The 72089-nt window shown below is 46.8% G+C and overlaps 1 protein-coding gene across 1 annotated transcript; it reads right to left on the bottom strand.

The window, feature by feature from the left end:
• Positions 1–29551: 29551 nt before the first annotated feature.
• Positions 29552–32910, bottom strand: LOC123410898 (protein trichome birefringence-like 1). The gene is made up of 5 exons (XM_045103825.1): positions 31135–32910; positions 30846–31038; positions 30556–30749; positions 30280–30438; positions 29552–30208 (listed from the first exon to the last, which is right to left on the bottom strand). Exons 1-5 carry the CDS (start codon positions 32724–32726, stop codon positions 29866–29868), a joined length of 2481 nt encoding a protein of 826 aa, XP_044959760.1. The 5' UTR covers positions 32727–32910; the 3' UTR covers positions 29552–29865.
• Positions 32911–72089: the final 39179 nt, after the last annotated feature.

Genomic DNA, 72089 nt, shown 5'->3' with positions numbered 1-72089 from the left:
GGAGAACAAAAACATCTTAACAAGCATGATAAGATCGATTGCAGCATCAATTCATAGTCCTCATCTGACTGCGGCGGAGCTCATTGATGCGTCTTTTGCTTGCTAGCGTGAAGAGGTGGTCGCAAGGTCTTTGTTCCTCTTTATGCTGATGTGATACTCAAGTTCCCTTTATGCACGCGACGTGTGGACGGTTTTTTAGGTTTGGAGAGAGGACCGACGAGGGATGTTCATCGTACGGTCTACATTCAAAATTATGATACAAATAAAACTAAGTAGGAAAAACTGGTTAGAGCATAATGGGGATCAGTCGGAGACTTTAGCAGAATGTGATGGTGGTGGACTCTTTGGAGGATAAGCGTGCCTTCAAAGCTGAAAGTTTTCTGTAGAGACTATGCTGCACTCACTGCCAACAACTGATATTCTACACCACCGCAACATATCTACAAGTTTAGTGTGTCCTTTGTGTGGGGTTAAAGATTCATGGTGTCATTGATTATTAAGGTGCACAATGGCCAGAAGTGTTTGGTCACACTCAGCTCGGGAGATGGTGGAACACGTGTGTAAATAAAGACATGGACGCAAACAAATTATCTTCATCACTATGCATGAATACTTGTCACATGAGGAATTTATTCGGATGATGGTAATTGTCGTGGGTATAAGTCTGACAGTAGATGTGTAGGGTACGAAAGGATGGGCAGAGCCTTAGCTACGGCGAGGTTGTATGAGTTCAGGCCCCTCTGCGGTGGAGGTAATAGCCCTACGTCTCAGTGCTCAGGGAGCTTGTTGTCGAGTGGAATATAGAATACAGTGAATTGCTAACCCCTGCACCAGTGGGGGAGGGTGGCTTATATAGAGTGCGCTGCCCTCCACAACGGTTCGGTGCACAGGGGTGGAGTAGTGGCGAATAAATGCCTACGTTACAGGTAACGTACGTCTTAAATGTTAATGAAGGCACATGGAAACGTATGACCGTTTCCCTCCAGGGGGGTTACGATGCACAGAGTGGAATCCAGTCGGTTAGTTTGATATACTCCGAATGCTAGTCTCCGACTGGATGGTCAAGGACCTGTTACCGACTGGACGATGGGAACTCCTTAGTTCAGTCGGAACTGACTAAGGGCCTTGTCCCTTATGAGGGGTAGTCCTTGGGTAGGACCTACAGGGCAGGCCTATGACCCTACCCTAGGACTATAACCCCATCATTAGTCCCCAAATGGATTGGGGTTGGAACGACGAAGCGATGCTTGAAGTTTGGATCCGACTGATACGGATGTAACTTTGGCGTTGCTTGCCTCGATCCATATTATCTTTTTTGACCAATGATCCGAGTGGAAGTAGTAGCTGTTAGAGCATATATCTCCATATGTGGTTTTGGTAATTGATGACAATTCCTATGGACTAATGGTTGCCTTAAGTTACATTTATAGGATTTGTCCATAGGCACTTCTTGAAGTCCATCTATTGGGTTTGTGTACTAACCCATGGTCTTCGTGAGAGTTCTATGTGGGGGTTAGGTGTGTTTCCATGGGCTTGCGTCAAAGGGAAGATCTCATACAACCCATGAAGTATGACGTCGATGACCAAGATGGTATTCAATGTATTATCCAAAGAATGGTCATAGAGACACATGGTTGATCAAGATCTCAGACAAAGAGTAAATCAAGATGATCAACACACAAAGCGTACAAGATGTACCGAGAGGGATCAAGTGATCCCATGGTATGGTAAGCATTGTCCATTACGTATTTGTGTACTAACCCATGGTCTTCGTGAGAGTTCTATGTGGGGGTTAGGTGTGTTTCCATGGGCTTGCGTCAAAGGGAAGATCTCATACAACCCATGAAGTATGATGTCAAGTTGTGATAGTCATCAAGATTGCGATGTGCAAGTTCAAGTGGATCAGCACGAAGATATCATGCTTGAAGCTTGCCGTCCATTGTGGTGGCAATGGACTTGTGAAGATATGCTGAAGAGTGGCTCACCCATAGTGAGTATGGGGGAGCAATCAACTAGTCTTCATCAAGCCAACACAATCAAGAAAGGTGGTCCATCTTGAGGAAGCCAAGATCATCATCATCTAGCTCAAGAGGACGAGGTGCAAGGTATAGGTTTGCCCTTGATAGGTTTTCTGGTTAGGATAGATTGTTGTACTATCAAGGGGGGGCTCTCAAGTGAGTAGCTTGATCGTATCGTTCGTTGAGAGCTCAAACCATTTGCATCCTTGCTTCATACTTCTTGGTTCTTGTTTGGTGTTTCTCTTTGTGAGTTTTAGAGCTTATGGTCATCTTCGTGACAAGCTCGAGTTCATGGAAAACGGAGTCCATATGCATCTACTATGATGTTTTCGATATTGGAGTTTTTGTCGGTTATTCATAAGAGATCTCACATCTCTATATCATTGGCATTTTCATATCTGCATGGTCGCTGTTTGGATAGCCCTTGTCGTCCTGAATCCAACAAGCTTGGGTTTGCTCGATTCGGAGCCCGTATGCGAAAGTTATGGTTGTTTCAGTGGCGAGTGGTAGTACCGCTGGACCTAGCGGTAGTACCGCTAGAGTTGGCGGTAGTACCGCTGGCCCTAGCGGTAGTACCGCTGGCTGGCGGTAGTACCGCTCCTGGTCAGCGGTAGTACCGCTCCAGGAGCTTAGTACCGCCTGCCTAGCGGTTGTTCGTGGACGGACCTTTTTGCGAAGACTTTCTTGGCGGTGGTAGTGCCGTTGCACTACCAGGGGCCCAGCGGTAGTACCGCTGGGGCCAGCGGTAGTACCGCTAGGGCCAGCGGTAGTACCGCTGGGGCCAGCGGTAGTACCGCGAGCTGGCGGTAGTACCGCTGGAGTGCGAGCGGTAGTACCGTTGCAGCCAGCGGTAGTACCACTGGAGCTCGGGCAGAAAGTGGGGGTAACGGTCTGATTCTTTCCCCCACTATATAAAGGGGGTCTTCTTCCCCCTTGGCTTTATCCATCCGTTGAGCTCTTGTTCTATCTCCATTGTTGACATTCTTAGAGCTTGATTACTCTATATCCCTCCAATGATTCTTGCTTGTTCTTGAGGGAAAAGAGAGAGGAGATCTAGATCCACATCTCCACCAATCACTTTCTCCTCTATGTGAGGGGAACCCCTTGGATCTTGATCTTGGAGTTCTTTGTGAGCTCCTTGTTCTTCCTCTCATATTTCTTCATAGCTTTTGTTGTTGTGGAGGGATTTGAGTGTGAGGGACTTGACCACCTCGTGTGTTCTTGCCATTGCATTAGTTGCATCGGTTTGAGTTCTCCACGGTGATACGTGGAAGTGAGAAGTTGAGAAGCTTACTACCTTTGGTACTTAGTACCCTTGATATTCTTCTTCGTGGATGCTTTGGCGTCCTAGAAGCTTGGTGGTGTCTCGGAGCTCAATCATTGTGGTGTGAAGCTCCAGGAAGCGTCGGGGTCTCCAATTAGGTTGTGGAGATTGCCCCGAGCAATTTGTACGGGTACCGGTAACCGCCCCCAAGGGTTGCCACGTGTACGGGTTCGGTGACCACCCCCAAGGGTTTCCATTTGTATGGGTTCGGTGACCGCCCTCAAGGGTCCCTTAGTGGAATCACGGCATCTTGCATTGTGCGAGGGCGTGAGGAGATTACGGTGGCCTTAGTGGCATCTTGGGGAGCATTGTGCCTCCACACCGCTCTAACGGAGATTAGCATCCGCAAGGGTGTGAACTTCGGGATACATCATCGTCTCCCCGTGCCTCGGTTATCTCTTACCCGAACCCTTTACTTATGCACTTTACTTTGTGATAGACATATTGTTTATTGTAATATATCTTGCTATCACTTAGTTGTTTATCTTGCTTAGCATAAGTTGTTGGTGCACATAGGTGAGCCTAGTTGTTTGTAGGTTTTGTGCTTGACATATTAAACGTTAGTTTTATTCCGCATTTGTTCAAGCCTAAACCTTGACTATTTTAAAGCGCCTATTCACCCCCCCCCCTCTAGGCGACATCCACGTCCTTTTCAGTAGCGAAACAAACTGTCGGAAACCGAGTGCTTCCGTGGCATCTTCTGACGTGACCAATCAACTGACAGCGGCGGATTTCGCGGGATCCTCAAATTTCGGTTATCGCACGCTGAGCGGGGATGACGCCATCGCGCTCGAGTAGCGCCTGATGCCTCGATTCTTGCGCCTTCATCTTCTCCACTGATATCGCCGCGGTCGGTTGGTGGATAAGATTTCGGGGCCACTTGCCAGTGACCCAGTCGGAACCTTACTTAAATCCCAGCAGCGAGGGTTTTTTCGTTACGCTCGCCGGACACCTCGCTTTTGCTCCGCTTCCTTCGCCATCTTCTGCGCCTTCCAAGCTTCTTCCTTCTCATTCTCCCTCGTGCATCCGCAGCTTCCGCCATGACCAAGGGGCAGACTAGCAAGCTAGAGGCGCGGAAGAAGAGGGGGAAGGCGGCGGCTCCTGCGCGGAGGCAGCGAGCGCTACCGGCGGGGTGGATCCAGGGGGACTTCCTCCCCTCCACGGTGACGGAGGAGAGCTTGCTGGAGCTGGTGGAGCACGGGATGATCACGCACAAGTCATGGAGGTTGTCGGAGGAGGATGAGACCGAGCCGGCGCCCCGGGAGGGGGAGCGCGTCCTGCTGCTCAGCCATGTGCATCGAGGTTTCTCCCTGCCCCCGCACCCTTTCTTCAAAGGCATAATGAACCACTTTGGGGCGCAGCTCCACCACTTTCCCCCGAATGCCATCGCCCATCTCTCTGCTTTTGTAGTCTTGTGCGAGTGCTTCATCAGTTGTCCTCCCCATTGGGGGCTTTTCAAACATATCTTCTCTGCTAGGTCCCAAACTATCAAACGACTTAATCAGTCGGATGATAAGACTCACCTTCTCCAGCTCTGTGGGGGTTTAGGCTTCCAAAAGAAGAGCAAAAGTAGTTACCCCGCTCTTCAGCTGAGTGAATCGGTTAGGAACTGGCAGTCGACATGGTTCTACTGCCAGGACGTCGCTTGCCCGAATGCCACGACAGGGATACCTCCTTTTAGCTTAGATCGACCAGCTCCGCCTAAGCAGCTCGCGCTCACGAAGGCGGAGAAGATCCGTATCCAGCCCCTGGTCGACGCACTCGTAAATGTCGTCAGAAAGGGAGTCACCGGCATAGATTTGCTGGAGGTTTTCCTCGGCCGGCGCATCCAACCACTACAGGCCCGAGACCACGCCATGTGGCATTACACGGGACCCGAAGACTCCACTCGGACCAACGTCGAGTGCGTGACTGGGGAGGCAGTGGCGTTGTGGGTGCTCCAGATCACAGGCGCCTGCGAGAACCCCAGAGGGTCCCGGCGAGTGAAGGCTTTCCGCGCGGACAACCCTCCTCCGAACGAGGTGAGTACAACTTGTCGAGAGCACATAACTGTCTTAGATTTATCGCTGTCTTGAATCGCCGTCTGACATCTGATGTCACCGACTGTATTTTATGCAGCAGTGGACCAACAGGTTCTCCCCTGTCTCGAACGGGAACCCGGCCGAGGAGGAGGAAGAGGGCAGCCAGGAGGGCAGCGTGGAGAGCGTCGAGTACGTCTCCAACAGTGGGGAGACGGAGGAGGAGTCTGGTGAAGAAGAGGAGGAAGATGAAGAGCAGGACTCGCCACCCCCGCCGCCAGAGCACCGAACCAAGCGCCGACATGAACCTGCAGCTCCCTCGGCCCTTCCAGCATCCTCGAGTGCTCCGCAAACTGCTCCCGTGGTCCCGAGTGCTCGGAGCGCCAAGAGGACCAGGGACGCTGCTGCTGAACCTGCGGGTCAGCCTTCCAAGGTGGCCAAACCGAGCGGATCTAAACCTCGGAAGGCTTTGCCGCGGATGAGGGTCACCGTTCCCGTCACCTCAACGTAAGTGCATTGTTCTTCTAACTTCTTCTGATATTCGATTAAACTCCTGTTTGATGGTCGAATGAATTTCACTCGACAGGGTTGCCACCTCTGCCACCTCTCCGACGCGCCAGGGGGATGATCCCATGGACACGGACAATGTTGTCTCGTCCCAGCCAGGTGCGTCATAGTGATTCCGAGAGTTTACATTATTGCATCGCGAATTCTGTCTTCGGTCTTGCCCTTTTTCTGTGATCTCACGCCGTTCGGTCGGGTTTCTCTCAGGGGCGATTTATGCGGATGAGGGTGACCAGGGAAGGTCTGAGTAAGCTGCGGTGCCTGTCCTTGAGGCTGCTCCGCCAGTTACTGCTCTCGTCGCGGACGTGTCGCCGACTGAGGCGATGCCGTCGACTGAAACGGCGCTGGTTGCTGCTGAATTGACTGGAGCGGGCCTTGGGATGCCAAAGGAGCCTTCAACGATGCCAGGCCCGTCGAACGTCGAGTACAACGTGCAGCACCTCTCGAAAGACCAGGTGGGAGCAGCCAACGGGGCCATGGTGCAGGCGGAGCTAATGGCGGGAGAAGCCAAGAAGGCGTACGACTCCATCGCGTCCCTGTACCAGCGAAGCTTGGAACTGCGGGACGATATCCCAGTAAGTGGGCTAGTAAGTATTTACTTTTCTCTTGTAACCCACTGGGTGTGTTCGGATATCGTATGATTTTTGCAATGGGTTCACTCTTAGTGAACCCAGTGGGTGTAGTCCCCGAGACTTCTGTCGAGTGCTTGCACCGGCAGTTGTCTTTATACACATTGTCTTTGGCTTGATTAGATCACAAATTAATCTGTTCGAATGCTGACAGTTGGGGCACTCGGAGTGTACCTACTGAATGAGTCCCCGAGAGTAATTTTACTCACGTCGGGTAGTAGTAGCCTCACAGGCTTAGGTGTTGTCATGTAGCTCAATAGGGCGGACCTGTTTGAGTTTCATGCCAGCGGGGTCACTCTCAGTGAACCCACTGGGTGTAGTCCCCGAGACCGCTGTCGACTGCTTGCGTCGGCAGGGGTTTGAAGAACTTAGACTTTTTATTGTTGGATTTGGCTGATCGTCTCTTGGCGCTGGCTGGCAGAAAACTTGCGAGATGGGGACGGCGTACGAGACTCTCAGGGCTGAAAAGGTTCAGTTTGCCGGTGAGCTGGATGCGGCACTGGTTGCAATGGATGGCATGAAGGATGTTCTGGTGGAACGAGAGAAGTCGTTGGAGCAGGCCCGTGAAGCAAACAAGGCACTGACTGCTGAAGTTGAGAAGCTGAAGGCGCATAGGTCTGAGCTGATGGGACAAATGAATGTGCTGAACAAGCGATGTATAGCGCAGGAAAAATACGTCAGTGATTGGGCCCGGCAGATGATAACGCGTCTGGGTGGTAAGTCCTGTTTTTCCGAGTGCTTGTGGTATGTGCGTTACACTCGGCGCTTATTGTTTGCTTGTCCTGTGTTTGCAGATTTTTGCATGGACGCTGAGGCTGAAACAGCTGACGTGAAGCGGTCGATTCGCGAGAACATTCCACTCGGCGAGGACGCCAATCGAGATCTGCTCCGAGCGCACATTCGCCTGGGCAAAGTTGGGCCTTTCATCGGTCGACTGAGAGAAGTCGTCGGCCGGATCGACAAGGAACTTTGGCCTGAAGACGAGTCTCGGTATGAGATGGAAGGCTTGATGACTCGGCTGGAGGAGGTCCCAAACCGAGTGCATTCATGGAAGAAATCTACGGCTCGCTGTGGTGTAGACGTTGCGCTGTCCCTGGTCCGAGTGCATTGCAAGGAGGTGCGTGAAGAGAAGCTGAAAGCGTTGAAGGTCGCCAACACGAAGAAACTTCGATTCGAAGACTTCATGGAAACCTTCCTTGAGAGTGCCACCCGCATCGCCGACGGGATCGACCTGGACACATTCGTGGAGCCTTCCAGCCCTGGCGCCAATCCGGACGACGCTTAAGAAAACTTTTAGCTCGGTATGCCGAGTGTTGGTTGTAAGAAACCTTGGCCACTTCTGTTGGCCGTCATATTCTTGGTTCGGTGCGGGTAAGCTTGATCTGCACCGAGTCAACTATCTTTAGGTGAACTTCGAATTTAAATCGAATCTTTTGCTCTTCTGTTGCCAAAGAGTTGTTGACACCATTTTGGCTCGAGTTTTTGTTTGGCTTTTCTTGGTGAAGCCAATGGCAAACATGCGGAGCATGTAATTGTCAGTTGCCTTGACATCTGCATGAGCCTCACTGAGGGTCTTGTAAGTCGCCGAGTGGATCTGTAGGATACACTCGAGGGTAATAGAGTACTTAGGCGATTCATGATCGCGGCTAAGTCTTCGAGTGCGACGGATATGCCGCACTCGGAGCGAGTTGTTACTCATGTAATTGTCAGTGGTCTTGACATCCACATGAGCCTCAATGAGGGTCTGCTGAGTTGCCGAGTGGATCTGTAGGATACACTCGGAGGTAATAGCGTACTTAGGCGATTCATGATCGCGGCTAAGTCTTCGAGTGCGACGATCATGCCGCACTCGAAGCGAGTTGTTACTCATGTAATTGTCTGTTGTCTTGACATCCACATGAGCCTCAATGAGGGTCTGCTACTCATGTAATTGTCAGTGGTCTTGACATCCACATGAGCCTCAATGAGGGTCTGCTGAGTCCCCCAGTGTATCTGTAGGATACAGTAGCGGGAAGCTTTCCCATTTCAGCGATTCTTGATCGTAGTTAAGTCTTTGAGTGTGACGAGTAGTGCACGCTCGGAGAAAGTTATTACTTAGGCGATTCTTGATCGCAGCTAAGTCCCCGAGTGCGACGTTTAGTGCACACTCGGAGAAAGTTAGTACTTAGGCGATTCTTGATCGCAGCTAAGTCCCCGAGTGCGACGTTTAGTGCACACTCGGAGAAAGTGAGTACTTAGGCGATTCTTGATCGCAGCTAAGTCCCCGAGTGCGACGTTTAGTGCACACTCGGAGAAAGTTAGTACTTAGGCGATTCTTGATCGCAGCTAAGTCCCCGAGTGCGACGTTTAGTGCACACTCGGAGAAAGTTAGTACTTAGGCGATTCTTGATCGCAGCTAAGTCTCCGAGTGCGACATTTAGTGCACACTCGGAGAAAGTTAGTACTTAGGCGATTCTTGATCGCAGCTAAGTCCCCGAGTGCGACGTTTAGTGCACACTCGGAGAAAGTTAGTACTTAGGCGATTCTTGATCGCAGCTAAGTCTCCGAGTGCGACGTTTAGTGCACACTCGGAGAAAGCTAGTACTTAGGCGATTCTTGATCGCAGCTAAGTCCCCGAGTGCGACGTTTAGTGCACACTCGGAGAAAGTTAGTACTTAGGCGATTCTTGATCGCAGCTAAGTCCCCGAGTGCGATGTTTAGTGCACACTCGGAGAAAGTTAGTACTTAGGCGATTCTGGATCGCAGCTAAGTTTTTTTTTTTGAGACCGGAGTCTGCGACCGCGGAAGAACTTTGGATCTGCAAAAGCTCAATCTGCTTTATATTATTTCACCAATACTTGTTCTTTACATTGCTTTAGTCGACGGTCACGTGTAGAAGCGCTTCAGGAGATCTCCGTTCCATGCTCGCGGCTCGTCTGTCTCCCTGTCGATGTTGTAGAGTCTGTATGCTCCATTGTTCAGCACCTTGGAGATGATGAAGGGTCCTTCCCAGGCAGGAGCCAACTTGTGAGGTCTTTGCTGATCCACTCGGAGCACCAGGTCGCCTGCTTGGAACATGCGACTCCTGACGTGTCGTGCGTGAAAACACTGTAGATCTTGTTGATAAATGGTTGAGCGAGTTAGTGCCATCTCGCGCTCCTCCTCTAGAAGGTCCACTCCGTCTTGCCTTGCTTGTTCTGCTTCAGCTTCGGAGAAGAGTTTGACTCATGGAGCATTGTGAAGCAAGTCACTCGGAAGGACTGCTTCTGCTCCATAAACGAGGAAGAACGGTGATCGCCCTGTAGATCTGTTCGGGGTTGTACGAAGACCCCAAAGCACTGAAGGTAGCTCGGTGACCCATGCGCCAGCGGCATGTCCCACCTCTCGCAGGAGTCGGGGCTTCAAACCTTGCAGAATAAGTCCATTTGCCCGCTCTGCTTGTGCATTAGATTGAGGATGCGCCACGGATGCAAAATCCACTCGGATACCTTGGCTTGCACAGAAACCTTTGAATCTGTCCGAGTCAAAGTTTGTCCCGTTGTCCGTGATTATGCTGTGAGGTACACCGAATCTGGAGATGATGTCCGTGACAAACTTGATGGCTGTTAGGGCGTCGAGCTTCTTGATGGGCTTGGCTTCAATCCATTTTGTGAACTTGTCGACTGCCACCAACAAATGTGTGTATCCTCCTTGGCCTGTCCTGAATGGACCGACTTTATCTAATCCCCATACTGCAAACGGCCACACAAGAGGGATTGTCTTCAACGCAGATGTTGGCTTGTGGGACTTGTTGGAGTAGAACTGACAGCCTTCACATCGTCGACCATATCTTTAGCCATTTCGTTTGCCTGCAACCAGAAGAAACCAGCTCTGAATGCTTTGGCGACGATCGCTCTCGAAGAGGCGTGATGACCGCAGGTTCCCGATTGAATATCTTCCAGGATTAACTGTCCCTCCTCTGGGGAGATGCATCGTTGAAGAACGCCTGAAACGCTTTCCTTGTACAATTGGCCATCAATGACAGTGAACGACTTCGACCTGCGGACTATCTGCCTGGCCTGGACTTCATCTTCTGGTAATTCCTGCCTCAGGATATATGCAATGATCGGCACAGTCCAATCGGGGATGACAGCAAGAATCTCCATTATCAGATCAACCACAGCCGGTACGTCAACTTCACTCGGATCTGTCGAACTCTTTGGTTGTACTGGTTCCTCTGTGAAAGGATCTTCTTTGACTGAGGGAAGGTGGAGGTGCTCGAGGCAGACGTCACTCGGGACTGGTTTCCGAGTGGATCCGAGTTTTGCCAACTCATCAGCTGCTTGGTTCTTCAGTCGTGGAACATGGTGGAGTTCTAGACCTTCAAACTTCTTCTCGAGCTTCCTCACTGCATTGCAGTATGTGGTCATGGTGGGGTTCCTGACGTCCCACTCTTTCATCACTTGATTAACCACCAAATCTGAATCGCCATAGACCATCAGGCGACGGACGCCGAGTGCGATGGCCATACGCAGTCCATAAAGGAGAGCTTCATACTCTGCCTCATTGTTGGAGGAATCAAAGTGTATCTGCAGCACAAATTTGAGTTTGTCGCCCTTTGGTGATACAATCACAACGCCAGCGCCGGAGCCATTCAACATCTTGGACCCATCGAAGAACATTGTCCAATGAGCCGAGTAGATGTGGGTCGGTTGCTGCTGTTCTAGCCATTCTGCTATGAAGTCAGCCAGGGCTTGAGACTTTATAGCTTTCTTGGCCTCGAACTTGATATCGCAGTACAACATCTCCATTGCCCACTTCGCCACTCGGCCTGATGCATCCCGATTGTGGAGGATTTCCGCCAACGGAGCATCAGAAACGACAGACACCGAGTGGTCTTGGAAATAATGGGCTACCTTCTTCGCAGTCATGTAAATCCCGTAGATAAGTTTTTGATAGTGGGGATACCTCTGCTTGGAAGGAGTCAGGACTTCGGAGACGTAATACACTGGCCGCTGAACTTTGTATGCTTTGCCTTCTTCTTCTCGTTCGACTGTAAGAACAGTGCTGACGACCTGATTTGTAGCCGCGATATACAGAAGAAGGGGCACTTTACTGAGCGGGGCAGTAAGAACCGGCTGGGTGGAAAGTAGGACTTTGAGGTCGTCGAATGCGACTTGGGCTTCGTCTGTCCACTCGAAAGTATCTGATTTCTTCATGAGTCGGTACAGAGGAAGTGCTTTCTCGCCGAGTCGACTGATGAACCTGCTCAAAGCCGCTAGGCAACCCGTGGGCCGTTGAACATCGTGTATTCTGACCGACCTCTCCATTCGGACGATGGTCCCGATCTTTTCGGGGTTGACATCGATCCCTCGTTCGGAAACGAAGAAACCGAGTAACTTTCCGCTGGGAACGCCGAATGAACATTTGGCGGGGTTGAGCTTGATATCGTACCTACGAAGGTTGGCGAATGTTTCTGCCAAGTCAGTCAGCAGGTCGGAACCTTTGCGTGACTTGACTACGATATCATCCATATACGCCTCCACATTCCGACCGATCTGGTCGAGGAGGCATTTTTGGATAATGCGCATAAAGGTAGCTCCTGCATTCTTCAAACCGAATGGCATAGTGATGTAGCAGAAGCACCTGAATGGGGTGATGAAGGATGTTTTTAATTCATCGGGGCCATACAGACGGATCTGATGATAGCCCGAGTAGGCATCAAGAAATGACAAACGCTCGCAACCCGCAGTCGAATCGACGATTTGATCGATGCGGGGGAGCGGAAAATGGTCTTTCGCGCAGACCTTATTGAGGTGCTTGAAGTCGATGCACATTCGGAGCGACTTGTCCTTCTTGCGCACCATGACAACATTGGCGAGCCACTCGGAGTGGTGAACCTCGCGAATGAAGTTGGCTGCCAACAGCTTGGCCACCTCTTCTCCGATTGCCTTCCTCTTATGCGCGGCGGACCGACGCAGACGTTCTCGGATAGGCCGAGCGGTGGGATCCACATGCAGTCGGTGCTCAGCCAACTCCCTGGGTACACCTGGCATGTTAGAGGGTTTCCATGCGAAGATGTCCCAGTTCTCACGGAGGAATTGGGTGAGCTCGGCTTCCTATTTAGGATCGAGGGTGGTGGAGATGTTCGTCGGGGCAACAGTGTCGTCCCTCGGGTGGATGCTGACCTTCTTCGTCTCTCCCGCCGACTGGAATGCAGACTCCGAAGCTGGCTTCTTCGAACGCATCAAGTCAGCGGGGTCGACTGTTTTCTTGTACTCGTCAAGCTCGAGGACGGCCATCTGCTGGTCGGCGATTCTTGATCCCTGCTGCAGACACTCTTCGGCCCGCTGTCGATTGCCCGTGATGGTGATCACACCTTTCGGGCCTGGCATCTTCAGCTTCAGGTATACGTAACACGGACGGGCCATGGAACGCGCATACGCTGGGCGGCCCAGAATTGTGTGGTAAGCGCTCTGGAAGTCCACCACTTCGAACGTCGGCTTTTCCTTGCGGAAGTTCTTGTCGGAGCCAAAAACGATGTCCAACGCGATCTGGCCGAGTGACTTGGCCTTTCGTCCAGGGACGACTCCATGGAACTGCATGCTGCTCTCGATGAGTTTGGACATCGGAATGCCCATCCCCTTGAGAGTGTCGGCGTACATGATGTTCAAGCCACTGCCGCCGTCCATGAGGACTTTGCGTAGTCGGACTCCCTCCACCGCTGGGTCGACGACCAGAGCCTGTCTCCCTGGGGTGGGTACGTGTGCTGGATGATCCGACTGGTCAAAGGTGATCGCAGTCTCAGACCATTTGAGGAACTTGGGGTTGGTAGGGGTGGCCATGTTCACCTCCCTGTTCACCAGCTTCAGTCGACTCTTGCTCTCAACATCAGCAAAAACCATCAGTGTTGCATGGACTTGGGGGAACGGATCCTCCTTCTCCTCCTCATCCTGTTCATTGTCCTTTTCACTCGGTTGCCCTTCGCTGAACCCCTGGATCAGGAGGCGACACTGTCGAGTGGTATGCTTAGCATATATGGGGTTGCCCTCTTCATCCATCTTCGTATGAACCGGACATGGCTGGTCCAGGATGGGGTTATTGAACTATTTCTTCTTGGGGGTGAACTGAGCTTTCCCTTTGCCCTTGAACTTGGCATTGGTTACGGCTGCAGCTTCTGCCTGCGGAGTGGACGGAGCTTTCTGCTTCTGCTTCCGAGTGTTACTCCCATCTCCATCGGCGACTGTTTTCTGCTTGCCGCTTCGGATGCGGTCCTCCTCTTCGCCATTGCATAGCGTGCTGCTATCTCCATCATCTTGCTCATGGAGATGTCACCTGTTCGGCCGAACTTCAGGTACAGATCCCTGTACCGCACGCCTGCCTCGAAGGCGCTGACTGCTTGATGCTCTGTGACGTTCTCCACCGTGTGGTAGAGAGTTGTCCAATGCTGAATGAAATCACGCAGGGGCTCATTCTGCTTTTGGACGCAGTGCTGGAGCTCCATGAGGCCAGCAGGGCGCTTGCACGTCCCTTCGAAGGTCTTGATGAACACTCGGGCCAGATCTGCCCAGCTGTAGATGCTTGAGGGGGCCAACTGGTTCAGCCACGCTCGCGCCGAGCCGTCGAGCATCAGAGGGAGGTGCTTCATGGCGACATGGTCGTCTCCTCCTCCGATCTGGACTGCCGCTCGGTAATCATCCAGCCACGTTTCTGGCTTGGACTCTCCTGTAAACTTGCTAATTCCCGTCGCCAATCGGAAGTTGGGAGGGATGTCAGCCGAACGGATGGCTCGACTGAAACACTCGGGACCAGAAACGATGGTCCTGCTTCCACTCGGACGATCAATATCGTAACCATCGCGGTGGGCTCGGCCCCTGTCGACCCTCCGCTGGGCGATATGCCCTCTCGCGTCGGGCCTTGGGTCATAAGTGTCACCGACTGAACGCCGATCATCATGATGTCGGGGCCCGTAGGGCCCACCCCACGGAGGGGTGCGTGAACGGCGACGATCTTCGGGATTTATGGAACGGCTGCCTCCCCTGTGTCGCTGACGAGAACCAGGGCTGTGAACTGACCGATGCGTATTCGCATGAACATAACTATTGTGGATCCTGTTGTCCGACTGGGAGACAGCCGAATTTTGCTGCTGCGCCGTGTGCAACAGGGCGCGGATTTGCTCGATCCCCCTGCCAGCTTCTGAATCAGTTGGCTGAAGGGAATCGGCTCTCCTGGCAGCCGCAGCCAAGTTGAGGAGGGGTGTGCGTAACAACTCCACGTTGCTCCGCCGAGTGTGCCGACTGGCAGAACGGCGAGGCGGACGACGCGCGCCGGACGTTTCGCCGATCTCGTGCTCGTTCCGGCCAGCTTGACGGGGATCTTCATGGGAGTTGGCCATGTGTACTTTTGCTGCAGGCCCGCGACCCGCGTACTCACAAGGAAACTCAGTTGGAACCGAGTCCGAGCGCTGGGACGGTGGAGCAACCACAACCGACTCTAGAACCGCCACTTGTGAAGACGCGTTCTGGCGCGCCTGGGCGTGTTGCACTCAACGCTGGAGCCGCGGACGGCGGGACCGCTTGTTGCGGCGCATGACGGTGGTGTAGGTCGACACCGGAGCCGACTGCTGGAGAAGAAGAATGCCGCGGGCGCTAGCACGGAAGTGCGTAGCCCCGCGGCGGGGAAGCGCCTCGACGTCGATAGGGGCGTCCCGAAGCCATGCCGAATCGTCGACGATGAAGGAGAGAGCGTCGAAGAAGATCTCGTGACCCTTTCTCGAATCTCCACCGGATGACATGACGAAATGATGTAGTCGCAAACTCGCCGGAAGTCGCTTAGACGCCTGCCCCACGGTGGACACCAACTGTCGTGGGTATAAGTCTGACAGTAGATGTGTAGGGTACGAAAGGATGGGCAGAGCCTTAGCTACGGCGAGGTTGTATGAGTTCAAGCCCCTCTGCGGTGGAGGTAATAGCCCTACGTCTCGGTGCTCAGGGAGCTTGTTGTCGAGTGGAATATAGAATACAGTGAATTGCTAACCCCTGCACCAGTGGGGGAGGGTGGCTTATATAGAGTGCGCTTCCCTCCACAATGGTTCGGTGCACAGGGGTGGAGTAGTGGTGAATAAATTCCTACGTTACAGGTAACGTACGTCTTAAATGCTAATGAAGGCACATGGAAACGTATGACCGTTTCCCTCCAGGGGGGTTACGATGCACAGAGTGGAATCCAGTCGGTTAGTTTGATATACTCCGAATGCTAGTCTTCGACTGGATGGTTGAGGACCTGTTACCGACTGGACGATGGGAACTCCTTAGTTCAGTCGGAACTGACTAAGGGCCTTGTCCCTTATGAGGGGTAGTCCTTGGGTAGGACCTACAGGGCAGGCCTATGACCCTACCCTAGGACTATAACCCCATCACTAACTATGTGGGCGATCCAGACTGCTAGGTGCAAAGCTATCTATGAAGACATTTTCCAATTACCTTTTGCAACACATCTTTTTATCACCTCTCTTCTTGGAGACATTCCAATATTGTCAAAGAAGGGGGTCGAAGCCACCAGAGCCACTTTGTCTAGGTCGGCCTCCTGGATTGCACCACCAGAGGATTGTATAAAAATAAACATGGGTGCAACGGTCCCCGAGAATGGAGGATATGGAGCTATGGTACTATATGTCGCGATTTCAATGGTTTTTTTTTGTTGTGTCATCCATTGTAGTACGAGGGATTTGGGATGTTGTAGTCCTCGAAACTCTCTCGGTCGGGAAAGTTCTTGCGACGGTTGCCAGGAATGGGGGATATGGAGATGAGGGCACTATATGTCGTGATTTCAATGGTATTTTTGGTTGGGTCATCTATTGCAGTTCCTTCCCTTTGAACCATACTTGAGAGTTTCGTACCTCATACCATCATACGGCTTAAAACCAGAGTTCCCGGAGATGACGAACAAAAATGTGTTCCTCCTATTTATTTTCTTGGCATCAATATCAGCAATGCAGTTCATCCAACAATAAACCAAATTCCAACTATAGAACTATGACACAATCAAACGTGAATGAACAAAATGTTGAATTGAATCTCAGTTGGAGACTTCTTCTCTTCCCTAAGGGTCAACGTCATAGAATATAATAGAATAGAAAAAATACAGTTAAACGCTTAGCTGCCAAAAGGTCAATTAAACTGAATTTCCAGCCTCAGTACTATAGGTTAGAACTTGACTTTCGATTAAAGCAAGGAGAGTTAGGTTTACTATCTCTAGTTTGATGTTATCCTCTCCATGACTTGGTTCTTATGAATCTCCTCCAGGTCATCGATTATATGATGTAGACATATGGAGGAGCATAAAGTGAGAGATTGTGGTGGCGGACATCCTAAAAAAATGGACTTTTGTCTCAATCCGGTAAAAACATATTCTATTGTGCGTTGACCACCAGAAAACGAATGGGTTTAAGATCGTTGGGAAATCCCTCTTCTTAATACCCCTATTCTACCTTCATCCAGCCTTGGGCTCATCATGTTATACTCATGGGGAAGGAAAAAGGAGCAGTTCACGGTTTAGTAGCAATCGGAAATTTAGAAGTCTAGCGCTTTAAGAAAGAAAAGAATTTTGGATGGAATTATTTCGAATAGAAATTTCTTGGACGCAAAACTGTGCTAAGCTCCCAAGCAATAGGAGGGGAAAGTGATCTCTAACCGCATGCGAGGGATTTCAGTTATTGTAGTTCTTGAAACTCTCGTGGTCAGGGAAGCTCTTGCGGTGGCCAATGATCTATATGTTCAGAAAATCCATGTGGCTCATTTTTTCAAGTTGTGGTGAAGGACATCAAGCAGGGAATAGTTGGGAGAGTATGGAGCAATTATCCGGAAAATAGTTGAAAGCGTTAAAGATTCTACAGTTTATAATTTTAGTCATGAGTTTAGAAGCTCAAATTTTAAACCTTACAACCTCGAAAATAATGCTCTATCTTTAGGGTTGGCCGCTATATTTAGTTAGGCCCAGGGGCGGATCTCCGCCCCAGGGCCCAAGCCCGAGGCGTGGCATTTTTTTCTAGCTGTTACCATGCTATGTTTTTCGTATGGGCCCAGGGCCTACTCCACGACATAGCCAAGGCCCATGATCAGCCATGATCATTGTTCCCACGCACACACGCGATTCAGGAAGAGAGCGACCGCGACAGCCGCCAGCAAATCCAATTTGGCGATGCAGGCGCCGGTTAAAGTGCATTTTTCTTAACCGGCGCCTATAGATTTCGGTCATGGGCCGGCCCAGCGAGAGGGGGGGGGGGGTTCCGGTTTTGTGAACGTTCCAGAATTTTCCTAGTTTGTTTTTTTCATTTTGGTTTTTTCAAGACTGGTTTTTCTTTTTTTATTTTTTATTTTTTTCTTTGATTTTGTATTACTTTTTCATTTTCATTTTCATTTTTATATAATTTTTAATTTTTCGAAAAAACACAGCCATTTTTATATATCTTTGATTAACTTTTTTTTAAACGAACAAATACTTTTCCTAATCAATGAACCCTTCCAAATTTTTATGAATTTATAATTAAAATTATTTGAACTTTTTTGAATATCGATGAACTTTTTCAAACTTTGATGAACTTTTTTGTTATTTGATGAACTTTTTTTGAAAATGATAAACTTTTTAAAATTTGTGAACTTATTTTTCAGTTCAACGAACTTTTTAGAAAAAAAATCAAATTCATGAACTAATTTTCAAATTCCGTGAACTTTTAAAAAAATTGTGAACTTTTTTTAAAATCACAGCGAATTTTTCCAAATTCGTAAACTTTTTTTCCAGTTCAACAAACTTTTTAGAAACTTTTTTGAAATTCTTGAACCAATTTTCAAATTCCATGAAGTTTTTAAAATTTTGTGAACTTTTATTAGATCATAGTGAATTTTTTCAAATTCGTGAATTTTTGTTTCAAAATTTGTGAACCATTTTTCACTTTTATGAAATTTTTATGTTCACATTTTTTTGCTTTTTTTATAAACAATTCGGCCCTGAAACTATGCTGGCCCATTATGCAGGGCGTGTGGGCGCTGGTTCTCCTAGCCGGCGCTTAAGGCGCCGACTAGGAGCTCCCACAGCCGCCTCCCCTCCTGCGTGTCGCGTCACCGCCTCCCCACCTGTGTGTCGCGTCGCCGCCGGGCCGCTCGCGACTTCCCCACGCCCCTTCCAGTCCCAGTGACGGCCTTCGCTACTTCGCTCTTCCTCAATCACCGCTGCTCATGACTGTGGACTGTCGGTCTACCGCTGCTGCTCTAGCCGGGCGGCGCTGCCGCACTACTCCGGCCACTCCCTGAATCCGAACTCCCTGTCTACATGTCGTAGCTCTACTCCGGCCATTGCCCAACACGAGAATACTATTTAATTGATGTGTAGCCCATGTATATGTATGATATGAAGAAAGTTTAACTGAACCTTGTACCCACTATTCAGTCATTGTACTTGTCTAATTCTATTTGAATTGTCGATTTGAAACTGAAGCATCTTTATGTCAATTCGTTTCATACTGCAGAAATCATTATTATTTCACCATGTTTATAACTTCTCTTATGAAATTGCACGTTTGATGTCTTGAAGGTGTTGCTTCTTCGTCTAACGCTGATCATGTTATGTGAGGCACAAATGAAATAAACAACTGATTTGGTACTCTTTTGTATCCCTGTATTATTTCTAGTTTTATTATGTTTTACATCTTATATTGGGTTGTTAAGCACAAAGATTAAATTCTAGGATTATTGAACAATTGAGATTTGTTCTGTTTGTTATTGCATATGATTTTTTTAATAAATGTCATTATGTGTTTTGGGTAGTTATAAATGCCAAAGTTTTCCCTTGTTGTCGAAAAATTTTTTGGACCCGGGATTTGCTTCAATCCTGGCTCCGCCACTGGTTAGGTCAATCTGATGATCTTTGATTCGTCCCTATAAACAATTTTTCACGTGTAAATGCTGCAATTTTGTGTAGAAAAAATAGTTTCCTATTTGCCACCTCCTGCACCGGTTAACATGCATCTCACACAAAAACACACACCCCGCTACAACTTGCCTTCCTAATATGCCAACCCATATAGCAAAAAACAGAGGTGCATGTCTTCCAACTTTCGGAACATTTGAAAAGGTTTGTTTTTTATCCTTTCATTCTTGTGTTTTATATACTTGGATCATCGCTTTTCTTTTTCAGGTTTTCCTTTTTTATATTTTCCCAACTTTTTTATATCCTAAATCCACACAAAAAATTGTAAACTTTTTTAAAAAAAATCATTTCTTTATGATCACATGAATTTTTTTCAGATTACGAGAGTTTTTTCTTAATTTCATGAATTATTATGAAATTTTGTGAACATTTTTAATAATACCGAACTTTTTCTATTTCCATGATTTTTTAAAATTCCATGAGCATTTTTGTTATTTCATTGTTTGTAAGCTTTTTCTAAATGTAAGATTTTTAAATCTATGCCATGTTCAAGAATTAATCCGATTAACCAGTTAATTTGCTGATTAATCCCTACTCGTTGGATTATTAAGTAGCCGATTAACTGATAAATCGTCCAATTAATTGATTAATTGGTCGATTAACTTGCTTATTAGCCTATTAATCCCTTACTTGTCATCGGACCGAGCAGCTACCAGTTAACGATTTTCTCAACAATGAATCTATGTAAAACTGAAAATCAATTTTTTGCCATGAATTAGTAGCATGTTTCCCCCCTCTTTCTTCCATGTGTTTTATAACTTGAATATATTTTCATCCCCCCCCCCCACACGCACCAAATTTTCCAAACTTTACATTCATGAAACTTTTCCAAATTCTAGTAAAAAATCAAATATGTCAATTTTCTAGAAAATTACAGGACGTTTTCTAAAATCATACATTTCCAAAATTCACAAAATATTTCAAAATTATGTGACCTTTTAAATTTCACAAACTTTTTTATAGATAGACTGTAAGTATTGGTTTATTTTTTGGCGAACGAATAACAGAAGCCACCAAGCGAAACTGTTACGAGGGCACCAAGCGAGCTTAAGGGAAAATGTTTCCTAGTCAACCCACTTTTGGGTGTTTGATAGTCTGGATGGGACCTTTTTAGCAAGAACGAACTCAGTTGAAATACCCTCATAGTATGCATGAAAATAGAACATCCCAACAACTGTTCGATGCTCAGAATGCATGAGCGAAGACGTGTTTCAAAAAATGTTCATAAATTTACTATTTATTAAATTTAAAAAAAAACAAAATTTCCAACTTTGTTTAGATTTTCGGAAAAACGAAAAATAGATTAAATTGTTCAAATTTCTAAACACGTACATATTTTCAAAAATTAATTCAATTTTTATAAATATTAGGATTTCAAAATTCATTTAGCTTTTTAGAAAATATTCATATTTTCAAAATATGTTTAAACTTTCAAGAAATATTCAAATTTTCAAAAAATATTCCGAATTCAAAAAATTCAAATTTTCAGATTCTGTTTAAATTTGGAAAAATGGTCAAGGATTCGAAAAGGTTCAAATAATTTTTCATATTTTCAAAAAAAAATGTTCATGTTTTTGAAATTTTATCCACCATTCATAAGGATTATTCAGAAATCAAAATTATTTAGCATGTCTAACAGATGCAGGCTGTCGAATGAAGTCTTAACTTAACATGCATCAGAGAAGAGCACCCATGTTAGATTGAGAATGCTATGAAACGCACGCTAATGGGCTGCGGCTCGCATCTACTGCACGCGAGCGCCGGAGATCTTCATGGCGCCTGAACCGTCAGATAGGAGCTCTCGACTCAAGTCACCAGATCCTCAAAAAAAAAAAAGGAGTCGAGCCATCTAGACTGTCGATTACCCTAATAACAAAACAAAAAGAAACTAGACTGTGGATTCTTAAAAAGAAAAAAACAGAATGTAGATTGCTTGAGCTGCTGCAGGCCGCAGCGCAGTCCTGTGTGATTGTCTACGACGTTACTCCGTTCCATAACCTTGGACCGGACTCGTCAGCAACTACTGCGGAACACGTTATCAGCACGCTTCGCTCCACCAACTCTCCATCGAGTCTGCATCAAGCCTGCCCCAAGCAGGCTTTCGTCGATCCCGCTGAGCTATAAGATCCGATTTCTTTCCTTGCAAAAATGGATTCACCATGTTATTATGATTCTGTTTTTACGATTAGTTTATTTTTCGGTTTTAATCTACTTACAGTGTAGATTTCTTTCCGAAGAATTGACTGACGAATACGTCGCCGACCAATGTCGATGTTCTTGGATCAAGAGACTTGTTGACTACACCCTAGGGAGACAGTGATTACACATACTTCAGATGAGCATGACACCGCCGTGATATACCAGATGTACACGCGTCGTGACGTCCCGATGACGTACGATCTGTTCTTCCCCGAGGCACTACAGTAGCCGCCGTCGTCTCGATGGTACACGTTGCGTCGTGCCCGCTGTACACCCGCAGCACCTGCCGCGCCCGCTGCGCCGTGCATGGCCGCACCCACGGCACAAGCCGCACTCGCTGCGCCACGCCTGGTCGCTCCCGCATCGCCGGTTGCACTTGCACCTGCAGCACCGGCCACGCCCGCTGCGACGCGCCGGCCGCGCCTGCCGCTGGCCTCGGCCGCACCGGCCGGTGGCTGACTAGGCCGGCCCAATGGGCTCGGTTGGCCGGGCCCCCTCCCCCAGTGGGCCCAATGGACTGGGCCCAATAAGCTGTAGAGGTTGTAGTGCTAGAAAAAAAAGAAGTCAGGCGAGCTGGGCTTACAACCCATTTTGGGCCTGAAACAGTCCATTTTTTTGTTAAAACATACTTTAGGCTTAAAAATGCCTTGAGAATTAAATTTATGAACTATTTTTCACATACTAAATGCGTTTAACATACTACTCCATGCAACTTGATTTTATTGTATATTTTTACTCTTGTAGATTAATTGTTTAGCACTTTTAATTATTATGTAAATCATACAATAAAATGTATTAAATCATGAAACGTCATTTTTATTGAATAACTTTATCAACAACGCATTTTTGGAAAAGATTACCTGCTGTAATCTCATGATTTTTGCATAAATTGCAGATGGTCGGAATCGTCAACGAGTTTCGTAAGTTGGCCCACACACGGCTAAACTACGTGACATGGGCTTCGGACTGTGAGATCTTCCTCGAGGGCAAGAACCTTCTAAGGGCGATCGGTAAGGGGACCCTACTGGGCCCCATTAACCCCAAGTTCGCACCCGACAATGCCCAAGCTCTGCATTTCCCCCGTCATCACCCAGCCCTACTCTGAAAGACGAGTATACGGCTAAGTTGAGTGCTTCTGGCCTTTGGACCACTCTTAAGCAGCTGTTTGAACGGTTGAATTACACTGTCAAGCCGCATGCAGAGGCGGAGTGGATCCGTCTAAGGTTCGCAGACTTCAAGACGGTTGGGGAGTACAATTCGGTGTTGCACCGGATTTGTACAACTCTTCAGCTGTGTGGTACTAAGGTTACCAACAGCTAGAAGATTGACAAAACCCTATCCACTTTCCACCCTAACGTGGTCCAATCCTCACGGAACTACCCCCAGAGAAACTAAACGAGGTATTCAGAGTTGATCGACGTCCTCGAGGTGGCAAAGGCGCGGGACGAGGTTCTGAAGAAGAACTTTGTCACGCAACCACTGGGGGGTTCTCATGAGATGGTGAATGCTCTCAAGGTCCGCAAGCCTCTCCAGAAGAAGAGGGGCCGCTAGGGCAAGAAAGAAGGGCCCTCAACCCTCCGCTCCAGCTAAGCAGCAGAAGCCGGGCAAGGGGGGTGGAGGCCTGAGGATTGCTTTCGATGTGGATCGTTGGAGCATTTCTCTCGCTAGTGCCGCACACCACAGGAGGTGGTTGATGCATACAAGGCTCGGAAGGCGCGTGATACGCACCTCATCTTGGTTCAGGAGGGATCACCACCGGCACCCCTGACGGCACCCGTGATGATCCCTACGCCTCCTTATGCGCCCATAGTGGCGACCTCAGATGTGCCCATAGCGGCAGCCTTGGCGGTCTCTAACGATGCCGATGTTGCCATGAAGGATGAGCACATGGTCACCCCTACGATGCCGCCACTGTATGTTGATGCTACTACCAAGATGATATCTATCGAGGATGGGATCACCAGTCTGGAGATTCAGGCTGAAGTCAATGGCTTCTTTGCCGAGTCTACTTAGCCTACCTTGTTAGTTATGATGATTCCTTGATTCGATACAATGCATTCGAATAAATTTGATTTGGTTGTAAGCTCTATGACAACACAAACTTATTCTTTATTTTTTGACGCTTGGATGACATTTATATCATTCATTTATTTCATCATTTATACATGATACTATGTTATGTTCTGAAATGTGTGCATTTATTATTAATGTAGCTTCTTCCTCATTACATTAATTTGATGTCATATTTTAAAACGCGTGTGGCGCCCGAATGGAGGAAGTGTGCCTTGACATAGCGCCACTACACATACCATTTTACGAGAAACTAAGTACTTTGAGTCTATTAGAAAATCACCGGGGAGTATTATGACAATTGGCGGCTGCGGTTCGGACATAGTTGGCTCCGGACGAGCTACTAGCATACTTTCTATGGGAACAACTTTGATCATTCATGATGTGTTGTTGTACCCGGAGTCGACTCGTACTCTTTTGAGCTTTAAAGACATCCCCGCTAATGGTTTCCAACGGCAAGGAGTGCCTCCTCATCACAAAGAGGGATGCAAATGGTAAACATGTTATCGAAAGGCTTCCTTTGTTCGGCACAGGGCTATAGTATACCAAGATAGTAGCACCGCCCCTGTACACTACCCTTAAGAATGTTTTTAGAAGCTGCGAATTTTTCTGCCTCTAGCATGATAGGTTAGGACACCCGTACTTAGGATGATGAGAAACATAATTAACAACTCGCATGGTCATAATGTTAATGTGAAAAACTTACCGAATCCCGATGATTTTGTATGCTCCACATGCGCAACGAGGAAGTTAGTCATTAGGCTATCGCCTCTCAAGGTGAGGGACGAAATCCCCGCGTTCTTGGAACATATCCAAGGGGACATATGCGGTCCAATTCAGCCCCTCATGGGGTCGTTAGGTACTTCATGGTGCTCATTGATGCTTCCTCTAAATGGTCCAATGTTTGCCTGCTGTCAACACGGAACCATGCCTTTGCAAAGTTGATCTCTCAGATCATATAAATGAGGAATAATTTCCGTGATCATCGTATAAAGTCTATTCGAATGGACAATGTCTGAGAATTTACTTCAAAGGCGTTCGATGATTATTGCATGGCAATGGAAATCAAAGTTGAGCATTCAGTACCGCATGTTCATACACAAAATGGACTTACCGAGGCATTGATTAAAAGAATTAAATTCATTGTCCGACCGCTACTTCAGGGTTGTAATTTACCAGCTACATGTTGGGGCCATGCAATGTTACATGCGGCCAACCTCATCAACTTTACATCATCGACCTACAACATCCACTCTCATGTTCAGCTTGCGCAAGGGTCGGCACCAAAAATTTCCCACCTTCGTACGTTCGGTTGCCAGGTATATGTACCAATACCACCACTCCATCGATCAGCAATGGGACCGCTCCGTAAGTCGGGAATATATGTCGGTTATGAGACTATGTCCATAATCAGGTATATCGACCCCATGACAGGTGACTGCCACACGGCTCATTTTGCTGATTGCATTTTTGACGAGGATTTTTTCCTGACTTTAGGGGGAGAGAATCGACCCCTTGATGATAAAAATTGAGAAATCATGTGGCATGCCACGGGAATCCACGCTCATGACCCCCTCACTGCTGAGACTGAGAGAGAAATCCAAAAGATAATAGATTTGCAGTCATTAGCAAATCAACTGCCTGACCACTTTAGTGACTTAAAGACCGTGACAAAATCACATGTGCATGCACACAATGCACCGGAAAGGGTCGAAATACCAAAGAAAAATGATGGTATACCTGCTCCCGTCCAAAGGCCTAAAAGGACGAGAGATCCGACTTCTCAAATCCTAAGTACTCGGGGACGTTCGACGAAGAAGGATAAGATAGATTTATTACAATTTGTCACCAAAGTGCCCCAAAGTGAATGAGGAGCCAGTAGAGACCTGGCACAAGTATGAAAAATTCATTGCACGAAATTTCGGACTTATAGTTTCCCATAGGGGAAACACCCAGCGGAAACACCGAGCGGAGATGTGTGCACGCACATCGGCACGGGAAATCTAAAGGACTTTACTCCGAGAATGGGAAATTTGGCAAAGCAAGTGTTAGCGCGAGATGTGCCCCATGACGGAATGGCCATAAATTATATTTATACGGGGGAGTCCCTGAACCGAGCAACGATGATTGTCGACATTAACTTTGCTACGAATATTGCCTCAATCATAGATCTTGACCCTAAGCTCGCTGATTGCAAGAAAATGTCGGATTGGAAAGATTGGCAGGAGGCAATTACTACTGAATTATTATCTCTTAACAAAAGGAAGGTGTTCGGACCAGTTTGTCGAACTCCTCCTCACGTACTCCCTGTTGGCCAAAGGTGGGTTTTTGTTCGGAAGAGAGATGAAAATAATAAGGTAGTGCGGTATAAAGCAAAGCTCGTTGCTCAAGGGTTCACTCAACGACCTGGTGTCGATTTTGAGGAGACCTATTCCCCGGTCATGGATGGAGTTACCTTTAGATACTTGATCTCAATGGCAGTAAACATGGGCTTGAAAATGAAATTAATGGATGTTGTCACTGCTTACCTCTATGGTAACTTGGATTCGAACATATACATGAAGGTTCCTAAAGGTATCCCTGTTCCGAACCATGATAGAGCAAACATGAGTCTATACAGTGTCCAACTTCAAAAGACACTGTATGGACTCAGACGGTGTGGTAGAATGTGGTATAATCGACTGAGCGATTTCCTTCATCAGAAGGGCTACACGAGCAATAAAGATTGCCCATGTGTTTTTATACGACGATCCCAAGATGAATTTTGTATAATCTCGATGTACGTGGACGATTTAAATATAACCGGTACACCTGAGGGTATTGAGGAAACGAGTTCCTACGTGATGTCAGAATTCGAGATGAAGGATGTGGGTAAAACCAAGTTATGTCTAGGTCTGTAACTTGAACATTCCCCTGATGAGAATTCTAGTGCACCAGTCGGCCTACGCCCAGAAGGTGTTGGAAAGACTTGGATTTGATAAGGCACATCCTTCTAAGACCCCGATGGTCGGGAGATCTTTACAGCCAAACAAGGACCCGTTCAGGCCTAAGGAAGAGGGGGAGGAAACTCTGGACCAGAGGTTCCTTACCTGAGTGCAGTTGGAGCACTCATGTACCTTGCAAATTATACACGGTCGGATATTGCTTTCGCTGTTAGTTTGCTCGCTAGGTACAGTTCTCAACCTACCAAGAGACATTGGAAAGGTATCAAGGACGTCTTTCGTTACCTGCAAGGGACCAAAGATCTTGGCCTATTTTATAAAAGAAATCAAGACCTATCTCTTATAGACTATGCCGATGCTGGGTACCTATCGGACCCGCATAATTGCAAATCACAGACTGGATATGTTTTCCTATGTGATGGAACTGCGTTTTCCGAGAAATCGACCAAGCAAACTCTTGTGTCGACCTCCACGAACCACTCGAAAATCATGGCACTATTTGAAGCGTCAAAGGAATGTGTATCGCTTCGGCGGATGATCAGCCACATTCAGCAAACATGTGGGCTGAACACCGTACAAACCCCTACCATTATCTATGAAGATAATGTTGCTTGTGTTGCACAAGTTTAGATGGGTTATGTGAAGAGTAACCTCACAAAGCATATTTGTCCCAAGTTATTCTATGCACACGAACTGCAACAGTTGAACGAGGTAAGAATTTGGCATACTAAGTCGTGTAAGAATCTGGCTAATATGTTCACTAAATCATTACCGACATCATCCTTTAAGAGATGTGTGCGTGAAATCGGTATGATGAGACATAGAGAGATGCAAGGTTCAAAGAGAGAAACTTCACAAACTTGTCGCTAAAATCTCGATCCCAATGATTTAAAATCTTGATCCCGATGATTGAGTACTCAACCTGATGATTGAATGGATTGTACTCTTTTCCCCTTGAGTGAGTTTTCCTGATGTTTCTCACCTAAGGTTTTTGACGAGGAATTCGTGTAATACAACAACGTATACTATGCGCTCTTTCTCCATATATTTTTTCACTGATTTTTTTAAAGTTTTGAGACATAGATATACAGATAATTACCCAAGGAGGAGTGTTGGGAAACCAGGCTCATCAAGCGATGAGGCGACGGCGGCTTTCGTGCGAGGTACGAAGCCAGCCCCTCTCGTTTACCCTCTTTTCATTAAAAGGATACTTATCCCTTGACCCGCTACCCCTATATAAAGAGAGGAGCAATCATTATAACAGAGACCATCATTAATAAAAAATATTTTCCTCTCTACTTCTTGTGTTCTTCTACCTCTTATCCTCTTATATGATTGTCTACGACATTGCTCCGCTCAGTAGTCTTGGATTGGACTCGTCAACAGTAGTTGCGGAACATAAATAAGTCGTAGAGTACTTGCTTCACTGTTGAGCATTGCCTCGTTTAGAGACAGGCGTACTTGTGTCGCTATCAACAGAAGACATTAACCGACACGTCAGTGTGTGAACTTTTAAACAAAACGGTACATTTTTTGTTTGTTTCGATAAAATGACACACAGACATATTGTCCTGGTACTTTTTGGGGAGGGATTATCCCAAACCTCTGCATGCATCAAGCGATCCATACGATCATTTTATTAACTAAGGTATCAAAAATTGAAAATTGAGAAAAAAATAGAAAAAAAATGGTACAGGAATGTACTCCTGCACGAGGCAATCAAATAGGCCACAGCGTCATCCGGCAAGAGCTCATCTCAATCTCGGGGGTGTTTGTTTCCAGGGACTTTTTGGTGTAGGGACTAAAAAAAGTTCCAAAAAATTCCATGTGAAACAAACAGGAGGGACTTTTAGGGACTAAAAGAGGGTATTTGAGACTATTTGGAGAAGTCTCTATGGAAGGGTCTTTTTGGGACTTTTTAACACTTTTTCCAACAATGCTCCTACTTTTAGCATGTCATTTAATAACTACTACTACATTATTAAAGGTAATATGATCTTTTTGCATGTCATTTAATGACCTCAAACGGGTAGGGACAAAAAAAGTGTCGGGACTTCTGAAACAAACAGGGCTCAGTCTCAGGCCTTGCAACCTGCAAGCTGGGCCATTTCTGCTGGACCTGCGCATCACAGTCGGAACACATGTCGGCAAGCTCACTCACCAGCGACCGCGTGCAGGCTCCAGGATCTAGCCTCGTAAAGCCTCGGGATCAAACAGACAGGCTCATTACAACAGCTGCTGCGAATGCGATGCGCCTAACTGTCTCCAGCAGATTGGGTTTCAACTTCAACTTTCAACATGTATCATGGATTTCATGCGGGACAGCAGGACGGAAATATATCTGCTCATCCAGGTGCTCCGTAAAGACGTCGTTTTTGTTCTTTCGAGAACACAATACTCCTACATTTCTTAAATTAGAGCAAGAAAAATTAAGGAGAGCAACACATGAACGCACTGTACTTTTCAGCTTTGTAAAAAAATTGGTACTGTATGATATTTTTATTGACTTAAACGTCGCATCCGGGCCGCCTCATGTGAGGTCAGTAAATAGTACTTCCTCCGTTTCCTAAATAAAAGACCTTGTAGAGATTTCACTATAAAACTACTCCATCCGTTCCTAAATACTTCCTCCGTCCGAAAATATAAGACCTTTTAGGAACAGATGGAGTACATATGGAGCAAAATGGATGAATCTATACTATAAAATATGTCTATAACTCTATATACATACATATGTAGTTTATAGTAAAATCTCTAAAAGGTATTATATTTAGAAACGGAGGGAGCATCATTTTTTCAATCAATAAATAGGATCTATAGACCAATTGAAGACAACCATACATGATTTCAGTATCGCCACGTCAGACAGCTTTTTCATTATGCAGCATGTGATTCGTATTTTCCAGCTTATACAAAACAAAATCAGAATGCTTCATGTGACATCCTTGAGCATAGCCAGAAACACATAAGCATCTATATATCATCTCATCTATACTATTGTTTACTTCTGATTAGCGTAGGCATGAACTTTACAACATGAAGAATGTGTGTGGGGGTATCGAGAGATCTCACCAGCGGCAGCTTCACTATCTACGTGGATCATCTTGATGATCATTATCCTTGACACAATACAAGCATCCAGAAAATTCATACTTGCATTTAGTGTTGGAGCATTTGATGCTGACTGATCAAAAGCTGGGCGTAAACCAGCTCGTTCCAGGAATCCGGTACCCCAGGGAGACACCAGTGGCTGCAGTCCTGGTATCTCTCTGGCGACCTCCTCTCCTCCTCGCTCAGGTGTTGCTTGCGGTAGATCGAGGGGTGTGCATCCTTTCTATAGTCAGTCAATCTTGTTATGTTCAAGTAAACAACCGGAGTTCTCATCTTATGGATCACATCCTCCAAAATGCTCATCTTTGGTGGGTAGGTTGAAAGGTATTGCTCATTTCTTATTGGCTCAGTCTCCTTGTCACAGCTGCCGCCTGAATTCCATTGCCCGCCACTGCATATTGAGATGCACAACGATATATTAGTTCGGTCAAGGGCAAGTCAGACCAAAAAGGATATACACACCTGAAATGTGATGCTGAGTAGCCTCTGAACATCACTGTGGTTTTCTTGGGATTTACGTTGGCATCAATCCATCTCGACCAGGTGATAAGAGCTTTATGAAAGGCGTCCACGACATTTAACTCACTATATATGTGACTACCTTCCTGGTAATAGTCCTTCCTGTGGTACATTGAACAGTTCAGTGTTTAGGCATTCGAATGAATAGCAGTAAGTGCTTAGGCAACAACAATGAAGTGTAGATGATTGTCCAACAAGAGACCAGTAAGAACAAGTTACCCTAGGGCAGTTTTTTCATGTGTCCACCAGTGTCCAGTATTGAAAATGATGAATTCCGCGTCCTTGTACTTTGGTGATGATTGCTCGACAATGTCAAGCCTAAGAGTTTCCTTTTTATTTCCATTGCTGACTCGCGTCTCCCACTCTTGAACTAGGAAAGGAGACCGGAAGAACTCCACGCTGCAGTTATAGTCCTAAACAAAAAAAAAACAAAAAAATGTTCTAATTATGGAAAAAGATGCAAAGTATTACAGTAGTGTAGAGCCAGTCCAATTGGAGATCATACATACCGTGAACAGGAAAGAGTATGAGCCCTCGGTCTTAAACTCTCGCCTACCAGAAGCCTCAAAAACCTTCCTCTTGTCCTTGACAGAATTCCTCAGTATACAAACCAGGGATTCCCACATGTTCCTGTTGAGTGAATCGCCAACAAAAACTAGTCTTTTCCCCCTCAACCTCTCCAACATATCAGTTGGATTCAATCTAGTGTAACAAATAACAGAAATGGGCATGTTACACACCAAGCATGAAATAAATTAACTGACATTTGATTGAGCTAGTCTAGTATGCCTTCCTCACCTTGGAATGCTGCATCCACTGGGTTGCCACCGGAGCTTCTCATAAGCTCGGTCTGGGCGACCATTGAGATGGCAGTCGAAGGGTTCATCGATGTGAGGACACGATCCTCCGGGGTAGAGAGGGTACGAGTCGTCCTGAACCCAATTCCCATGGAACAAGTCACAGCCGGCCATCTCCGTTATCCAGTCAACCTTCTTATTTCCACTGGCACCACCGGCTTGTTTAGTTGATGTCACATTCCCCTTGACCAGAACTTCGCTGTGATTCCCAGCTTTTGCAGCGATTGTTTGGGATGAATGATCCTTGAATGAACCTGCACTAACCTGGGGAGTTGCTTCCTTATTATTCACCGCACTACCACTTTCAACAGAAGAAGCTCCACTCGTCTGATTCTGTTTCGTCGCAGTTGGAGATGCTACAAGGGTTTGGTTCTTGGTTGAAGATCCAGCCCCTTTCTCCGTGGCCACCGCAGTCTGATTACTAGTTGATGCCACATACTCACTCGCTTTATCGCTCTGAATTCCGCCATCTTCGGCATTGCTCTTCACTGGACTAGCACTTGGTGCTGATTGATGGGTTGCATCTCCATTTTCACTTCCCGACGAAGCATTAGACTCATTATTCAGATCAGCCTTTGCTACTGTGTCAATTCCGGCGGAGACACTGCTCGCCGCGCCAACTGAATCCTTTCCATCAGCCTTCGCTGTGGTGCTATTTCCAGCAGCAGAGCCACTGCTCGGAGCAGCGCTTGGAGTCACTGCCTGGTTATCAGGCCCAATTTCAGGATCGGCCTTCACCGTGCTGCCATCTCTGGCAGAACTACCGCCGGAGACATCAACTGAATCCTTGGTGTCTGCCTTCACCGCGGTGACATTTCCAGCGGCGCCATTATTTGTCGGAGCTCCGCTTCCCGACTGCTTATTGGATCCATCACTCTCCTCGTCGGCCTTCGCCACGGTTCTTTCTCCGGCAGAACCCCCTGCCTCTGCCTGGCTACTACCTTTATTCCGATCTGCCCCGCTAACCGGCGCACCGCCACTCGTTGCAGGATTATCCATCGGAGAATCGCTCGTGGCGGCGGCCGTGCCACTTCCCGCTGGATTTCCGGCCGACGGTGCACCGGCACCGGCGGCATTGCTGCTCGGCGCACTACCTCCACTCCCCAACTGCTTATCAGACCCAGCCGTACCAGAACTGCCGCTCCCTGCCCCGCTTCCGACTTGCTTACTATCCACATCGCGATTCACCTCGCTCGATCCGCTGGCCGCGCCACCGCCGTCGGGGCGAGACGGCTCGGGCGAGGGGGCGGACGAGTTGGTAGGGAAGATGGAGGAGAAGAAGGTCGAGACCTGCGAGCGGTACGGCGCCGTGGAGGCGTACACACCGTCGAACCAAGAGGCTCCGTCTCCGGCCGCGCCAGCGGGGGCCGCGGGCGAGCAGAGGGCGATGTAGGCCGTCAATGCGGCGAAGGCCACCGCGAAGGCGTACACCACGAGCCTCCCGCGCCTGCGGGAGCGCCCGGCCTGGCTGAGTTGGCCCGCGTCGGCGCACGCCATGGCCGCCAGCCCGCTCTGCTTCCACATGCCCTTCATCCCCAGGGACGCGACGGCAGGGCGGCGGCCGCGGAGCCGGGCCGGAGTTAGGCCGCTGTAGACGCGGGGAAGTGGTCCGAGCGGGGGCGGCGAGGAAGCGACAGTGACAGTGGAGGAGGAGATGGCGAATGGTTTCTGAGGAAGCTTTCGGGGGCGGTGGAAGTTGGGAGGGGAAGAAGGGGCGACCGCGTGTACGCGGGCGGGGTGGCTTTAGGGAATTCGGGCAGGCGGAATTAACGGAATCGTTGCCGGTCCGTTTAGATTTCTCTTTGTTCAGCCGTTTTTAGTGAGGTTGCCTTTTTCTTGGGAGGGTCAAAGCTAGTCAAAAGGAGCTGTATTGGAAAATTATAGGCGGCTGCTATGGATCAACCGTCAATTTTTTTAGGAAATCAGTCGGGTTCTTAATCATTAAATGCGTTCTACAAAGACGTTGGATCTGGTCAACACGAGCAACGGCTGCTCATCGTGATGAAGCTTCATTGCGGCGCGAGTGGAGCTTCATTGCAGTTTGGACGCTGCATCGCAGATCTTGGAGCCGCTGGTAAAGCTCCATTGCAGCCGCCGGTGAAGCTTCATTACAGCTTTGGGCGTTGCATCGCAGCTCTCGATGCCATCGGTGAAGCTGCATTGCAGCTCAGGGGCGCTGCTTCGCAGCTCTTGCCGCCGCCGGTGAAACACCATTGCAGCGTCGCACTGGCGCGGGGGTGCTCCAACGCAACGCCGACAACCGATTGCAGCTCTGGCAATGATTCATTGGAGCGCGACACCGACACCGCGGGCTCCATCTCAACATCTCGTCGGCGTCGTCGGCGGAGCTTCACTGCAACGCCACCCCCGTGCATTGGTGATGTTACAACTCAGCATCGACTGCCCCCTCGTCGTACTCCATCCCAGCACCGTTGCTATGGAATGAAAAAAGAGGAAGAAGATGAGGAGGAGAATGAGTGGAGGAGAGAGCGCTGAAAGGGATAAGGTGAAAAGAAAAGAGGTGGCTGAGGGGGACACGTGAGGAGCCAGCGACCGACTGATTTTTGGGTAAAATCAGTCGGTTGATCCAAAGTGTTTTCCAAAATTATAAGCCTTGGTTTATTGTGTCTTTTCTTGTGTATGTTTATTTATTTATTTTATGTATTGAGGTTATGTATGCTCATTTTATGGACTCTCTTAGCCCGCCAACATTCTTGCCGGGGTTGGCATTCGAGATCATATTCCATGCACTTTTAGTTTTAGGGGATGCCAGATTCTTTAGATGTAATTTTTCTTAGAGAATGCATATTTTTTGAAAGTTGTCATCTTTTGTTGCGAGCGGTAGTTTTGCCAAAAAACACTAAAATGGTTGTGATTTAGGATTATCATTTTCTATAATATGTTGTAGAAGAAAGTAGAGTCGGCATTTAAAACAGCAAAAAACATTAGGGGTGGGGGGAGGGGGGTATGATACATGCGGGATTATGAGTTATGAGAATCCATCGCAATTACAAGCACAACTAAATTATTCAATAGGTTGATTTTAGAACAATTGTTTTAAGTTTGATTTAGAGTTAAAAGGATAGAGTCACCATTAACCAGGAGTACTCCATAATTAGAGACATGTGGTCTTAGTGTGGCCCTTCTTGCGAGCTATGAGGTATGGGAATTGCTTCTCTTGGGGAAAAAAATTGAAAGATCACCTTGGTTAACTCTTGCACCAAAGTTCTTAAAAAATGTTCACAACACTCTCGAGGCACCGGCCACCGTTAGACATTTGATTCAATCACTACCGGAAAGTCTTCAATTGATACTACTTGACTTCAACTGGTTTGATTTGCAAGAATGAACCCAAATCTAGGTATCACTGCTTCCGCAATACCTACCTCCATCACATGGTCCAAAGCCCACGAGAAAGTCATGATACAAAATTCGCATTCGCCTTAAACATTGGTGCATGCTAGTCCTGGTCTAACCCCTTCCTCGCATGGTGGTTCCGACCAGCATTGGCCTCCCCTCTATGATTCTGGATTCAGCGACTATGGGTTGCTCAACTTCGGGCCAGGGAAAAGATCCTTACTAGGCTTGTTGGTGTTGTCAACGACGGTGCTCGCTGGTGGTGTTTCCTTCTTGGAGATGGTGCCAAGGCCTTGAGATGAGCCCCTCTTCGAGTTCATGGGTAACCCTAGGTCTGAGTCCCTCGGACCATATAGTGACGACATCTCGGCATTGCCTTCCTTCCTGAAGGCACCATCTTGCTCGCTCGCGGTGTTTCCGATTTTGGCTCGGGCAATGATGGAATCGTTGGTTTGGCATCGCCACTCTTGGCCCGGATTTGGTAAGTTTAGTTGTGGTGTATCCTTTGCTCGGGCCGAGCATACCATGTCTCTCTGCTCCCAACACCATGTTCACGCATGTCTGCGTTCGTGCCATGTGTTGTACCCCTTTGTACTCATTTCTTCTCCTTCTATCAATGAAATGATACGCAAGCTTTGTGTATTCGTGAAAAAACATCAAACAAGGCATCAACATGAGCTTCACCATATGGATGGTCGATGTTTGGAGGATCTGAGTGATGTTTCTCTTGGAGGAATGGAACTCAATCCATGAACCTATTCGGGATATCGACACTCAAAAGGTCATGGCTCATTGGAGCCGCCCTCCGGAAAGATGGGTTAAAGCGAATGTGGATGGTAGTATGTCCAAAGATCTTCACTTTGGAGTAGGCGGATGAAAGCACAACTTCTTCCTAAGTGTTTTTGGTAATTAATAACAACAAATATTTTATTGTACTAATGATTTAATCGAGTATATTTCAGGAAAAGCTTAATGAATGGGTTGACTAGGATTGTGAGGAGAATCCCTAGGTGCTTGGAACATCAATTGACAAAAGCTTCAAGACTCTACATTGTATACTTATGTGAGAAGTTGCATTTGAGTCCATAGGAAAGTCAATCCTATTAAAAGAGGATGAGGTATCTATGATGATCTCGTTGCTCAAGTGCTTAGAGATTAGCAACCAAAAAACCTCAACATTTCTCCCATAATATTTTTTGTCCAAATCCTAAAGTCAAATTCGGTGCCACCAACTTTCCACAATTGGCCCTACCGAGTGTTCCTTAGACAGATTCCAAAGCAAAACCCTAGTAATTTGGTGTAACCGAGTTTCGTTCGGTCCAGCCAAAAAGCAATAACCAACTCTCTAGATACAAGATATTCAACTTCGGAGTTTCCGAGTTTTATGTCTCCGAGCCACCAAGTCACTGGACCTGCCTAGGTGTAACACCCCCGTTATGCCTCACGGGATCTAGACTAGCCCCACATACCAACACTAGTCTTTCGCATGCACTTTGTCCTCAGTTGTGTGCACCCAGGACCAAGTTCTCGGTCGGTCACCCATCCTAGAATTACTCCAAGCCAAGCACGCTTAACTTTGGAGTTCTTTTCGAATGCGCTCCTGAAAAGAAGGAATTCCTTGTTGATATGAGTAGTCTATCATTCCTATTAAATCAGGCTCTCACATACACCCCCACTCAAAGGAACTGGTGTCCTCCTCGGCCCATCAGAAACATTCCCTCTTGGAACAGTATGTGCGTCCACTCCGGCACATGTGCTATGTCGTGTGCCACAATGGCCACAGGCGTCATGCGCCACATACCCGCGCTCCTGACCCATGCATGCCCGTGTAACCGTGAGGATCGGCTATGATACCAATTGTAACACCCCGTTACGCGTGGCGTGATCTAGACCGGACTCATAGACCAACACTAGTCTTTCCTACGCACTTTGTCCTCACTCGTGCGCACCCGGGACCAACTTTCAAGTTGGTCAGCCATCCTATAATTACTCCAAGACAAGCACGCTTAACTTGGAGTTCTTTTCGAATACGCTTCCGGAAAATAAGGAATTCCTTATTGATATGAGTAGTCTATCATTCCTACTAAGTCAGGCTCTCACACTAGGCCAACTGAATCGGACTCACCAAGTTGTCGTATATCGGTCTCATCGAAAAGCCTAAAGTTAGAGCATTTTGCACTAGTCGGTGCAAAGATTTTTTACTTTGGTTCCACAATAATGTTGTAACTGTTGGATTTTTGGAGATGACTATATAATATATATACCCCTCCATCTCCCTCTCATTCGAAGTGAGTGCACTTAGAACAATCAAACACTTCCACCATTCATTTTCTGAGAGAGAATCGCCTACACATGTGTTGAGATCAGGATATTCCACTCCAACCATATGAATCTCAATTTCTAGCCATCCCAAGTTGCTTTCCATCCAATCAAACTCTTATACCAAGCAAAATTCTGTGAGAGGGTGATTGACTGTCGAGGAGACCATCTTTTGAAGCACAATATCAAGGAGTTCATCATTCATACCACATCTATTACCTTTTGGAGAGTGGTGTCCTTAGATTGGTTAGGTGTCGCTTGGAAGCTTCCAAATCGTGTGAAGTTAAACCAAGAAATTTGTAAGGGCAAGGCGACCGCCTACTTCATAAAGATCTACCCCCAGTGTGGCTAGTCCTTCACGGACGTAAGCCATGGTGGAATAGACAAGGTTTTTTTGTGGACCCTTCGTACATGGAGCCCTTCATGCACTCGTGCAGCCGTTATCCTCCGTTAGTTGAAGTCTCCATCAACGTGGACGTACAATAGCACCACCTATCGGCACCATGCCAAAAATCTCCATGTCATCTTTGCGTTTGATCTTCCTATCCATACCCTCTACTTACACTTGCATGGCTTTACTTTCTTGTGCTATACTCTCGTATACTTGCATGTGTAAGGTGTGATAGACTTGGTAAAATTGTTAAAACTTGCCAACCGCTAAACTTGAGAAAAGGTTAAGTTTTTATTTGATCAAGTAGTCTAATCACCCCTCCCCTTCTAGACATATTTTGGATCCTAGAACGGAGTGGTACTAAAGGACCATAATGGAGGTTTTCTGCGGCCACCTGCCATTTCTTTTCTATTTATGTCCATGATGTTGCCAAACTCATGGCGTATCGATGAGCTCTTCTAAGTGACCCTAGAAGTAGACTGTCAGGTTGTTGTGCACAAGATTAATCAAAATGCTAGGAATCTTTCATCATACATGGCAATTGGCAACGAGGTGAAGGGTCTTCCTAAATCCTTCAAGGAATTTAGAGTTCTTTGGGTGCGACGCTCAGTGAATCATAGTCGCACACGAGCTAGTTAGGAAATGTTGCAGAAATAAACTCTGTAAGAGGATCTACAGTCGGACCCCTTAAACCCTTCTCAAACGCCCGGACATACTGCCCGGCCAGTGTTCGGTCACTAAAAATCAACCCACACGGCCCTCTCAAACCGGCGTCAAACGCGCGGGCTGACTGACACCCCCCATTTCCAGCCCAAATATGGAGCGGATATGGGGGAGCCCGGGCACGCCCGCCACATTGGACCCGACAGCCTGACCCTACCTCAAATTGCACCAAATCCCCCAAACCCTTCCTCGTCCTACTTCCGCCGGCCAACATTTTCCACGCCCGACCCCTCGCCGCCTGGCACCCTTGCTCTCCATCCTCACCACATGTCCCGATCCACCATCGTGATGTCTGATACGTCCATTTTGCATCATGCTTTCATGTTGATATTTATCGCTTTATGGATTGTTATTATACTTTGTGGTACCATACTTTTGCCTTTTCTCTCTTATTTTGCAAGGTTTATTTGAAGAGGGAGAATACCGGCAGCTAGAATTCTGGACTGGAAAAGGAGCAAGTTTGAGTCCTCTATTCTGCGCAACTCCAAATGCCCTGAAAATCAACGTGAAATTTTTTGGGATTATATAAAAAATACTGGGCGAAAGAAGTGCCAGAGGGGAGCTGCCAGGGGCCCACAAGCCTGATGGCCGCGACCTACCCCCTGGCTGCGGCAACAGGGCTTGTGGGCACCCTGGTGGCCCACCGGCCCCCCTCTTCTGCTATATGAAGGGTTTCGTCCGGAAAAAAAAATCAGGGCAGAGCTTTTTTGTGGATTCGCCGCTGCCACGAGGCGGAACTTGAGCAGAACCAATCTAGAGCTCCGGCAGGACGATCCTGCCGGGGAAACTTCCCTCCCGGAGGGGGAAATCGTCGCCATCGTCATCACCAACACTCCTCTCATCGGAGGGGACTCGTCTCCATCAACATCTTCATCAGCACCATCTCATCTCCAAACCCTAGTTCATCTCTTGTAACCAATCTCCGTCTCGCGACTCCGATTGGTACTTGTATGGTTGCTAGTAGTGTTGATTACTCTTTGTAGTTGATGCTAGTTGGATTACTTGGTGGAAGAGTTTATGTTCAGATCCTTGATGCTACTCATTACACCTCTGATCATGATTATGATTATGCTTTGTGAGTAGTCACTTTTGTTCCTGAGGACATGGGATAAGTCATGCTAATAATAGTCATGTGAATTTGGTATTCGTTCGGTATTTTGATATGTTGTATGTTGTTTTTCCTCTAGTGGTGTTATGTGAACGTCGACTACATAACACTTCACCATTATTTGGGCCTAGAGGAAGGCATTGGGGAGTACTAAGTAGATGATGGGTTGCTAGAGTGACATAAGCTTAAACCCCAGTCTATGCGTTGCTTCGTAAGGGGCTGATTTGGATCCACTAGTTTAATGCTATGGTTAGACGTTGTCTTAATTCTTCTTTCATAGTTGCGGATGCTTGCGAGAGGGGTTAATCATAAGTGGTATGCTTGTCCAAGTAAGGGCAGTACCCAAGCGCCGGTTCACCCACATATCAAACTACCAAAGTAACGAACGCGAATCATATGAACATGATGAAACTAGCATGACAGAAATTCCCGTGTGTCCTCAGGAGCGTTTTTCCTCCTATAATACTTTGTTCAGGCTTGTCCCTTGCTACAAAAGGGATTGCGCCACTTTGCTACACCGTTGCTACTACTTGTTACTTGTTACTTTTCACCTGCTATGTTTCACCTCACTGCACCATCACTTGTTACCGCTACTTTCAGTGTTTGCAGCTATTACCTTGTTGAAAACCATCTATCAGAGCCTTGTGCTCCTTGTTGGGTTCAACACTCTTACTTATCGAAAGGACTACGATTGATCCCCTATACTTGTGGGTCATCAAGACTCTTTTCTGGCGCCGTTGCCGGGGAGCAGGCCGCCTTTGGTAAGTAGAATTTGGTAAGGAAACATTTATATATTGTGCTAAAATTTATTGTCACTTGTCACTATGGAAACTGTTCCTTTGAGGAATTTGTTCGGGGCATCTTCACCACGAACGGAAGCACGAGGAGTTGCTCCTCAACCTAAGGTACCTACTGAAAATATCTTTTATGAAATTCCTTCGGGTATGCTTGAGAAACTGCTGGCTAATCCTTTTACAGGAGATGGATCATCACATCCAGACTTGCATCTAATCTGTGTAGATGAAGTTTGTGGTTTATTTAAGCTTGCAGGTTTGCCCGAGGATGAGGTAAAGAAGAAAGTCTTTCCTCTATCTTTGAAGGATAAGGCGTTGACATGGTATAGGCTATGTGATGATACTGGATCATGGGACTACAATTGGTTGAAATTGGAATTTCATCAAAAGTTTTATCCTATGCATTTAGTACATCGTGATCGGAATTACATTTATAACTTTTGGCCTCGTGACAGGGAAAGCATAGCTCAAGCTTGGGGGAGGCTTAAATCAATGCTATATTCATGTCCCAATCATGAGCTCTCGAGAGAAATTATCACTCAAAACTTTTATGCTCGGCTTTCTCATGAAGATCGTACCATGCTTGACACTTCTTGTACCGGTTCTTTTATGAAGAAAGGATATTGACCACAAGTGGAATTTATTGGAAAGAATCAAACGTAACTCTGAAGATTGGGAGCTTGAAGAAGGTAAGGAGTCAGGTATGAATTTCCAGTTTGATTGCGTTAAATCTTTTGTTGAAACAAACACTTCTAGAGATTTTAGCACTAAGTATGGACTTGACTCTGAGATAGTAGCTTCTCTATGTGAATCTTTTGCTGCTCATCTTGATCTTCCCAAAGAGAAGTGGTTTAAGTATCATCCTCCTGTAGAAGTCAACATAGTTAAACCCAATCTAGTTGAAGAGAAAGTCATTGCCTATAATGATCCTATTGTTCCTTGTGCCTACACTGAGAAACCACCTTACCCTACTAGGAAAAAGGATTATTCTAAAGCTCCAACTATGATACGTAGGGGTTACATTAGACCACTTGCACCCCCTGAGGAAATTAGAGTTGAACCTAGTGTTGCTATTATCAAGGATCTCTTAGCCGAAGACATAGACGGGCATGTTATCAAATTCTGTGAGGACTCCGCTAGAATTGCTAAACCTCACGCGAAAGACAAATACAGACCTGTAGTTGGCCTGCCCGTTGTTTCTGTCAAGATAGGAGATCACTATTATCATGGTTTATGTGATATGGGTGCTAGTGTTAGTGCAATACCCCGGTCCCTATATGATGAAATCAAAGATGAGATTGCACCTGGTGAGTTAGAACCCATTGATGTCACTATTACGTTAGCTAATAGAGACACTATCTGCCGTGTGGGAATTGTGAGAGACGTAGAAGTCCTGTGTGGTAAGACGAAGTATCCTACTGATTTCCTCGTCCTTGCTACTGCACAAGATAGCTTTTGTCCCATCATATTTGGTAGACCCTTTCTCAACACTGTCAATGCTCATATTGATTGCGTTAAACAGACTGTCACTGTTAGTTTCGAGGGTGTGCCTCATGAATTTAACTTCTCCAAGTTTGTAAGACAACCCCATGAAAAAGAGTCGTTTGGTAGGGATGAAATCATTACTCTTGTCTCTATTGCCGTGCCTCCCACGGATCCTTTAGAGCAATATCTGCTTGAGCATGAAAATTATATGCATATGGATGAAAGAGATGAGATAGATAAAATTGTTTTAGAACAATATCCTATTCTTAAGAATAATCTTCCTGTTGAACTGCTTGGGGATCCTCCCCCACCAAAGGGTGATCCTGTGTTCGAGCTAAAACAGTTACCAGATACACTTAAGTATGCCTATCTTAATGAGAAGGAGATATATCTTGTTATAATTAGTGCTCACCTCTCGAATCACGAAGAGAAGAAGTTATTAAAAACTTTGAGGAAGCACCGTGCTGCTATTGGATATACTCTTGATGATCTTAAGGGTATTAGTCCCACTCTATGTGAGCACAAGATTAAAACCGATCCTGATTCTAAGCCAGTTGCTGATCATTGATGTCTACTATGCAACCTTCTCCTTGTAGACGTTGTTGGGCCTCCAAGTGCAGAGGGTTGTAGGACAGTAGCAATTTTCCCTCAAGTGGGTGACCTAAGGTTTATCAATCCACGGGAGGCGTAGGATGAAGATGGTCTCTCTCAAGCAACCCTGCAACCAAATAACAAAGAGTCTCTTGTGTCCCCAACACACCTAATACAATGGTAAGTTGTATAGGTGCACTAGTTCGGCGAAGAGATGGTGATACAAGTGCAATATGGATGGTAGATATAGGTTTTTGTAATCTGAAATTACAAAAACAGCAAGGTAACAAATGGTAAAAGTGAGCACGAACGGTATTGCAATGCGTGGAAACAAGGCCTAGGGTTCATACTTTCACTAGCGAAGTTCTCTCAACAATGATAACATAATTGGATCATATAACTAGCCCTCAACATGAAACAAAGAGTCACTCCAAAGTCGCTAATAGCGGGGAACAAACGAAGAGATTATTGTCGGGTACGAAACCACCACAAAGTTATTCTTTCTGATCGATCTATTCAAGAGTCCGTAGTAAAATAACACGAAGCTATTCTTTCCGTTCAATCCATCATAGAGTTCGTACTAGAATAACACCTTAAGATACATATCAACCAAGATCCTGATGTCACCTAGATACTCCATTGTCACCTCAAGTATCCGTGGGCATGATTATATGATATGCATCACATAATCTCAGAATCATCTATTCAACCAACACATAGAACTTCAAAGAGTGCCCCAAAGTTTCTACCGGAGAGTCAAAACGTGTGCCAACCCCTATGCATAGGTTCCCAATGTCACGAACCCGCAAGTTGATCACCAAAACATACATCAAGTACTCACATGAACCCACGTGTGCCAACCCATATGCATAGGTTCCCAATTGTCACAACCCCGCAAGTTGATCACAGCAGATAGACACGTGCAAGACATACATCAAGTGTTCTCAAAGACTCAATCCGATAAGATAACTCCAAAGGGGAAACTCAATTCATTACAAGAGGGAGAGGGGGAAGAACATCATAAGATCCAACTATAGTAGCAAAGCCCATGGTACATCGAGATCAAGACATCTCAAGAACACGAGATAGAGAGAGAGATCAAACACATAGCTACTGGTACATACCCTTAGCCCCGAGGGAGAACTACTCCCTCCTCGTCATGGAGATCGCCGAGATGATGAAGATGGCCACCGGAGATGGATTCCCCCTCCGACAAGGTGCCGGAACGGGCTCCAGATTGGTTTTTGGTGGCTACAGAGGCTTGCGGCGGCGGAACTCCCGATCTAGGTTTCTTTTTGGGGGTTTCAGAATTTATAGGAATTTATGGCGGTGGAATTACGTCGGTTGGGCCCAGGAGGAGGTCACAAGCCTGCCCTGCGCCACCTAGGGGGTGGTGGCAGCGTCAGGGCTTGTGACTCCCTCGTGGCTCTTCTGGCCTTCTTCCAAAGCTTCGGGGGTCTCTTTTGGTCCCAAAAAAATCATCGTAAAGTTTCATTCCATTTGGGCTCCGTCTGAAAAAGGGCCAAAAACACGGAAAAAACAAAAACTGGCACTTGGCACTGAGTTAATAGGTTAGTCCCAAAAAAGATATAAAATAGCATATTCATGCATATAAAACATCCAAAGTTGACAAGATAATAGCATGGAACCATCAAAAATTATAGATATGTTGGAGACGTATCAATCATCAACGGAGGTTAAATCCTAGGATGAAAGAGGTCGTGAGAAAAGAAATATTTAAGCTTCTGGAAGCAGGAATCATTTATCATATTGCTCATAGTGATTGGGTAAGTCTAGTACATTGCGTACCTAAGAAGGGAGGTATCACCGTCGTTCCTAATGATAAGAATGAACTAATCCCACGGAGGATTATTACTGGCTATAGGATGGTGATAGACTTCCGGAAACTGAACAAGGCAACCAGGAAAGACCATTATCCTTTGTCGTTTATCGACCAAATGCTAGAGAGGCTATCTAAACACACACACACTTCTGCTTTCTAGACGGTTATTCAGGTTTCTTGTAAATACCTGTTGCACAATCTAATAAGGAGAAAACCACTTTCACCTGCCCCTTCGATACCTTTGCTTATAGATGTATGCCTTTTGGCTTATGCAATGCACCTGCCACCTTTCAAAGATGTATGATGGCTATATTCTCGGACTTTTGTGAAAAGATTGTTGAGGTTTTCATGGATGATTTCTCCGTTTACGGTTCTTCCTTTGACGATTGCCTCAGCAACCCTGATCGAGTCTTACAGAGATGCAAAGATACCAACCTCGTCTTGAACTGGGAGAAGTGCCACTTCATGGTTAATGAAGGCATCATCTTAGGACACAAAATCTCTGAGAAAGGCATTGAAGTTGATAAGGCTAAGGTTGATGCAATTGAGAAAATGCCTTGCCCCACAGATATCAGAGGTATACGAAGTTTCCTAGGTCATGCTGGTTTCTATAGAAGGTTCATTAAAGACTTCTCTAAGATTTCTAGGCCTCTTACCAACCTCTTGCGGAAGGATGTTCCTTTTGTTTTTGATGAGGATTGTGAGGAAGCTTTCGAAATACTTAAGAGGGCCTTGATAACCGCACCTATTGTTCAACCACCTGATTGGAACTTGCCCTTTGAAATCATGTGCGACGCTAGTGATTATGCTGTTGGTGCTGTTCTAGGACAAAGAGTTGATAAGAAGTTGAATGTCATTCACTATGCTAGTAAAACTCTAGACAGTGCCCAAAGAAACTATGCTACTATGGAGAAGGAATTTCTAGCAATCGTGTTTGCATGTGAAAAGTTCAGATCTTATATAGTTGACTCCAAAGTCATTATTCACTCTGATCATGCTGCTATTAAGTACCTTATAGAGAAGAAGGACGCTAACCCTAGGCTAATCAGATGGGTTCTCGTGCTACAGGAATTTGATTTGCACATTGTTGACCGAAAGGGTGCTGATAACCCTGTAGCAGATAACTTGTCTAGTCTAGAGAATGTCCTTGATGACCCACGACCTATTGATGACAGCTTTCCTGATGAGCAACTGAATGTCATCCGCACTTCACATAGTGCACCGTGGTATGCTGATTACGCAAACTATATCGTAGCCAAATACATACCACCCAGTTTCACCTACCAGCAAAAGAAGAAATTCTTCTTTGATTTGAGACACTACTTTTGGGATGATCCTCACCTTTATAAGGAAGGAGTAGATGGTGTTATTAGACGTTGTGTGCTTGAACATGAATAGGGACAGATCCTGCAGAAGTGTCATTCCGAAGCCTACGGAGGACACCATGCTGGAGATAGAAATGCTCATAAGGTATTGCAATCAGGTTTCTATTGGCCCACTCTCTTCAAGGATGCCCGTAAGTTTGTCTTGTCTTCTGACGAATGCCAAAGAATAGGGAACATCAGTAAGCGTCAGGAAATGCCTATGAACTATTCACTTGTCATTGAACCATTTGATGTCTGGGGCTTTGATTATATGGGCCCCTTCCCGAGTTCCAATGGATATACTCACATCTTAGTTGCTGTTGATTACGTCACTAAGTGGGTAGAAGCTATCCCCACTAGAAATGCTGATCACCACACCTCTATTAAGATGCTTAAAAAAGTCATTTTCCCAAGATTTGGAGTCCCTAGATATCTGATGACTGATGGCGGTTCACACTTCATTCATGGTGTTTTCCGCAAGATGCTCGTTAAGTATGATGTCAACCATAGAGTTGCATCTCCTTATCATCCTCAGTCTAGTGGTCAAGTGGAGTTGAGTAATAGGGAGATCAAATTGATCGTACAAAAGACTGTCAATAGATCTCGAAAGAATTGGTCTAGCAAACTTGACGATGCTCTATGGGCTTATAGGACTGCTTATAAGAATCCCATGGGCATGTCATCGTATAAAATGGTTTACGGTAAGGCCTGTCATTTACCTCTTAAGCTAGAACACAAAGCTTATTGGGCGATCAAAGAGCTCAACTTTGATTTCAAACTTGCTGGTGAGAAGCGGTTGTTTGATATCAGCTCATTAGATGAATGGAGGGCCCAGACATATGAGAATGCCAAGTTGTTCAAGGAAAAGGTTAAGAGATGGCACGATAAAAGAATACAAAAACGTGAGTTCAATGTAGGTGATTATGTCCTGCTATACAATTCTCGCTTAAGATTCTTCGCAGGCAAACTTCTCTGTAAATGGGAAGGTCCCTACATTGTCGAGGAAGTATATCGTTCCGGTGCCATCAAAATCAATAACACGGAAGGTAATTTTCCTAGAGTGGTAAATGGGCAAAGAATCAAGCATTATATCTCTGGTACTCCCATAAATGTTGAGACCAATATCATCAATATCATAACTCTAGAGGAGTACATAAGGGATGTTTATCAGCCTGTTTCAGACCCTGAAAACGAAGAGGTATGTGTTTCGGTAAGTAATTGGACTCCAAAACTTTTCCAGTAGGAAATTTTCTCCGTTTTGGAATTTTTGGAAAAATAGAAAAATAAAAAGTAGTCCGGAGAGCGCACGAGGTGGACACAAGCTTGGTTGCCGCGGCCTGCCCCCCTGGCCGCGGCGACAGGTCTTGTGGGCACCTCGTGTGCCTCCCGGACTCCGTTTTCTTGCGGAGCACTCCTTCTGGTCCAGAAATAATCATTATATATACGCCCGAGGGTTTTGATGTCCGTATCACGTAGTTTTCCTCTGTTTTCGTTTCGAGCCTGTTTCTGCTGAAGATCTGGACTGCTATGGCGTCCGCTAAAGCTCCGAAGGACAAGGTCTTTGAGAAGGTTATCAATCCTTACCTCGCGGAAGTGTTGTAGCACCCTCAATCTATCAAGATGAGTGAGGGGATGTTGCACATCCGTGATGTTGAGGGGCCTAAGAAGACCGGAAGAGTGGAGACGAGGCTCGAAGCAATGGAGCAACAAGTCTTCAAGTGTCAAGGGATGGTGGAGCATGGACTCAACGCCAACCACATGATGATCACAGAGTTCACCAACAAGTACAAGATGGATGCCAATGACATTGGGAAGCACCTCTCCAGGCTCTATGACAGGGTTGATCAACTCCAGGGCCAGATCTATGACCTGCAGAACCAAAACTGTGAGTATGAGTATAGATTTAAATCAATACGGTTGGCTGCAGATTTGAGGATTCCGGCGACTCGTTCATCCTGCCATGATGCACTACAACATGACCCCACTTATAGCAACGCATTTTTCCGTATCTAAATTTCCATATATGCGTTGCTTGTATCTTTACCAACGGTTTGGGATGCGTTGCCTTATCCAATGTTGCTAGCGCATGATGCAACACTTATACCGCCGTTGGTAAAAGGAACCGTTGCAAGAGTACAACACATAAAACCAACTTTAACAACATTTTTATGTGTTGGTGGTTATTGTATATGAATGCCAATCTCATTGCTTGGCGTGGTGTGAGCAATTATATTAACGCTCCACATAATGGCAATAATTATGTATATCGAGTGAGGGGAAAATAAGAGTATACTCACAAGAGAAAGAAATCATATATTGATTAAAAACTGTTGGATTACAATAGTTGATATTACAAGAGGAACATCAGCCAAATGTGATGCATAATATCTAAATATTTTCTTGATAGCGTGACTTAAACAGAAATCATCCTTCAACATCCCAACAACCTAACTAAAACTTAACCGAGGAACATAATCCAACAGGAAAAACAATATCGCTACAACTTTACTAAAACTAAAAAAATCCATCATCCTCATCACGAACGAGAACATCATCATCATCATGAACCGGAATATCATCATTGCAATATACTTGCCGCACACCCGTATAATCCTCCATATAACTTTTGAATCTACAAAAAAATAACCAAATGAATTGTTAACAAACAATGCATTGACATTACGCGAGAAGGTTGAAGGCCATGGAATCTTTGTTTTTTTCAGCATTGCCGAGAGTACTGCAGTTTTTGTGACACCATACCAAATCTTCATTTTCACATGTGCAATAGCGACATGCACTGAATAGAATTTACTTGTAATTTCAGAAACTAGCAGGGTAGCACATGCACCGAGCAATTTGTGCAGGTTTCAGAATATACATATGGTTGATAATATATGTAGATTATTTCCAACTACCCTCTAGTCATACTATCGATCCTAGGACATTTACAACATGGTCATGAATATTCTATAAATTTATCTTTATTAACATTCAATTACAGTTTAAGTTATAACATTGTTGTGGTGTGACGCCCTCGGCTTAATCGTACGCTAACCATACACACAAATGCGTACGATCAAACCCAAGGACTCACGGGGAGATATCACAACACAACTCTAGACACAAATAAAATAACATCTGCTTCATATTACAAGCCAGGGGCCTCGAGGGCTAGAATACGAAAGCTCGATAAACACACGAGTCAGCGGAAGCAACAAATATCTGAGTACAGACATAAAACATGGGGTGCCTTAGAGAAGGCTAGCACAAAAGATACAACGATCGAACGAGGCGAGGCCTCCTGCCTGGGAACCTCCTAACTACTCCTGATCATCAGCGGCCTCCACGTAGTAGTAGGCACCGTCGGGGTAGCAGTCGTCGGTGGCGGGGACCTCCATCTCCTGGGCTTCATCATCTGGTCGCAGCAAACGGATCAAGGGAACAAGGGGGGAGCAAAGCAGCGGTGAGTACTCATCCAAAGTACCCGCAAGTCTTACATCAGAACTATTCTAATAATGCACCAGTATCAAAGAAGGGGGTTATATGTGGACTGACTGCAACAATGCGAGAATAGAGAGAGAAAGCCTAGTCCTATCGAAGACTAGCATCTTCAGGGTCTTGCAGCAATAGACGAGAGTAGAACAGGGGGAACACAATAATAGTCATATTGTTGCAGCAATATTAAAGTGAGGTCACGCCTAAAGATCCTCCCTCGACTCCCTGCGAGGAAGCAATCCCGAGGCAAACTAATTCCAGTTAAGTAACAATTGTAGTTGTATAAGATCGGGGCACAACTCCAAGTCGTCCTGTAACCGTGGACACGGCTATCCGAATAGTTAATTTTCATCCCTGCAGGGGTGCACCACATGTCCCGTCACGCTCGATAACACTCTGGCCGGACATACTTTTCTGGGTCCTGCCCGGCCTCGGAATATCGACACGTCGCAGCCCCACCTAAGACTAATCAGAGAGGCCAGCCCGCCGGTCTAAATCCTAAGCACAAAGGGTTCATGGGCCCAGTTCCCCTTCACGCTCCTGCACGTGGAGTGGGCGGCCGACGTCAGTCCTAGCATCCCTTAATCACAAGCGCGATGCATCTCGGGACCACTCGGGCGCGCGCCGCTACACTGCTGGCATCTGAAAAGCTTCGGCTGATACCGCGACGCCGAGTACCCATAATTCTTCCCGCGTAGCCGGTTAGTGCGAAAAGGTCTCCGACCAACCCAGATCAAATACCCAAATCCATTAACATTTTAATTAGGCCAACAACACGGTCTCGCGGGAATCCACCCGTCTTACAACTAATCACCGAAGATCCCAGTAACATGGTCGAGTAACTGTGTGGTTGTAACATCGGGGGAATCCGAGGTATCACCCTCGTTGGATTCCGAACGATGTACCCGTCAAGGTGGGCTTAGAGGAATCACCCTCGGGGGTCCCACACTCGCGGGGTGGCACGACAGAGACGTCATCGGGAATGGTGAAAGAGGAATCACCCTCGATAACCACGACCGACTAGCTATACTACAGAGATATCATCAGGAGTACTTAGCGAGGTGTCACCCTCGGTACCCGACAGTATCCCTGTAGCGTCGTACAACGAAGGGGGGTGAACGTGCTGTGTCGGGTCTGGCTCGTCGATCAGAGATCGAGATTTGAAAACAAGCGGGGCAACTGATCTACGGGGTCAGAGGGGATGACTGCTCCACCTATACTAAGCAGATTAAAGGCACAGGACTGAAAGTAGCAGTTCATCAAAAACAAGTTATGCATCAGATATAGGAGCTAACTACAACAGTAGCAAAAAATACTAATGCAAGCAGTAGGAAGAAAAACATAGGCGATATAGGAATGATCAAGGGGAATTTGCTTGCCTTGCTGCTCTGCGGCAAAGGACTGATCGGCAGGGTCGTAGATGTACCCGGCAGCAACGTCAGTCTCGGGGTCTACCGGTAAGAAGAGGGGGAAGAAACAATAAATAATAGCACCGATGCAACACAAAGCATGACATGGAAAGATGCAGGCTAGACATGAGCTAACGCAGCAACATCCGTCATAGACGGGTCGGAAGAATATCTGACGATACTTTCCCGGGTCTCGGGCTATTACCGGTTATACTGGAAACGATGGAAAAGTTTCATGTTTGCTATGCTAGGGACGCGTGACAGACGAACAGACCGTGTATCCGGGTTCGTCTCGCTTTGCTGATCAACTTTCATGTTGAAATTATTTCGATCTGACTTACGGATTATTTTGTATTAATTTTCAAAGTTTTATTAATTATTTAGGAATTAAAAACAGATTTAAAAGATTTAGTAAAATCCCATTACGGCATCATCGCGATGTCATGCTGACATCACATTTGACTGGTCAACTGACCAGCGGGTCCCGAACGTCATAGGCACAAGTTTTTATTAAGATTAATTATTTATTAATCAGATTAATTCAACGAGGGACCCACGTGTCATACTCTAATTATGTTAATTAATTATTTTAAATAATATATCTATCTCTTTATTTATTTTAAGAAAAACATTACTTTTATATTATCGCGTGGGGCCTCCCTGTCATTGACAGCGGTGCATTGGCCCCACCGGTAAGTGGCTAAGGTTATTTTCTCATTTATTTTTATTAGATACCTATCCGTGCAAATACCGTATTCCTTTAAATATCCAAATACACAAATACATACATCACATCTCATACATACATACATACATACGCATCTAATACACCATTTATTTTTATTTCTTTTCTCTCAAAAGCTCTCATCTCTCTCTCTGTTAACAGAGACACAGAACTCACTTTGCTAACACCACCTAGAGGAACAAAATACTCAAATCCTTCTACCGGAGTCCACCGTCGACGGATCGAGGCCCCGTTTGCCGGAACGGAACCGGGACGGCGAGGAGATCGACACGGTGGGAGGAGCCCGAAGAGGGGCTCACCGACGGTGACGTGACGACCCGGTGAAGCCGGAGTTCGCACGTAGTTGACGGTGGAGACGGCCGTGGAGGCGGTGACGGTGCCGATGGTGGTGATGTGCCGGCGAGGAGGAGCCGGTGAGGAGGGCCCCCCGGAGATGGAGCCGCCGGATCCGGAGGGGGAGGTGGGCAAGGAGGCCGGGGTGGTGGTGCTGCCTGGCGTGGTGAAGGTGGCGCGCCGGCCGGGGAGGGGGGGCTCGCCGTCGTGGTGGGGTGGCTCGGTGGAGAAGCTCGCCGGCGGGAGCAGGGGGGGGCGCCGGGGGGTGAGGGGGATGAGGGGCCGCCGGGGGTGAGGGGGATGAGGGGCCGCCGGGGAGGGGGCGGTGGAGGGAGAAGGCCGTGGGGAGAGGAGGCCGCCGGCGGGAGGGAGGAGGCCGAGGGGCTTCGGCTCGCCGGCGGGGGAGGGAGGAGCCGGCCAGGGAGGGGCGAGGTGGAGGCGACGTGGGAGGCTGGCGTCGTGGGGATGGGGGGGGCCTCGGCAGGGGAGTTGTCGGTGGGGTGGGGAGGGTCACGAGAGGGAGTGGGGGAGGTGGCGCGATCGGCGCGTGGGGTGGGGTGGGGCCCCCCACGAGGGGGGCTGGCGGCGGCGTACAGGGGGGGAGGGAGTAGCGAGGGGAGTGGGGGTCGCCAGGGGGGATTAGGGTTGCGGGAGGTGGCCGGCTGGGCCGGTGGGTGACCCAGCTGGGCCGGGGAGGGAGTTGCTTTCTCTTTTTTTTTTTAGATTTGTTTTTATTTTGTTTTACCTTTTCCCTTTTATCATTTCTTTCTTTCAGTTTTCTTTTCTTTCTTTTATTATTTAATTTACTATTTGAATTTTTCTTTTGAAACACTTTCTCTTATTATATTTTCTTTTACAAATTATTATACGTACTTTTAATCCTATCTTTCATATCCCTATTCTTTTAATATTCGTAATGAACTTATAAGGTACTTTTCTTTTGTTTCCAAACCTTTTAATCCGGACAGACGCGAATCAACGCGGGTCTGAGATGGGAATTCGATGACGTGGCATCGTTTAGCGGTTGATCACTGTAGCTTAAATACAACCACTACTGTAGCAAAAGTCGAGGATGTCACAATTCTCCCCTACTAACAAGAATTCTCGTCCCGAGAATTAAGAGGTAGAGGGAAAGAGCCCGGGGTATTCATCACGAAGATGATCCTCGCGTTCCCAAGTGGCTTCATCTTCAGAGTGATTTGACCACTGCACCTTAAGGAACTTGGTGACCTTGCGACGAGTCTTACGTTCAGCTTGGTCGAGAATGCGGACCGGATGCTCTTTATAAGAGAGGTCTTGTTGTAGCTCAAGCATATCGTGATCCACTGCTCGAATAGGGTCCTTGAAGCAGCGACGGAGTTGAGAAACATGGAAGACATCGTGAACCTGAGAAAGGTTCGCCGACAGTTCCAATTGATAAGCCACTCTTCCACGCCTTTCGAGAACAGTGAAAGGACCAATATAACGAGGAGCTAACTTGCCCTTGATCCCGAAACGGTGTGCACCTCTCATTGGTGTGACACGAAGATAAGCCTTTTCGCCAGGTTGATAGACCATATCTTGATGATGACGGTCATACTGACTCTTCTGACGAGACTGAGCAGCCTTCAGATTCTCATGAATAATGCGGACTTGATCTTCGGCATGTTGAATAATATCCGGACCGAAGAGTGATCGTTCCCCAGTTTCTGACCAATTCAGAGGAGTTCGACACCTTCGCCCATACAATACTTCGAAAGGGGCCATCTTCAGACTAGCTTGATAGCTATTGTTGTAAGAGAACTCGGCATACGGGAGAGATTCCTCCCATTTCTTACCGAAAGAAATGACACAAGCTCGAAGCATGTCCTCAAGAATTTGGTTGACTCGTTCAACTTGTCCCTGGGATTGAGGATGAAATGCAGTGCTGAAGGACAGATGAGTCCCCATAGCCTTCTGAAAACTTTCCCAGAATTTTGAAGTAAACAAGCTGCCACGGTCCGAACTGATTACCAATGGAATACCGTGAAGTGAAACAACTCTTGACATATAAAGATCTGCCAGCTGACTAGCATTAATCGTTTCTTTGACGGCCAGGAAATGTGCAACTTTGGACAGTCGATCAATGACGACAAGAATAGCATCATTACCTTTCTGAGACCTGGGAAAACCAGTGACGAAGTCCATTTCAACGTGGTCCCATTTCCACTCGGGAATAGAGATAGGCTGCAGAGTTCCAGCAGGCTTTTGGTGTTCTGCTTTGATACGCCGGCATATATCACATTCTGCCACATAGCATGCAATGTCTTGTTTCATATTGGGCCACCAGAATCTTTGCCGGATGTCTTGGTACATCTTGGTACTACCCGGGTGAATAGATAATGGTGTGTCATGAGCTTCTTCCATCACCTTCCCGGTCATCCTGAGATTTTCCTTCTTATTTGGGACGAATAGGCGACCCTTGAAATACAAGGCGCCACCTTCATCAACAGTGAAAAAGGAGGGTTTACCCTTAGCAATATAGCTCTTAATCCTGTCGACATCATCGTCAAAGTTTTGTATATTCTTTATGGAGCTCACAAGATCTGGTTCAACCACTAGGTTACTGAGGGAACCCTGATTAACAACACGGAGGTTCATCTTTTGATACTCTTCAGGAGGCGGAACAAGGTAACCCTGAGGAACAATGTGGAGGTTCAGCTTACGAAATTCCTCTTGCAGACGATCGTGAACCTGATGAACCTGGAGGTGGTTGCAGTATGACTTGCGACTTAAGGCATCAGCCATTACGTTAGCCTTGCCAGGGGTATATGATATACTACAGTCAAAATCTGCTATACGCTCCATCCATCTTTGTTGACGCAGGTTCAGCTCCGGTTGAGTGAACAAGTACTTCAAACTTTGATGGTCGGTGTAGATTTCACAGCGATTACCGACTAGGTATTGTCGCCATTCCTTCAATGCATGAATGACTGCGGCAAGCTCGAGATCATGAACTGGGTAGTTCTCTTCATGAGCACGCAGTTGACGTGAAGCATAAGCGATCACCTTGCGATCCTGCATTAGGACACAACCTATCCCTTGACGAGAAGCATCACAGTATATGACGAAATCCCTTTTCGTATCTGGAGGAGCAAGTACTGGAGCGGACGTCAGTTTGTCCTTGAGTGCCTGGAAACTTTCCTGACATTTATCAGTCCATTCATACTTAACACCTTTGTGAAGCAGGTTGGTTAAGGGCTTCGCAATCTTGGAGAAGTTCTCGACGAATCGACGGCAATAGCTGGCGAGTCCGAGAAAACTTCTGACTTGCTTGACATTCTTTGGGGGAGTCCAGTCAAGAATAGCTTGAATTCGTTCGGGGTTGACCGCAATACCATCCTTGGAAATCACGTGACCAAGGTAAGTCACTTCGTCTAGCCACAACTCACATTTGGAATACTTCGCATAGAGTTTATGCTCCCGAAGCTTATCCAGTACAAGACGAAGATGTTCAGCATGCTCTTCTTTGTTCTTTGAAAACACCAGAATATCATCCAGATATACCACGACAAATTTGTCGAGGTAGTCCATGAATATATAATTCATCAATCGAGAGAAAGTTGCCGGTGCATTGGTTAAGCCGAAGGACATGACGGTGTACTCGTATGATCCATATCGAGTAACAAAGGCGGTCTTTGGAATATCCTCCTTGCGAACACGGATCTGGTGGTATCCCAATCTCAAGTCGAGCTTAGAGAAAACGGTGGAACCAGCAAGTTGATCATACAAATCATTTATCCGAGGGAGAGGATATTTGTTTTGAATAGTGGCCTGGTTGATAGGACGATAGTCTTGAACCAATCGATTTGTCCCATCCTTCTTCTTAACAAAGAGAGAAGGTGCTCCCCAAGCAGAGGAACTCGGACGAATGAAACCCAGACGGAGCGAGTTGTCAATTTCTTGCTTAAGTTCAAGGAGTTCATGTGGTGGCATTTTATAAGGACGCTTGGCAATAGGAGTGGTACCGGGTACCAAGTCAATGACAAACTCGACAGCTCGAGCAGGGGGAATCCCAGGAAGTTCTTCTGGAAAGACATCTTGGAACTCTCGGACCACTGGAATGTTTTCAATCCCTTCAAGAGGCGACGCATTTAATGCATTCAAGGCATACAGCCGTGCCTCAGCATTACGGACGAGATGAGCATGGTAGCTTACTAGTTCATCTGAAGGGTGTAGGAGGTGGACGGTTTTGGTGGCACAAACGATCGATGCCGTATGAGCTTTCAACCAGTCCATCCCCAATATGAGATCAATGTTGGATGACTTTAGTAGGATGGGGTTGGCAAGGAATTCTAATCCTTCAATTTCAACTGGAACATGGGGGCAAACCACAGAGGTTCGGCATTCGCCCCCAGGGGTGTTTACCACTATCGGGATGTTCATCTCTTCGCTCCTAATGTCATGCATGTATGCAAAATTTTCCGACATAAAGGAATGCGATGCTCCTGTATCAAACAATACAGAAGCAGGTACTGAGTTAACGAGAAGTGTACCCATCACGGTAGCAGGCTGGTCTTGAGCTTGACCCATATCAATGTTGTTGGCCTGACCACGAACATAAGCAGGCTTAGTGTTGAAGTTGCGGTTCTGGTTGTTTCCACGGCCAGTTGCGGGAAGTGCCAGCTGATTCTGATTCTGCCTGCAGTCTCTAGCACGGTGACCTGGACGGCCACACTTGAAGCACAGCCCGTCCTCAGGGCGGGAAGGAGGAACTCGAGGCGGTGGAGCTGGAAGCCTCGGCTGCCTAGGTGGTGGAGGAGGCAGGCGAGGTGCAGCATAGGACGGCCTCGGAGTAGGAGCAGGTGCATGGTACATGTTGTTGGGAATCCAGATCTTCCGCTTCTGTGCAGATGAGCCCGAAGATGAGCCCATGTCACGGTTGCGCTTGCTGCTATCTTTGTATTCCTGCAGACCAGTCTCAACCTAAATAGCCTTGTTCACGAGGGTGGCGAAATCAGCATAGTCCTGAACGAGGAGTGTCAGCTTGATATTAGGGTGGAGGCCTTCACGGAACTTCTCCTGCCTGCGTGCATCAGTCGCAATGTCTTCTTCAGCATAGCGAGATAATTCCAGAAATTCCCGCTGATAAGCATCCACAGTCTTGTTGCCCTGGACTAAGTTGCGGAACTCACGCTTCTTCCGATCCATGATTCCCTGGGGAATGTATCGAGCACGGAAAGCAGCCTTGAACTCTGCCCAAGTGATGATAGTTCCATCGGGCTGAGAGCGCCTGTGGCTGTCCCACCATTGAGCAGCGGGACCCTTCAGAAAGTAGGCGGCAAAGTTGACATAGCTCGCCAGGGGCACATTGGCAGACTCTAGCTCATAGGAAATGTCACGGAGCCAGTCATCAGCATCTAGAGGCTGAGTTGAGCTGCGGTAGATCGCAGGGTTGAGACGGCAGAAGTCTTGCAGTGTCACGCCTTGTGGTTGGTTCATGTTCGGCCTTTGGAACTGATCCATGAGCCCTTGCATAAACTGGCGGTTCAGCTCAAACTGTTGGATCATCCCCGCCATATACTCAGGAGGCGGGGGTGGTGCATCGTTGGCAGGGCCACGCGGGCGGCCAGCTGGTCTAACCATCCTGTTAAATATTTAGCAGGGGTAGTTTAGCTTAAAGTAATCGAAAGGCATCGCACGCATTCATGAAGTAATCAAGCATAATGAAAGGGAAATGCGATAGATACTCCATAGTAGTTGAGTTCGACATACAGACCCATACATAAGTTCGATTACAGACTAACGATTAAAAACTCGAAATTTGGCGATAGCCCGGACGCATTTGACGATACCCTGGACTCACTAGGCGGCGCGCAGGCACGCGGTGGAAGAGTACCACAACGAGATGTAGCGATAAGGCTACATCAACGTCGGAGAGGACGATCGAATCCTGGTAGCTGGCGGTGATAGAAGGTAGGGACAGGACCCTGTGTCCCGTTGTGACTCTGGTGAGGGTACCGCATCCAGTCGAGCAGCTGAGGTCCAAGTGTAGGGGTTCTACCCCCAACATCAGTCCACTCGAGAGCTGATGGTAGCTCTGTCCTGCTCGGCTCGCGGATGCGCATAGGTGGAACCCTCGGACAGTGTGATGGCTGCAGCTCTGTCAACGCGTCGTAAAGACGAGCGCGCGTAGCATACAGCTCCACAGTCAGAGCTCGGAAAGCACGATCCATTGCCTCAGTGTACTGCACCAGAATCCGCGCGTCGTAGCGACGCGTCACGTAGGGGGCGCAGACAGCGACGTAGGAACGGTCGCTGCGCTCCCGAACGTCAGAAGCGTAGGCAGTGAGATCAGACCTAGTCTCATCCCCAGCAGGAGCATGCGGGATGTATCTGAAAGGGCTCTCCTCCAGGTGAGGGTACGCTCCACGGAGACGGGTGATGGCGATGTAGGCCGCATCATGGACGGCCATCTCGACCGACACTCCAATACCACAGAACACGTGGCGCTCGAGGGTCTCACCGCCCCTCTGGTCGAAGATGCGAACCTCAGCCTGGTACTGGTACTGGTTGTACTCGCGGAAATCCTCGAACACAGTGTACTCGGGGTACCAGCGATATCCCAGCCTGGTCAGGAGATCGACCAAAATGGCCGGGAACCCAGTCGTCTCGATGGCTTGTGTCAGGCGCACGTGCTGCCTTGCGGGACGCATCTGAAAATAAGATTGACGGATGTCAATGACAGTGTGTGTAATACATATTCAGGAGAATAAGAGTAGATAGTCCAGCGCTCCGGATTGATGTGATTCGAGAACCTAATGTTAGAGTTAGTAAAATCTTTGACCCGAAAGAGAAGAGAAAGTAGAGCCCAGAGTATAGGAAAGGAGTAAAAGATACTAATACCACCCAATTGAGATGTGGGCCCGTAACCCACAACATCAGTGTTAGTAAAGTTTTTCAAACACTAGACTCAACTTCGGCCAAGGAGTTGGAAAGGGGGCTACCTACAGGCAGTTGGCTCTGATACCAACTTGTGACGCCCTCGGCTTAATCGTACGCTAACCATACACGCAAATGCGTACGATCAAACCCAAGGACTCACGGGGAGATATCACAACACAACTCTAGACACAAATAAAATAACATCTGCTTCATATTACAAGCCAGGGGCCTCGAGGGCTAGAATACGAAAGCTCGATAAACACACGAGTCAGCGGAAGCAACAAATATCTGAGTACAGACATAAAACATGGGGTGCCTTAGAGAAGGCTAGCACAAAAGATACAACGATCGAACGAGGCGAGGCCTCCTGCCTGGGAACCTCCTAACTACTCCTGATCATCAGCGGCCTCCACGTAGTAGTAGGCACCGTCGGGGTAGCAGTCGTCGGTGGCGGGGACCTCCATCTCCTGGGCTTCATCATCTGGTCGCAGCAAACGGATCAAGGGAACAAGGGGGGAGCAAAGCAGCGGTGAGTACTCATCCAAAGTACCCGCAAGTCTTACATCAGAACTATTCTAATAATGCACCAGTATCAAAGAAGGGGGTTATATGTGGACTGACTGCAACAATGCGAGAATAGAGAGAGAAAGCCTAGTCCTATCGAAGACTAGCATCTTCAGGGTCTTGCAGCAATAGACGAGAGTAGAACAGGGGGAACACAATAATAGTCATATTGTTGCAGCAATATTAAAGTGAGGTCACGCCTAAAGATCCTCCCTCGACTCCCTGCGAGGAAGCAATCCCGAGGCAAACTAATTCCAGTTAAGTAACAATTGTAGTTGTATAAGATCGGGGCACAACTCCAAGTCGTCCTGTAACCGTGGACACGGCTATCCGAATAGTTAATTTTCATCCCTGCAGGGGTGCACCACATGTCCCGTCACGCTCGATAACACTCTGGCCGGACATACTTTTCTGGGTCCTGCCCGGCCTCGGAATATCGACACGTCGCAGCCCCACCTAAGACTAATCAGAGAGGCCAGCCCGCCGGTCTAAATCCTAAGCACAAAGGGTTCATGGGCCCAGTTCCCCTTCACGCTCCTGCACGTGGCGTGGGCGGCCGACGTCAGTCCTAGCATCCCTTAATCACAAGCGCGATGCATCTCGGGACCACTCGGGCGCGCGCCGCTACACTGCTGGCATCTGAAAAGCTTCGGCTGATACCGCGACGCCGAGTACCCATAATTCTTCCCGCGTAGCCGGTTAGTGCGAAAAGGTCTCCGACCAACCCAGATCAAATACCCAAATCCATTAACATTTTAATTAGGCCAACAACACGGTCTCGCGGGAATCCACCCGTCTTACAACTAATCACCGAAGATCCCAGTAACATGGTCGAATAACTGTGTGGTTGTAACATCGGGGGAATCCGAGGTATCACCCTCGTTGGATTCCGAACGATGTACCCGTCAAGGTGGGCTTAGAGGAATCACCCTCGGGGGTCCCACACTCGCGGGGTGGCACGACAGAGACGTCATCGGGAATGGTGAAAGAGGAATCACCCTTGATAACCACGACTGACTAGCTATACTACAGAGATATCATCAGGAGTACTTAGCGAGGTGTCACCCTCGGTACCCGACAGTATCCCTGTAGCGTCGTACAACGAAGGGGGGTGAACGTGCTGTGTCGGGTCTGGCTCGTCGATCAGAGATCGAGATTTGAAAACAAGCGGGGCAACTGATCTACGGGGTCAGAGGGGATGACTGCTCCACCTATACTAAGCAGATTAAAGGCACAGGACTGAAAGTAGCAGTTCATCAAAAACAGGTTATGCATCAGATATAGGAGCTAACTACAACAGTAGCAAAAAATACTAATGCAAGCAGTAGGAAGAAAAACATAGGCGATATAGGAATGATCAAGGGGAATTTGCTTGCCTTGCTGCTCTGCGGCAAAGGACTGATCGGCAGGGTCGTAGATGTACCCGGCAGCAGCGTCAGTCTCGGGGTCTACCGGTAAGAAGAGGGGGAAGAAACAATAAATAATAGCACCGATGCAACACAAAGCATGACATGGAAAGATGCAGGCTAGACATGAGCTAACGCAGCAACATCCGTCATAGACGGGTCGGAAGAATATCTGACGATACTTTCCCGGGTCTCGGGCTATTACCGGTTATACTGAAACGATGGAAAAGTTCCATGTTTGCTATGCTAGGGACGCGTGACAGACGAACAGACCGTGTATCCGGGTTCGTCTCGCTTTGCTGATCAACTTTCATGTTGAAATTATTTCGATCTGACTTACGGATTATTTTGTATTAATTTTCAAAGTTTTATTAATTATTTAGGAATTAAAAACAGATTTAAAAGATTTAGTAAAATCCCATTACGGCATCATCGCGATGTCATGCTGACATCACATTTGACTGGTCAACTGACCAGCGGGTCCCGAACGTCATAGGCACAAGTTTTTATTAAGATTAATTATTTATTAATCAGATTAATTCAACGAGGGACCCACGTGTCATACTCTAATTATGTTAATTAATTATTTTAAATAATATATCTATCTCTTTATTTATTTTAAGAAAAACATTACTTTTATATTATCGCGTGGGGCCTCCCTGTCATTGACAGCGGTGCATTGGCCCCACCGGTAAGTGGCTAAGGTTATTTTCTCATTTATTTTTATTAGATACCTATCCGTGCAAATACCGTATTCCTCTAAATATCCAAATACACAAATACATACATCACATCTCATAGATACATACATACATACGCATCTAATACACCATTTATTTTTATTTCTTTTCTCTCAAAATCTCTCATCTCTCTCTCTGTTAACAGAGACAGAGAACTCACTTTGCTAACACCACCTAGAGGAACCAAATACTCAAATCCTTCTACCGGAGTCCACCGTCGACGGATCGAGGCCCCGTTTGTCGGAACGGATCCGGGACGGCGAGGAGATCGACACGGTGGGAGGAGCCCGAAGAGGGGCTCACCGACGGTGACGTGACGGCCCGGTGAAGCCGGAGTTCGCACGTAGTTGACGGTGGAGACGGGCGTGGAGGCGGTGACGGTGCCGATGGTGGTGATGTGCCGGGAGGAGCCGGTGAGGAGGGCCCCCCGGAGATGGAGCCGCCGACGGGATGGGGAGGGCCCCGGCCGCCGGATCCGGAGGGGGAGGTGGGCAAGGAGGCCGGGGTGGTGGTGCTGCCCGGCGTGGTGAAGGTGGCGCGCCGGCCGGGGAGGGGGGGCTCGCCGTCGTGGTGGGGTGGCTCGGTGGAGAAGCTCGCCGGCGGGAGCAGGGGGGGGGCGCCGGGGGGTGAGGGGGATGAGGGGCCGCCGGGGGTGAGGGGGATGAGGGGCCGCCGGGGAGGGGGCGGTGGAGGGAGAAGGCCGTGGGGAGAGGAGGCCGCCGGCGGGAGGGAGGAGGCCGAGGGGCTTCGGCTCGCCGGCGGGGGAGGGAGGAGCCGGCCAGGGAGGGGCGAGGTGGAGGCGACGTGGGAGGCTGGCGTCGTGGGGATGGGGGGGGCCTCGGCAGGGGAGTTGTCGGTGGGGTGGGGAGGGTCACGAGAGGGAGTGGGGGAGGTGGCGCGATCGGCGCGTGGGGTGGGGTGGGGCCCCCCACGAGGGGGGCTGGCGGCGGCGGACAGGGGGGGGGGGGGAGGGAGTAGCGAGGGGAGTGGGGGTCGCCAGGGGGGATTAGGGTTGCGGGAGGTGGCCGGCTGGGCCGGTGGGTGGCCCAGCTGGGCCGGGGAGGGAGTTGCTTTCTCTTTTTTTTTTAGATTTGTTTTTATTTTGTTTTACCTTTTCCCTTTTATCATTTCTTTCTTTCAGTTTTCTTTTCTTTCTTTTATTATTTAATTTACTATTTGAATTTTTATTTTGAAACACTTTCTCTTATTATATTTTCTTTTACAAATTATTATACGTACTTTTAATCCTATCTTTCATATCCCTATTCTTTTAATATTCATAATGAACTTATAAGGTACTTTTCTTTTGTTTCCAAACCTTTTAATCCGGACAGACGCGAATCAACGCGGGTCTGAGATGGGAATTCGATGACGTGGCATCGTTTAGCGGTTGATCACTGTAGCTTAAATACAACCACTACTGTAGCAAAAGTCGAGGATGTCACATGTGGCCACAATATACATACAATGCAATCGGTTGAGCACATAACTATACCTAAATATAATTCATCTATTCATTTGTAAAATAATCTAAACTAAAGTTTCATGTGCGCTAATGTAGTAATATGTATTTTTTATGTGGGATGCTCTAGTTCCACATGGAGAGGAAAAGAAATGACGTCAATCAATGGTGAATGAACTGTATTATGGAAGCTGCTTTAATTTAAACCTGCAAATTTAAATCATGTTCAGACATACTGATAAAATAATACATGGATTTTCAATCTTGGTTGCCTTGGCGAAGGAACAAAACTAGATTATTCTGGCTTCTTATACAGAGAACACGCAAGGGCCTCGGTTACCTTATTACTATAAAATTAAATTACTATATCAGATTTTGTACGAAATCTGAGCCTAACTCATGGTGTAATATTACTTATGTCTCGATATAGAAAAACACCAAAAACATCTTGCTTCCCATTATTCCCATATATCTTAACCAAAAAATTAGCAAAAGAACGGCAAACTAAAAAATTGATCGCCTAATATGTATTTTGTGAGTCCTTATGTAATCATAATGTGCTCGTATTTTATGTATCCTTACAATTCACTGTTGCGGCCTAAAATGCACGGACACAGGGACAGTAAAATGGGGATACGAGATACGACATCTTCCAAAAAGCACCATTCAGGGATACGTCGAGTATATATAAAATTGAATACGTCATGTAATATAGAGTCAAGTTGGAAAATTAACGAAAAAGATATCAAAATAGAGAATACTACCCCATTTGGTGTCTCTTTTATCAAGTGTTTGATTGATCATCGTCCTCTCATGCCATGTTGTCATTGCAAGTTGCATCCATCTTGCAAAACACATCAAACACAAATGTAGCAGCATCAGCGTGAGCAGCACCAACAACATAAGTAGAAGTAGCAGCAACAGTTCCAGCGTAAACAGCAGCACAAGTGCACACCTATTCAAGCAAGTAGTAGCAGCCTAGCAGCACAAGCATTCAAACAACTAGAGAACCACAACATGGAGCAATAGCACAAGTATTCAAGGAGCAACATGCCAGCAAGCAACATCCAGCATACCAGCAGCTTAATGGTAGAAAATCTGAAGAATAAAAATGGAAGAGGTTGAGGAAAGATGAGAGGCCGTTGTGTTACCTGCGAGGCTACGACTGCGACAGCTCCACACGGCGGGAGAATCATATCCAGAGTAACCAGAAAAAATGTAAACATGTTTGACAAATAGGTATGGCCTAACAAAAAAATCTGGCTAAGTGAAATCGAAAAGCTAGGAAATTATTGACATGCGCTGAGTATTCAATACCTTTTTATATAGTAGGAACAATGAAAACAAACTTCATCGTATTGATAATGTAAATATGCTAGCTAATAATCACGTACATGTATATGATTACTTCAGATAAATATGCTTATGTTGAACTAAGGCCTAATCGTTGCCTTGATCTCCATGCCCTACGAAGGTTATTTTCATGATCTTTGCTTCTCCTTCTGCTGTGGAATATCAGGATGTATGTTAAGAGTTAAACACGTAGTGCATGTGTCATTTTAGGTTCAATACATGTGTATGTGTACGTGTAGGTCTTAAAGTAGCCACGGAGTAGGACTAGCACTAGTTAGCTTTAGCTAGTATATAACACTCTATCCCAAAATAAGTTTCTTAATTTTAGTACAACTTTATACTTGTTAGTATAAACTTAAGACACTTATTTTAGGATGAAGGGAGTGTATTGTATATCCCCTGACCCCTGATAAATAAATCATCAAATCAATAAAGCTAACACCAGGAGCGACACGCTCTTGTGGAAATAAGCGAATTTTTCCCGTGCGTTGCTAGCAATACTGATTCGATCAAAGTAAAGATTGATCGACTTCTTTCATGCGACCCTGAGGTTGTGTTTAGGCAGTTGTATGTATCTGTGTACCTGACGTGCATAGCTAAATTTGATCAATCGGAACTAGCTAGCTAGCAGGACGCTAGCTTTGCACTGTGGTGTATCGATGAATTCAACGTAAAGGAAATTCATCGGGATCATGTCATCTTTGCACTGCGCTTGTTCGTCGTGGTCGTTCGTCGTCGTCCATGGCCACCGCAGTAAAGAATACTCACTGTCGGGGTTGTGCCTATAGTGTCCACATTACTTCAACCTAGTCATTTTATCTCTTAGATTACAAACACAGAAATTGGGAGAAATAATCATCCCGTCATCCACGACAGAAATTAAAGAGCACTAAGTAAATTATTAGGACAATGTAGACTGGCCCAAACCCATCTTATAGTTGAGGACCATGTCGAGGAATTGTAGCAGCAACAAGTTATAAAACTGGAAGACATCTACATGTTTATGTTTTTGACCGAACCTAATCTTGTTGGTCGATTCACCTGAAGCCAGTGGACTGGACAAACTCACCTGTCCCCACTAGCCATTCCTCCCATCATATTCACAGGAGGAGAGAAAAGCAGAGTTAGAGGGAGGGGGCTGGGTAGGGGATGTACTCACCGGATAAGCCGACGCCCAAAACCCTAGCCATGGGGAGGGTCGCGGGAGTGCTTTGGTGGCGACAAGCGCCGAATCTATCCAGATATTAGGGCGCCGCGATGCAAGGGAACCTCGGCCCGTGCTTCACGGTGTCGCAGCGAGGAGCCGCGTGAAGAGAGAAGAGAGAGAGATGAGACGTGAGCGGGATGGGTAGGTAGGCGATTCAGTGGATCCGGGAGCCTCCGGTGCTGTGAGGTGGGAGGAGGCGAGGGAGAGGGCCAGCGGCGAGGTGGATCGGAGGAAGCAGACGAGGCGTCAGGTGGTTGCGGTTTGGGAGAGGTAAAGGCAATCGGGGGCTTTTGTTTGCGAATTAGGGGGCATGTTTCTTGCGCCCCTCTCTCTCGTTTTCTTTATTTTTTCCATTTGTGCCACACGGTCATGAGTTGCACATGTGGAACGCATATGCTTCAATGATTATATCTGTATCTATTATAAAATTGGCAACACATAGTAAAAACGTTGTAAAATTTATGTTGCTTTTAGGAGGTATCCTTGTAGTGATGGAGCACCTATGCCTTGGAAGACGGAGGATCAGACTCATGTTGCAACTCCACCACCATCACCACCAAAGGAAGACAACTAAGCATTGGTATGGGCAACTCCCTTGGCTTATGCCAAGCTTGGGGGAGTTGCCCTGGTATTGTATCACCTTTATATCTTTTGCTTTTACCTTTGTTTTAGTTCTTTATTTTTTAGTTTTTACTTTCTTCTCTTAGTAGAATAAGTCTTTAGTGTTTAGTTTGTGTCTTTTGCTTTGTGTCTCCCCCGATGTATTCGAGCTTGCGAGCTATATAATAAAGAGTATCTTAGTCAAGGGCTTTGTTTTGTGCCGTGATGAAAAGTATGAAAAGAATGATAGCATGAAAGATCATGAGATGATCTTATGGAAAGTGATAGCTTCACATATAACAAGTATGATGATTGAAACTTGTTGAGAATAGACCAACATAGGCCCCAGTCATTGTTGAAATTAATAAGAAGTAATAAGGAAAGAGAGGTTCACATATAAATATATCATCTTAGACACCTCTTACAATTGTGAGCACTCACCAAACTATTACATGCTTAGAATTAGATGTTGGACAAGGAAGAGAACATAATGAATTGTGTTTGCTTGATTCCAAACAATGTTATATGATTAGAGATCCCTTAGCATGTGATGATTGCTTCCACCTCATATTAGCCAAAAGTCCCGCACCAAGTAGAGATACTACTTGTGCATCCATAAACCTTCAACCCAGTTTTGCCATGAGTGTCCACCATACCTACCTATGGATTGAATAAGATCCCTCAAGTAAGTTGTCATCGGTGCAAGCAATAAAAATTGCTCTCTAATATGTATGATCTATTAGTGTGTGGAAAATAAGCTTTATACGAACCTGTGATGAGGAGGACATAAAAGCGACAGACTTCATAATAAAGTTCTTTATCACAGAAGGAAATATAAAGTGACGTTCCTCCGCACTAAGAGGACACACATCCAAACCTTAAAAGCGCATGACAACCTCTGCTTCCCTCTGCGAAAGGCCTTTCTTGTACCTTTACTTTTGTCCTTGTGGAAGTCATGGTGATCAACACCAATTCCCTATTCCGTATTCATCTTGGTGAACATCATATGCTTGGGAAAGATCTATATTCATATATCAACTTGGAGATGAGTACTTATGCTTTATTATTGTTGACTTTACCCTTGAGGTAAATGGTTGGGAGGCAAAATTATAAGCCCCTATCTTTCTCTGTGTCCAACTGAAACTTTGATGCCATGAGTACCACGTGAGTTGTAACAATTGTGGAAAACAAAAGAGATGATTGAGTATGTGGATTTGCTTTACAAGCTCTTATTTGACTCTTTCTGATGTGATGATAAATTGCAATTGCTTCAATGACTATGGACTGTTGTTGGCTACTTCTCAGTAAAGTTTTTGATTCATACTTTGCTTTGTGAAGTAATTGTTACTTTCCCATAAGAATCTTTATGATATATTGTTGTTCTATGTGTGATGATGATGCCCTCATGTCCATATTATGTTTTATCGACACCTTCATCCCTAAACTTGTGGACATGTTTATGGATCTTGGTTTTCGCTTGAGGAGAAGCGAGGTCTAAGCTTGGGGGAGTTGATACGTCCATTTTGCATCATGCTTTCATGTTCATATTTATCTCTTTATGGACTGTTATTATACTTTGTGGTACCATACTTATGCCTTTTCTCTCTTATTTTGCAAGGTTTATTTGAAGAGGGAGAATACCGGCAGCTGGAACTCTGGACTGGAAAAGGAGCAAGTTTGAGTCCTCTATTCTGCGCAACTCCAAATGCCCTGAAAATCAACGTGGTATTTTTTGGGATTATATAAAAAATACTGGGCGAAAGAAGTGCCAGAGGGGAGCTGCCAGGGGCCCACAAGCCTGGTGGTCGCGGCCTGCCACCCTCGCCGCGGCAACAGGGTTTGTGGGCACCCTGGTGGCCCACTGGCCCCCTCTTCTGCTATATGAAGGGTTTCGTTCGGAAAAAAATCAGGGCGGAGCTTTTTCGTGGATTCGCTGCCGCCACGAGGCGGAACTTGAGCATAACCAATCTAGAGCTCCAGCAGGACGATCCTGCCGGGGAAACTTCCCTCCCGGAGGGGGGAAATCGTCGCCATCGTCATCACCAACACTCCTCTCATCGGAGGGGACTCGTCTCCATCAACATCTTCATCAGCACCATCTCATCTCCAAACCCTAGTTCATCTCTTGTAACCAATCTTCATCTCGCGACTCCGATTGGTACTTGTAAGGTTGCTAGTAGTGTTGATTACTCTTAGTTGATGCTAGTTGGATTACTTGGTGGAAGAGTTTATGTTCAGATCCTTGATGCTACTCATTACACCTCTGATCATGATTATGATTATGCTTTGTGAGTAGTCACTTTTGTTCCTGAGGACATGGGATAAGTCATGCTAATAATAGTCATGTGAATTTGGTATTCGTTCGTTATTTTGATATGTTGTATGTTGTTTTTCCTCTAGTGGTGTTATGTGAACGTCGACTACATAACACTTCACCATTATTTGGGCCTAGAGGAAGGCATTGGGGAGTAGTAAGTAGATGATGGGTTGCTAGAGTGACAGAAGCTTAAACCCCAGTCTATGCGTTGCTTCGTAAGGGGCTGATTTGGATCCACTAGTTTAATGCTATGGTTAGACGTTGTCTTAATTCTTCTTTCATAGTTGCGGATGCTCGCGAGAGGGGTTAATCATAAGTGGGATGATTGTCCAAGTAAGGGCAGTACCCAAGCGTCGGTCCACCCACATATCAAACTACCAAAGTAACGAACGTGAATCATATGAACATGATGAAACTAGCATGACAGAAATTCCCTGTGTCCTCGATAGCGTTTTTCTTCCTATAAGACTTTGTTCAGGCTTGTCCCTTGCTACAAAAGGGATTGGGCCACTTTGCTGCACCGTTGCTACTACTTGTTACTTGTTACTTTTCACCTTCTACGTTTCACCTCACTACACCATCACTTGTTACCGGTACTTTGAGTGCTTGCAGTTATTACCTTGCTGAAAACCGTTTATCAGAGCCTTCTGCTCCTCGTTGGGTTCGACACTCTTACTTATCGAAAGGACTCCGATTGGTCCCCTATACTTGTGGGTCATCAATGTCTTCCACCTCGTCGCCGACCACCGCGATGGAGACGCGGTCCGCCTAGTCCGTCGACGGGCCTTCCTCCGCTTTGTCTTGCAAGCCGAAGAACATCGCCCGTAAGTTGCACCGTCGCCGACAGCGACAAAGGGAGTTGGCCGCACAGCTACACGCGGGCATCGTCAACGAGATGTCTCCTAGCACGTTGGGCTACCCTTACCCCATCCATGCAAGCGTCGGCGCAGATTGTGTCGTCCGGCACCGTCGAGACCGAGGAGGAGGAGGATGAGACAGCCGACTGGACCCTTCTGGACAGCTTTCCGACCACGCAGTAGCCGTCGGTCCAAGAGTGTGAGTCCCAGCAGCTTATTCGGGAGCAGGTGAGCATGGGCAACCCCCGCCCGGGCTACACACGACATGTTATATGAAATGTCTCAGCAAGACCAGGTACGTTTGCTCCAGTCTGATCAAATTATTAATGTTTCGTATAGTTCACTAGTTCGCACAAGATGATTGCTTGATTGAACGTGTAGGAGACATACTTGGCAAATATGATAAATGAGAATGAAGATTCGTCCCATGTAGAATATGAAATGGAGGAGACGAACGCATTTGTGGTTGGGGCAACATCCGATCCCAATCCTACCAAGAAGAAGAAGAAGGGCAAGACGCCGAAGGCAAGAGGGCTTGCTTTCTCAAGATATGAGGACATCTTGTTGGTTCAATATTGGTGGAATGCAACATTGGATCCAATAAGTGACACCGAGAAAAAGGGGAGCACGTATTGGGAGAAGATTTGGAAGGACTATCATAACGAGAGGAGTATGTGGAGCCGAATCCTATCGTGAGCACCCGCAATGTGGCATCTCTCCAACATCGATGGGGGATCATACAAGGAGAAGTGAACACGTACGTCGGTTACTACTCACTAGTGACCAAATGGTCTCAAAGTGGGATGTGAGTGTCAACTCATGTAAGCTCGATCGCCTCATCTTATTGTCATTTCAATATGTTGATGTGTTTTTCTTTCTTGTGCTCATATGTATTTTGTATGCTAGGCGGCGGTGGCGGCCACTTTGTATCACGAGACCAAGAAGAGGCCATTTAGTTTTAGCCATTGTTGGCTCTTATTGGATGGCAAGCCAAAGTGGCAACAAGTTGTTGCCGACGTCAAGGCCGAAAAGAAGAGGAATGATGGCTCAAGCTCCCACCAATCCATTGGGTTGGACGATGATGACGACAATGTTGTCGTCACCAAAGGAAAAGCTACCATGCCAAAGTATAACTGGCTACTCATGGGAACTAAGTGTGAGAAGGCAAGGAGCGCCCGTGACGTCGCGGCTACAAAAATGTCGTCCACATGGACGTTCATTTTTCGGCAAGGGAGACCAAGAAAGAGGAGATGTACAAGTTTATGTTGGTGCGCAAAGGGAGAGGATGGAGTGGGATCGGACAAAGGCAGAGAGGCGACTTCAAATTGAGGGGGATAAGATCGAGTTGGAGAAGCAAAAGGCGGCGATCAATTTGGAGATACTGAGCAAGAGAAGGAGAGATTACAACTCTCACGCAACGCGTAGGATTCAAAAATCATGCTCGCGGATGAATCCACTTTGAACGAACATGCCAAAAAATGGCTTGTGGGCAGGAAGAAGGAGATCAACGCCCGTTGAGCATTGGAGGCGGCCAGGGCGGCTATAGCTGCGGCAGCGGAGCAGAAGGCCAGGATGTAGGCGACGATCGTTGCCAGGATGCAGACGAAGGAGGTCTGGATGCAGGCAAAGATGGATGCCCAGGCGAAGCAGGACGCATGGACGAACTCGTCCAATGAGTGATCCGACAACACTTGTCAGACGGACATTGATTTCATTTTGACATGTCCGTTTGCTTGAACTATGCTATCGTTTGCTTTTGTTAAAAACTATTAAATTCGAACAATTTGTATCGAATGATCGACGTGCATGACTTTGTATAGATTTAAGAGTCTGAATATGAGGTATGTGGATGCACAGAGCAAAATATGAGGGGCCGTCCGGGTGCGTCCGTGAGCGTGTCTGAACGTGTCCGCGGACATTTAAGGGATTGGATTTGAGGGGTGCGGCTGTAGATGCTCTAAGACTTGGTTCCAGGTACCACTGGCATGTGTTAGTCTAATGATATTTTAATAAAGTTGCAACAAATTTCAAGAGAAAAAAAATCCATGCATTGGTCGTCGGAGGTGAATTCAGTGTCTGCAATTGTCATGATGGTCAAACCACTCAGGTTGTTATCTTTCTATCCATGGTTACACGCAAAGAAATATACTTTTGTCCAAGGTTGTCTGTTTTGCGGGATTTATCTAGAAAACCGTTCTTCCGCTACAAGAAATAACACATGGCTAGATAACCGAAAAACAGCCTAGCGAAGATGACTTCTATCATTCCGTATAAATCAGAACCATCTCCAGTTCTTAGACAAAGTGAACACGGCTTTTTCGAGCTAACATTTGAGACAAAAGTTTGGCCGAATTAGCATTGTTCTTGCCTTCTTGGCTCCTTGCCTCTGGGTGGTCAGCCTTTTTATTTTTGAGCTCACGATGGTGAACCTTTAATCGTGGATGCCTACCTTTAATCATGCATGTGGTTTTATTAGGACAAAAATCATGATCGGAGAGGGTCCACCACGAGAGGAAACGCTCGGGCGACAAGAGGCGATCGATTGGCGATCCCGGGCTGCCGCTAGGGTTAGGGTTTTCTCATCGGGAGTGTGTGGGATTCGGTGGTGATCTGGACGGTGAATGCGTCTTCTGGCTCACAGATTGAGGAGGGACTAGCTCTCTAATGAGAGGAGCTATGGCTGAGAAGGATGGGGAGAGGAAAGCAGATGCATTCGAGGTGAAGGCGACGAAGATGGGATCGGCGGCAAGTGTGGGCTCCAAAACTAAAGGAACGCCGGCGAGGGAACGGAAAGAGATTGCAGATGAAGAGTCACCTGTGATCAGCAGGACGCCGGATGCGTCAGCAAGCCTCTCGGCCAGACTTGGCGGGATGGTGCTGACAGAGAAGGAAGCCCAGGGTTTAGTGTTCTCGGGACGAGCGGAGAAAGTGCGTGCTGCGAAGAGATGGACATTGATAGGGAAAGCGTGTACCCCAAGGTTCGTGAATTTTACTGCCCTAGAATGCTCGCTGAGGAGGGATTGGGGCCTGCACCATGACACTCAATTTCGTGACCTTGGAAACAATCTGTTTCTAGTCCACTTTGGTGGAGAGAGGGACTGGAAGCACGCTAGAAATAATGGACCGTGGCAATTTGATTTCAATGTCTTGATCCTCAAGGATTATGATGGGAAGACTAGGCCGTCGTAGATGGTTTTTGACAGTGTGGAAGCTTGGGTCAGAGTAGAGGATCTGCCCTTGGATAGAAGAACTAAGGAATTTGGTGAAGTTCTCAGTAATTGGTTGGGAGAGGTAGTTAGGGTTGATGTGGAAAGTGATGGCTTTGCTAGAGGGAAATACCTACGGGTTAGGGCCAAGATATCTGTCTATGAACCTCTGGTACGATACTTTAACCTAAAGGAGTCGGAGGAAGATGAAGGGGGAACCTGGTTCAACTTCTCCTATGAGAAAATACCTCATTTTTGTTTTGAGTGCGGCAGACTGGTGCATGTCGATGGTAAATGTGATCCACTAGTGGATAAATTAGCACA

The sequence above is a fragment of the Hordeum vulgare genome, chromosome 7H, assembly GCF_904849725.1.
Source record: "Hordeum vulgare subsp. vulgare chromosome 7H, MorexV3_pseudomolecules_assembly, whole genome shotgun sequence".
In the NCBI taxonomy this organism is placed as follows: Eukaryota; Viridiplantae; Streptophyta; class Magnoliopsida; order Poales; family Poaceae; genus Hordeum; species Hordeum vulgare.
Note: the sequence above shows the minus strand (reverse complement) of the source record. Positions and strands in the feature narration are given on the sequence as shown.

What these genes read in the sequence shown, in the direction of transcription:
- LOC123410898 (XM_045103825.1), bottom strand. Translation starts at nt 32,726, where the DNA reads ATGAAGGGCATGTGGAAGCAGAGCGGGCTGGCGGCCATGGCGTGCGCC. An exon ending in AGTGGATGCAGCATTCCAAG is followed by an intron (nt 31,039 to 31,134) that starts GTGAGGAAGGCA and finishes TTGTTACACTAG; the next exon opens with ATTGAATCCAACTGATATGT. An exon ending in CATACTCTTTCCTGTTCACG is followed by an intron (nt 30,750 to 30,845) that starts GTATGTATGATC and finishes TTTTTTGTTTAG; the next exon opens with GACTATAACTGCAGCGTGGA.